We start from the raw sequence: 60,948 nt of genomic DNA, 5'->3' as shown, positions 1-60,948 counted from the left end.
AACTGCTGTTACTGGAGACGACAACTTTACCATGAGACCATTGAGTCAGTCTGGCTAAAGTCGCACTGATCCATGTATTTCTCCATCAAAATCCCATTACTAATAGTTTTTGATGTATGGATCAAATTATCAAATTAATCATATGCAAACTATTTATTGGAGCATTTAAATTGGTCATCAAGAATGACTATATAAAAACAGTAAAATATGATTTTACATGATCTACACATAACCTAATCAATGTTCATGATTTTCACCACTTTGTGACATCACAACCCCCATCCCCCTAAAAAAACTGTCCTCACCACTTTTTAAATCAAAGTGACGCCTATGATTTTTTAGAGTTTACTAACATATAGATGAACTCAAAGTGAAAAAACATGGACTTAAAGGCACAAAACTCCAATTTTGATTTCACTGGGGTCATCAGGAATATTAAGTAGACTGTGAGTTTTTTTCACTGCACATCAATTTCACACTGTACAGTGCTATTTAAAAATGCACAGAGCTCATAAAAAACAAATAGAGAAATAAATGTGATTGCATTTTGATGAAAATCAGGGATTCTGAAATAGTTGCAGCATGGAACATGGCAATTTGATGAGGCAGCCTTTCTTTAAGTTAATACATTGTATATTTCATGGTGGAGAGTGTAAAGATGGAAGGTTTAACTCTGCTTCTGAATTTAACACTGCAGAGTCATCATGAAGCATTATAAATGCTGAGCTGTAAAGAACGCAGACAGTCTTTGACAGAGTCAGGGAGTGTAGTGGACCACTAAGGTCAGAGGGTGCCTCTCCCTCTTCTGGGGGCTGTTGGTCAGGCTTCTGAAGCTGCGATGCCATGATGGTCCATCACAGGTCTTGTGTACACGGGGATCTCCTTTGCTGTTTGGCAGAGGGTTCTGCAAGTGAATAGATGGTTCTCCCTTACACTTCAAAAATGCTTTGAAACACCTGTAGAACTGAAACGGACAAAGGATGAGACTGTTTCTTATACTGTATCATGCAGGAAGCTTTCCACTTAGTATGCATTTTATTTTCAAGCTTAATTTAAAAATGTATTCAAAGTAATAAAAAGGAATGAAAGAGAATACGTTAAACTGAAATAAAAATGTACATTAAAATTACGCATGTAAATTATTTTCTGAAAATGATTCGATTGCGATTCTTTACTAAATGATTCAATGCATTATTCAGTTTTACAATTTGATCAGGATACATCAGTACCTTTTTACACCCTTACTAAAAAAAATTCTCAGATTCTCTAAGCGCAATTCCTCTTTGGACTCACCTGGTTATTGAAAAGCACATATATGACAGGGTTGACCACAGTGCTGCTCTTGGCCAGGACTGAGGGCACCACACTGGCTATGGGAGTGATCAGCCCCCTCCTGCCAAAGGTGGCCAGCAGGGCAACCACCCCATAAGGCATCCAGCAAAACAGGTAGCAGGATACCATGGTGACAACCATGAGAAGGATGTGGTTCTCTCGCCTTTGTGCAGTCAGCAGGTTGATTTTAGTTACCTGAATTAGTAAAGATGACAAAATGCATGTGTGTTTTGCTTAGTCAAAGAATGGAACAGCTATTTTAGCATGAGCAAGAGTGCTCAACTCTTACTCAAGCACAAAGGGAAAATACCAAAGCGATAGTTCAGCCAAAAATGAAAATACTCTCAACATTTACTCACCCTCACGCCATACCAGATGTGTATGACTTTCCTTCTTCTGCTGAACACAAACGAAGATTTTTAGAAAAATATCTCAGCTCTGTAGATCCATACAATGCAAGTGAATGGTGGTCAGAACTTTGAAGGTCCAAAAAGCACATAATGGCAGCATAAAAATATCCACATGACTCCAGTGGCTAAATCCATATCTTCAGATGCGGTATGATAGGTCTGGGTGAGAAACAGATAAATATGTAAGTCCTTTTTATTATAAATCTCCACTTTCATATTCTTCTTTTGTTTTTGGTGATTTTTGTGCATCTCGCCACCTACTGGGCATGGAGGAGAATTTATAGAAAACAAAAACTTAAATATTGATCTGTTTCTCACCCAGACCTATCATATCGCTTCTGAAGATATGTATTTAACTACTGAGTCAAATGGATTTCATTTATGCTACCTTTATGTGCTTTTTGGACCTTCAAAGTTCTGGTCACCTTTCATTTGCATTGTATGAACCTACAGAGCTGAGATATTTTTCTAAAAATCTTTGTTTGTGTTCAGCAAAAACAGAAAGTCAAACACATCTGAGACATATTGAAGCCGTATCCTGCCACGTAATAAAAAAATATATTAAAGGTAATTCTGACTTTTTAACTCACAATTGTGTCTTTTTTTCCTCACAATTGCTAGATATTAAGTCACAATTGCGTGATATAAACTCGCAGCTGTGTGAAAAGTTCAGTGTTGTGGCAGGAGGGACACAACGTCTCGTTCCCTCCATCAGGGAATGGAGGTTATGCAAGTAACCAGGACATTCCCTATCTGTCACTCACTCGACGTTGTGTCGATGTAGTGACACTAGGGGTCCCTACACAAAACGCCGCAACTGGCTGAACTGTGTTACGTGAACTGGCGGTGTGTGACGGGCAGACCACTGTGTGCCTCGTAGCCAGCGCACCAGGCCGACACGTAACCTCCCCCAACACTGTTATGAGTGTCAAACGGCCCTTTGGGACAAGTCGACTACCCAAAAGATAGAGACAGGCTAGCCCAGGTCTAGTCGGGGGATGTCCCTCCCAAGGGGAGGACACCGCGGAGAACACACCTCGCCCAGAGAGAGGGGGGGGTATTTAAGTGGAAATATGTCACATGGTCTTGCCGAGCTATGTCAGAAGTATGACATGTGGAGAAGTCTCATGGTAGGTCCTACCCAACGGGGGAGGAGTTACTACAAACGTGGAGACTGGGGCAGAGGGGCCTCTGCCCAAGGAAGACGCAGTTTGCCAACAGGGAAACGAATTAGCGGAAGATATACATCGCATGGGGTTACCTACGGGGAACTCGAAAACTCGACTGCCACACGGCTCGGAGGAAGTCAACCAGGGAACACAGTTTGTGAACACTACTGGGAGTTAATGGCGCATGTCTTCAGCTCAGGGGAGGTGAAAGGCGCTATGTGCAAGCGATACACCCAGCCGGCTGTCCCGGACTTACCTGCTTGTATTGCGTGCCACTACATGGGATGAAACCGGTTCCACCCGGAGGTTGTAGAGCCTCGCAAAAGTGTTGGGTGTTACCCAGCTGCTCTGCAAATGTCTGTTAGAGGGGTGCCCCTGGCCAGGGTCCAGGAGGCCGCTACACCCCTGGTAGAATGGGCTCGTAGTCATACCGGGGGCAGCACATCCTGGGCGTGATATGCCATAGTTATGGTGTCAATGAGCCAGAGAGCAATCCTCTGCATGGAGACAGTGCTTCCTTTCCGCTTTCTGCCAAAGTAGACGAAGAGCTGCTCACAGATTCTAAAGCACTTCGTGCGATCCAAATAGATGCGTAAAGCGCGCACCGGACACAGCAATGTCAGGGCTGGGTCTGCCTTCTCCTGGGGCAGCAATCGCAGGTTCACTACCTGGTCCCTAAAAGGGGTCGTGGGAACCTTGGGCACATAGCCCGGTCAGGGTCTCAGGGTCACGTGAGAGTAGCCTGGACTGAACTCCAGGCACGTTTCACTGACAGAGAACGCTTGCAGGTCTCCCACCCTCTTGACGGAAGTGACCGCAGTCAGGAGGTCAGTCTTCAAGGAGAGTACCTTAAGCTCAGCTGACTGCAAAGGCTCAAAGGGGGTTCTCTGTAGACCCTGAAGAACTACAGGGAGGTCCCATGAGGGAACAAGACGCGGTCTGGAGGGTTTCAGCCTCCTGGCGCCTCTCAGGAACCTGATGATCAGGTCGTGCTTCCCTAAGGACTTACCTCCACTGTGTCGTGGTGTGCTGCTATAGCGGCTACGTACACCTTCAAGGTGGAAGGGGACAGCTCCCTTCCAACCTCTCCTGCAGGAAGGAAAGCACTGATCCAACTGCGCATCTCTGGGGGTCTTCCCATCAGGAAGAACACCACTTAGCGAACAGACGCCACTTAAAGGCATAGAGGCGCCTCGTAGAGGGGGCCCTAGCCTGAGTGATCGTGTCTACCACAGCGGGTGGTAGACTGCTTGGTCTTCCACGTCCCATCCAGGGGCCAGAAACGCATATTTGCGCAGTCCAGGGGTCAGCTGTGTGCCAGCGCGTCTATACTGAGAGGTGCCTCAGTCAGGGCGTACCAGAGCGGGCAGTGGGAGGATTCTTGGGAGGCGAACAGGTCTACCTGTGCCTGTCCGAATCGACTCCAGATCAGCTGGACCACCTGAGGGTGGAGTCTCCACTCTTCCCTGAGGGTAACCTGCTGTGACAGCGCGTCCGCTGCAGTATTGAGGTCGCACGGGATGAGACTCCAGAGGAGGAGACGGCGGGCGTGTTGTGACATACAACGGGAGTCTTGACAGTTGACATATGCTACCGTTGCCGTGTTGTCTGTCCGAACTAACATGTGCTTGCCCTGGATCAACGCCCAGAACCTCCGCAGGGCGAGCAGAATTGCCAGCAACTCGAGGCAGTTGATGTGCCAATGCAGCCGCGGGCCCGTCCACAAGCCAGCTGCTGCGTGCCCGTTGCAAACGGCGCCCCAGCCTGTCTTGGAGGCGTCTGTCATGACAACGACGCACCTGGAGACCTGCTCTAGGGGAACGCCTGCCCGTAGAAACGCGAGGTCGGTCCAAGGGCTGAAGAGGCGGTGACAGACCGGCGTGATGACCATGCGATGTGTCCCCTGGCACCATGCCCATCTCGGGACTCGAGTCTGAAGCCAGTGCTGAAGCGGTCTCGTATGCATCAACCCGAGTGGAATGGCCACCGCTGAGGTTGCCATATACCCCAGGAGCCTCTGAAAGAGTTTCAGTGGAACCACTGTTTTCTGTTAGAACACCTTCAAACAGGTCAGCACCAACTGTGCGCGCTCGTTTGTGAGGCGCGCTATCAACGAGACTGAGTCCAACTCCAAACCGAGAAAAGAGATGCTCTGAACAGGGAGGAGCTTGCTCTTTTCCCAGTTGACCCGAAGCCCTAATCGGCTAAGGTGCGAGAGCACCAGGTCCCTGTGTGCACAAAACATGTCCTGAGAGTTAGCTAGGATTAGCCAATCATCAAGACAGTTGAGAACGCAAATGCCCACCTCCCTTAACGGGGCAAGAGCTGCCTCTGCGACCTTCGTGGAGACGCAAGGGGACAAGGACAGACTGAAAGGGAGGACTTTGTACTGATACGCCCGACCCTCGAATGCAAACCGCAGGAAGGGTCTGTGTCGAGGTAGAATCGAGATGTGGAAGTACGCGTCCTTCAGGTCTACTGCCGCGAACCAATCTTGATGCCGAACCCTCGCCAGAATGCGTTTTTGCATCAGCATCTTGAACGGGAGTCTGTGTAAAGCTCGGTTCAGTACTCGCAGGTCCAAGATTGGCCGCAACCCACTGCCTTTTTATTGGTAAAGTAGGGGCTGTAAAACCCCTTCTTCATCTCGGCCAGAGGGACAGGTTCTATTGCACCCTTCCATAGGAGGGTGGCGATCTCCGCACGCAAGGTAGCAGTGTTTTCGTCCTTCACCAAGGTGAAGTTGATACCGCTGAACCTGGGCGGATGCCTGGTGAACTGAATTGCGTAGCTGAGTCAGATGGTCCAGATCAGCCATCGCGACGGGTTTGAAAGCGCAAGCCACGCATCCAAGCTCCGCGCGAGGGTGAACAAAGGGACAATCTCGTCGGACGTACCGGCAGGTGGGGCCTCGCGGCAGGGCGGAGCTCGAGGTGCCACACCATGTCGTGGCCGTGCTGAGTCTAGGGACATCGAAGCACTTACCTGGCTCCTTGTGACCACCCCCGGAACAGCCTGGGATGGGGGATGAAGAGGCCTGTCCTCGCAACCCGTGGAGACTGTCACATCGGGGGCGGATCTGTGCCACAGCTGGGCGTGCAGGGGCGGGGAGACCGCTGCTGGAGTGCCAATCCTGCAAGGATAAAAAGGTGGACATTGGTCGTGATGACGGCCGTGCGTCTCCGTCTGCTGCTTCACCATCGAGAACTGCTGGGCAAAGTCCTCGACAGTGTCGCTGAATAGGCCAATCTGGGAGATAGGGGCAACAAGGAACCGTGCCTTGTCGGCCTCACCCATCTCGACCAGGTTGAGCCAAAGGTGGCACTCCTGGACCACTAAGGTGGACATCGCCCACCCGAGAGATCGCGGCATGACCTTCGTCGCCCGGGGAGTGAGATCGGTGGTTGAGATCGGTTCCTGCATCAAATCTGGGGTGGAAGTACCCTCGTGCAGTTCTTTTAGTGCCTTGGCTTGGTGGAACTGCAGGAGAGCCATGGCGTGCAGGGCAGAGGCGGCTTGTGCAGCAGCACTATAGGCTTTGGCCATCAGGGACGACGTGAACCTACAGGCCTTGGACGGGAGCTTTGGGTGTCTGCGCCAGGTGGCGGCGCTCTGCAGGCATAGGTTCACCGCGAGCACCTTATCCACCGGGGGAAATCGCCGAATAGCCCTCTTACGAAAGCAAGCCACGACTGCAACGTTGCCATGGTCATGTTCTCGCAGTGAGTACATGATCCATCCACAAAGCTGTCTCCGCGTGGGTCGCGCCCAGACACGAAAGACAGCGATCGTGACTGTCTGAAGTTGAGAGGTAACAACCACAACCACGAATAACACACAAACGGAAAGGCATCTTTAAAATTTGCGTCTTTAAAAAGACGTTCCATGTGTGCCGCTCTTTTAGAGAAATATACTCTTTTAGAAAAATATACTCTCTTTTTTCTGCCGAAGCACCCAGGGGCATTCTCTGCAGTGCACCAGTGCAGAGGAGGGAGAAGCCGCTGAAATGCGCCGTCAGATCCAGTAGAGGTGAATGAACAGTCAGCTCAGTAAACATCAACCGTTCGGCTCCGAAGAGAAAATCTGAATGAGTGGTTGCACCAGCTCCTTTTATACCCGTATGTCCGGGGGAGTGGCATGCAAATACCACTCGCCAATTTTCATTGGCCTTTTATCAAAGACCAGAGGTGTCTCGGGCTCCCAAGAGTGACCCCTAATGTCACTACATCGACACAACGTCGAGTGAGTGACAGATAGGGAACCATACTATACAGGCATAAAACATTTAAAAGTCATCATTAGTTGTAGCTTCAGAAGCCTGCAAACACTTGGATACGCGCCGATGTTTTAGCGCAATGGGTGGAATTTTTAGACGATCCCTTACATACGGCAGGCAATGAAAGCGCATCCAAACGTTTAAAGGCTTTATTCTGTAGCTACAACAAACATTGACTGTTTTAAGTAAAATGTTTTATGTCCGTATGTATAACTGTACATACCCCTACCTTGCACATACATTGCCACTTGCACATGTACATAATTCTGTTATATGTCCTATTATTTGTATGTCTGTTTATACTCTTACCTTGTTTTATATTCTGTCTCTCGCTGTAATGTTCTGTGTGCACTTGTTTGTCCTATCACCAGAAAAATTCCTTGTGTGCGTGAGAACACTTGGCAAAAAAGCTCATTCTGATTCTGATAGTATGGTTATATACTCTTTAATCTAATTGTGCTAATGATAGGCTATATTTGTAAGATTGTCGAATCGAGAGAACCCGACACAATGACGAGAAATACCACTGCAAATGCAAACATAAAGTCACAATTACGTGATATAAACTTGCAATTGCGTGATAAAAACAATTGCGACTGCGAGTTATAATGTCGCAAATTGTGAGAAATAAAGTCACAGTTGGGAATTTTTTTCAAGAAATTGCAAGCTTGTATCTCACAATTGTGACATTTTTTTCTCACAATTGTGAGATATAAAGTCGCAATTGTGAGGAAAAAAGTCATAATTGAGAGAAAAAAAAGTCTGATTAACCTCTTTTATTTTTTATTACATGGTGGGATCCATCTTCCACAGTGATGGCACAAGGGTGAGGAAATGATAAGAGTATTTTCATCTTTGGGTGATCTATCCCTTTAAGTTTACATTCTCTTAAACTATCTTTCAAGAGATCTTTTCAACCATCTAACTCAAACTAAGACTCTTACTTCTTGCTGCAAAAAACATGGGCTATCCTACAGTCAATACCTCATGATGTAAAAGTGCTTAGTATGAATTAGCTTGCCATGTGTACAAGCTGTTTGTGAATCACAAGAAGACTGGCAGATGGCTCTTTTATACATCAAATATCAATGTCATGACTCCTATCCTCCAGAGTCTGTTAATTTTCCCTATGCCCTTCCCATTGTGAAGTAATATCTCATTGTATACGGATCTCCAGCAAGCCGGCCACGGAGTGTGAACATCCAATAAGCAGTTCCAATTGAGAGCTCGTTGGTGGCAGATGAGAGCTGATCGGTTGAGCTGTGCCAACCTGTTCCGGCTCATGTCGTCATTCAGGAAGAGGTATTAGGGAGGCCAGCAGGGCATGCTCACCCTGATGTGGTCTGTGTGGGTCCCAGTGCCTCAGTATAGTGACGGGGCCACTATACCGTAAAAAGGCAAGGTCCTGACTCTCTGTGGTCATTAAAAATGCCAGGGCACTTCTTGTAAAGAGTAGGGGTGTAACCCTGGTATCCTGGCCAAATTCCCCCCATTGGCACTTCTCAATCATGACCTCCTAATAATCCCCATCCATTAATTGGCTCTATAACTCTGTTTTCTCCTCTCCATCAATAGCTGGTGTGTGGTGAGCGTACTGGTGCACTATGGCTACCATCACATCATCCAGGTGGATAATGCACACTGGTGGTGGTTGAGGAGAGTCCCCTGTTCACTGTGTAAAGCACTATGAGTGTAGTGTCAGAAAAGCATTATATAAATGTAATGTTCATTCAATCACACCTTTTACATGCTCCATTTGTCCTAAATGAGATGACTGGGATTGTATTGACAGCTCCAGCTCAGCTAAGTGTTCTCTCACCTGTGTAATCATATTACCTCTGAAAGTGCACTTCAGCAATTTGCTGGATCAAAAGGAAGTAAAAAAAAATCATCTTTTGAACACAAAATAAACAAATATTTCAATAATGAAATATGCATAAAAATGCCTTATTGCTGGTGTGTATTTTCAATTATTGGAATTTACTAACCTTTCCCACCTGACAATTTTGATTCTGCAAATCATTTCAATGCAAACAAAAGTGACATCCATTTATAAATAGCCTTTTAAGTGCCACTTTATTGCATCTGAATGCATTTTCATTACCAAGACTTTCAGTTGAATGGAAGAATGAAACTCAGAATGTGTGGTGTGCCATGCATCTTGACACTATTTTTAGAAATGTAATTACTCTCTCAGACATGTCTTCCATTGATTGGCACAGTTCTCTGTAATTCACCTTCTGAATCCCATCAGTATTTTATGTTTGTGTTTTTAAGAAAAGCCTGAGGGCGCACTCATACATGTAACAGAAGCAGTGCCCTAAATTTGTCAGATACACAATGTGGCTTCTACTGCTGAACTGAGCAAATCAGATCCTGCAGGAAATACGTTTCTTACATAACAGCTCGTCACCAATAGTAACCAGCTCCACATTCTAAAAATACCTCCAATGGTGATTCATTCATAGAATCGCACTGGCGACTAGAGGCTCATCGCCTTACTACCCACTGGCAAGGCTCATTACATATTCCTTCACACAGAGATGAGTTTATGAAATCTACCCCAGGCCTGGATGAGTCACTAAAGTCTCCCTGAGCACTGTCTACACAGATGCCACAAAGAGTTTTTTTATTTATTTATTATTTCATAAGATGGACAAATCAATATCAAATGGATCAATTAGAGCACAAAACATGAAAACATGGAGTTAAAATGTTAATTGAGCACTGGTTCTGATACATCATTGCAGATTTCTGGGTACAACAGCTTTATTTCCTCACATTTCAAAGAGAAAATAAATTAACACGCTGAGGGGTGAAAGGAGACTGCAGGGCATAGGGATGTGCTAATAGAAAAAATAATTCATGTTGTCAGCCATTTATGTTCTACAACAGTTTTTATCACATTTTATAAGAAATCACTGCGGTGTTACACTAAAGTGGCTTGTGATTTGCCTGCAGATTTATAAAATCATAGAGAAATTCATGAATCAAATAGTTCCCTCTTTATGAGTCATCTTGTATTTACTAATATTTGAGAGAGTTTAGCGTATTTAACCCCTCATTTATTTTATACTAGCTGGGAAAGCGATGTGAGTTTAGATTATTTGTTGCCGCTTTCTATGGTCATTGTTTAATCCATATATTTTCTCTGATTTGTCTTATGTGTACCAATTGTGTGAATAGTACAGATCCATTAACTTTTCGGTGTGTTTTGCATATATTGTTGACTTTTTCAGGTGGTATTTTGTCTTTATGTCATATTATGTGGATGTGAATATACATTAATGATTTAAGCTCATTGGAAACTGCCAATTGAGTATCACTTAAATAAGATACTGGTGTGTTTGTTCTCATGCCTTGGCGAAAGCAGCGAGTCTGCCGATTTGTGTTGGCTTTTTTATGTTTCATTGCCTAGTAAAATAATTTTGTAATGGAGATTGAGTTCAACAGTTCATCCTGCTTTGGAAACGTTTGGAATTTTTTAATTTTTTTTCTAAAGGAACAAAAAAACTACAATTTCGCAGGTAATCACAGCTATGCAGATATTCAGCTAAAGGTGCACTCAGCAACTTTTGTCTTTGTGTCATCTTGGATTACACTGACACCAAGCGGCTTGGATGCAGCATCATTTAAAATCAATAGTTTTCTGTTTCAGATGTCATTGTAGACATTAACTATTCACAGTCAGCCATGATTACTATAATCTATGAGTGAAAGTGTCAAATAACAGGACGGTTACTGAGATTAAGCGAGTAGTATTCAGCTGGTCATATGATTCTAACATGGCAGCCCCCATGAGGGGACCCTCTCCATGTAGAATAAAACAGCTTTTATAAGGTTACTGATATGATTGAAATCTTAATTTTAATGTGAGTAGTCATGATTTCCTACATATACTGTACTGTAAAATTACAATTCATGTCTTTAGAAGTTAAACTGTTTTCATGAGGAAAAAATTACAGAGTGCACCGTTAACTGCACTCTTGCTTATATGATATTGCCAGTGTTGGGTGTAATTGGATTACAAAGTAATTAGTTACTGTAATATAATTACGTTTAGGCACAAAAAGTAGTGTAATGCATTACATTTTAAATTCTTGCAATCAGATTACAGTTACTGACATTTTCAATGAAAGTAATTACTTTTAAGTACATTACATGGGTAACAAATATTTCTAAAAAATATATTATTTCTGTACAATACAATTAAAATGTGAATTAACATGTTCATATGTATGTCTGTTTCTGTGTTCATGTGTATGCCATTTATGTGACAGCTAAAGGGTGTGCGACAACAAACAAGGAGAAAATAGACATTATTTTGAATTTGAGCGAAATTAGCAATGCGATTACTTTTCAAATGACGTTATCAATAAAGTAATCTTTTTTGAGAAGTAGTTAGCAATTTGTAGTGGATAATTTGTTTTAGTAACTTACACAACACTTGCAATATATAAACAAAAAAATACTTTCTATTTTGCTCTGCTAACAAAAATAGTTCCAAATGAAGGCAAAGAAGTATCAAATATTGCATTTTGCCAAGCAATGCATAGACTCTCAGCCTGTGTTGGGTGTAATCTAATTTCAAAGTAATGAATGACTGTAATTCTATAATTTCACATTACATTTCAAATTCTTGTAATCACATTACAGTTACTGACTTTTAAATAAATTAATTACTTTTATTTACTTTACTTGGGTTACACATATTTCTAAAATAATATTATACAAGTAGAATACCTTTAAAACCTGAATTATGTTAAAATGTGAGTATGTTTGCGTTTTGTGAAAACTGAAAGGCATGCATCCCCTAATGAGTCACTGAACAAGGAGGAAATATAGACATTATACAAAACATTTTCTGTATAAAGTGTTTAAGAAAGTAACTTAAAAGTAATAAGTAATGTATTACTTTTCAGATAAATTAATCAATAAAGTCAGTAATGTGATTACAATTTTAGAGTAGTAATTAGCAATTTTGAAATGTAATATTTATATATATATATATATATATATATATATATATATATATATATATATATATATATCTTTTTTGAGTAACCTACCCAACACTGCTGGCAGCCTTTCTGAACTTAGCAAACACAGAACATTCTCCTAATGCTAGTGTATATTTCCCACTTGTTTTGTTTTTTTGTTTGTTTGTTTGTTTTGTTTCATGTATTGACAGCTCCTAACATTCTAGAAACATTTTTTTTTAGGTTGTATTGTTTTATAAACATAAATTAACATTCCCAGAATGTTCTGGGAACCAAAAATTTTTGGTTGGGAAATGCCATGAACACAGACAAGCAGGGTCATACAAACAGTGAAACATCCTAGTGCCATTATACAAAATAACAGCACTCCCTGAATGCTGCTTGTTCAATTGGATTAGAGGACCTGAACTCAACAGCTGTATAAAATAACACAACTTTCTTTCTTAGTTTGCACTCGACTTACCCCTTTGATAATGAGCAGGATTTTGCCATAGCAAAAGACCATGAGCATCAGGGGCAGAAGCAGGCAGAAGATGAACAGGCACACCACATATGACATACTACTGATTGAGCGCTGATGCCACTGCACCGAACATGTAGTCCCGACTCCCTCCAGGCCATAGCTGCTCCAACCTATGAATGGAGGCAGAGTCCACACCAGCGAATACAGCCAGGATCCCGCCACACATAGCCAGGCCCTTCGGAAGTCAGATGCGTCTGCCTTGGTACGGTGCAGCAGGGCACCATAACGCTCATATGAGAGGATGGACAGAGACATCAGAGACACAATTCCTGTATGGGATAAAGGAAATTAATATGGAAAGGAAATAGTAGTTGCAATATTTTATCAGATCATAATTAGGTAAACTGTTTACTGAGTTAATAAGGCACAAAAGTTAAACAAGAGTAAAAAAGTGTCATATTACAATGTTTTTTTTTTCTTTTCTTCACATAGTCCATGTTAATACCATGGTATTCATCAAAGTACCTTGAAATACCATGTAAATACCATAATATATGTTAAACGTTCTGTACTCATCTCCTATCACACCTGGGGAAAATGACAATAAACCCATTAAACTTTGACAACGTAAGTTACTGTGAACAGTAGGGACAGTCCCTAAAGAGATTTCTGAGGTTAAATGCACAATCTTTAAAGACCAGGATTATTCTCGCAATTATTTTTCTTTTCCTGGATCAGCCTATCAACCGGCAACCCTTGTATAACCATACTATTTCAGACAACCAAAATAAACTGCAGAGTTGGGGTAGTGTGTTAATGAGAAGTCATGGAGCTACAGACTCAAGGTGCTCATTAAGTAGCTGATATCGTTTTTCAGACAGCATCGGGAAGCAAGAGTGTGCTGCTACAGTAAAAGGTATAATGTCATAATAAAACCATTTTCAGTTATGGTCTCAGACTTTTGGACCCCACTGTATCTGAGAGGAACACATATTCATTTAAACTGAGAGTGACTTATCTATCAAATGTACACCACACACATCTTCCTTCAGTGGGTTTGTGGGTCCACGTGTTACGTGAGAGTTCCTCTACACAGCAAACACAGGAAGGATACAGGGAGTGTCACAACACTCCCACTAATTAACCATCTTAAATGAGCTCCATTCAAATGTCAGATCACTGGGGGAAGACTGTCATTGTGTTGACTTCTAAAACAACTCCTACAAGCTAAAATGTAAGTGATTCTGGCTTGTGCCTATTCGAAGCATATGGAAAATGTAGGACTGCAGAAAACAGCAGTGCATCGTCTAATGTGAAGTTAGCCATGCAAAGGAAATGTCTATTATTTCTTAAAAGGTAGATGATAACGCATTCTGATTTGGTGTTGATTTAGAAGTTTAGTTTACTACAACCACATTAATAAAAATGTGGTGATAACATTAAAGACATCGTCATAGCTCTTATTCGGACTTTTGACATGGCGAATCAGGTGAGGGATTGTTGTTCACCTGCACATGACACAAGACAGGACATAAATTAAAACTGTTCTCTGTTACAGTACAACCATAGAGACAAAGTTCTCTGCTGTACATGCTAATTGTAGTCTATAGGTGGAAATTAATCTGGACCAAAAATATGAAGGCACATGGGTTATTGATCTTGTGTCCAGGGTATCATACACAGACAAAAATAGTAAACTATGAATATATTTTATATATATATCAAATACTTTTTAAATAAACAGTGAGTATATAGGAATTACAATTTTCAGTGCCCAAACATTTCTGTTTGACATCAAAAAGCTCACATGAATGTCCAGGACTGGATATAGCCTATACATAAATAAACTTTAATAGTTTTTTGTTGTTGTTGTTGTTGTTTTATAAAATCAAGAAAATAAATTCTGATTCTAATCTAAGTGTATAATATACAACCATTGTTTCTCAGTTACACTTCTGGCATCCATGCATAATACAGCTGTGATCAAATTGTTTTTGTCATGGTGTGACACTATGTTGTAGTTTTAGAATTGCATACTATTTTGACACCTTTGTGGTGAAGTCACCATTACTCAACAAGTGAAAAATAACATGCAGTGACATTAATTTAAGGCACACTTTTGCATGTAACACTCTATGATAAATCAACACCAGTGATGTAACCATCATATACATTAAGAATATTCAGATTTTCATTGGTCGATTCTTATACAATTTGGTCCCCACAATACTGACTATGTGTCAGATAAGACAAGTACAAGGAAATAGGGAACAAATAAGGAAAATGAGGGGGAAGAATGAATAAAATCATCAAGGAAAGAATAAAAAAATTTAAAGACTACTGGCAGAACCATTAATGGAATATTCCGTGTCCAATACAAGTTAAACTCAATCGACAGCATACGTGGCATAATGTTGATTACCACAAAAATTCATTTCGACTCATCCCTCCTTTTCTTTAAAAAAGCAAAAATCCAGGGTACAGTGACACACTTACCATTTTTGGGCGGTTTAAAGACAGAAATGTGAAGCTTATAATTTTTTTTAAAGCACTTTCATTATTTCTTCTGTTAATGTATTATTTGAGCTGTTAAGTTGTTTAAATAGTCATTTTTACAGTCTTTTTAGGGCTTGTTTGACATTAGATCATCATGGCAGCAAAACTGTAAAATTGGCTATAACTTTACACAGAAAAGGTTAGTAAGCAATTTTATCACACCAAAATCATGTTAACATGAACATTTTTTGTCTTGTGGCTATACTTCTGAAACATTTGAGTATTTTAATGTCTACAAATTGGCACACATTCACTTCCATTGTACAGTAAGTGCCTCACTGATCCCAGATTTTTGCTTTTTTAAAGAAAATGAGGGGCAAGTCCAAACAAATTTTTGTTGTACTCAATATTATGCCACAAATGCTGTCGGTTCAGCTTAACTTGTATTGAATCTGGAATATTCTTTTGACTTGTATTGAACCATTATTCCTTTAATACAGGTAGGGAAATATTGGCAAAGATGTAAAGTTGATATATACGTAACTTGTGAACTGACGTTTTCAACTTGCATATGCAGTATACACTCACTGTACACCTGTAAACCTATTTATTCATGTGATTATCTAATCAGCCAATCGTGTGGCAGGACTGCAATGCATGCAGATACGGGTCAGAAGCTTCAGTTAATGTTCACATCAACCATCAGAATGGTGCCAAAAACAAAAACATCAAGTGAGAAGCAGTTCTGTGGAGAGAAATGCCTTGTTGATGAGAGAGGTCAACTGAGAGTGGCCAGACTGGTTCAAGCTAACAGAAAGGTTACGGTAACTCAGATAACCACTCTGTGCAATTGTAGTGAGCACGCCGAACCTTGAGGTGGATGGGCTACAACAGCAGAAGACCTTTATTTTTATCATTATATGGTTAACTGCTTAAATCCTGGATGTTTTATTTCTGTTTGTTTGTAACATTTCTAAGCTTGAGGATTCAATTTACAGTAGGCTATATGATGAACTAGTCTTTACGATGTGATGTGAGAAAAATCATTTGGACTGGAGTGACATTCAAAATAATTATCAAACTATGTTTCTGACAGTACAAGAATAATGCAAATTCCAGTGGGATAAGTTAGAAACAGTGTTGCCATTAGAAATAAGTATTTATTTATTTTTTCAATTGGCTATCAACTACTATATATAAATATCATAGTCATAATCACAAAATTTTGGGTAAAGAAAAATGTTCAGAGAGATGCTATTGAAGAAGCAATTTATATATCTTATTCATCAGCAAACCTAGTTTTTTTTCTAACCTTTTACCCACATCTCTGAAGATCTTTCCTGTGCCTTAAACACATCCACTCTCATCAAGAAAGCACATCATCACCTTCACTTCTTTAGGAGACTAAGGAAAGTGCACCTGTCTGCTCAGATCCTGGCAAACTTTTACCACTGCACCATTGAAAGCATCCTAACAAACTGCATGACAGTGTGGTATGGTATCTGCACTGTCTCGGATCAGACAGCCCTCCAGCGAGTGGTGAAAACCGCCCAACACATCACTGGAGCCCAACTTCCCTCCATCAGGGACATTCATCATAAACGCTGCTTACGAAGGGTGAGAAATATCATCAGCAACACCTCTCACCCCAACCACAAACTGTTTACTCCTCTTCCATCTGGAAAACGCTACAGGTGTCTCCGCTGTCGAACCAGCAGACTCAGAAACAGCTTTTTTCCCTTCAGTTGTCAGCCTGCTGAATACAGAACTCAAAAACAATATGTAACCCTTAAAAAAACTGTATCATACCAGTTGCACATTATTTGAAACTGTTTACTTCATACTGTACTTCTCCTGTTATACTTGAATCAATGCACCGGTCTCTTTAACATGCTATTTGCACACTGTATATTATCTTTCCTCATTCAGTACCAAAGCACCTTCTGTATATACTATTATTTGCTCTGACTGGTCTACCATCTGAATCTTAAACATGCACTTTAGCAAAGTTTATAATACATTCATATATACAGTATCTATGTCTACCTACCTATCTATCTATCTATCTATACACTACCTGTCAAAAGTTTTGAAACACTTATTCTTTATTATATATATTTTTAAATTCATCAAAACTATGGAACAACATAAATGGAACTATGGGAATTATGTTGAGACTAAACAAAATCCAAAATAAATCAAAACTCTGTTATATTTTAGCATCTTCATAGTAGTCACCCTTTGCCTAGAATTTGCAGAAATGTACTCTTGACATTTTCTCAACCAACTTCTTGAGGTATCACCCTGGGATGCTTTTTAAACAGTATTAAAGGAGTTCCCATCTATGTTGGGCACTTATTGGCTGCTTTTCTTTATTATTTGGTCCAAGTCATCAATTTAAAAAACTTTATTTATTTATTTATTTATTTTATTTTTTAATTAAGTTTTATAATGAAATAAATGAATATGGTGGCACAATTATATTTTTGTCTACAAAACTAATTTCAAACATTTAAGCATAGGCCTTCACATCAAAAGCTTTTTAAGATCATGAGAAACATTTCAGTCAAGTACTTCAAAAGTTTGACCGGTAGTGTGTCTATATGTGTGTGTGTGTGTTTGTGTGTGTGTGTGTTTGTGTGTGTGTGTGTGTGTGTTTGTGTGTGTGCGTGCGTGTGTGTGTGTGTGTGTGTGGCTATGTGCACTTATGGTTAGATGCTTCTGCATTTCATTGGCTCTGTACTGTACTGAAACTAATCTAATCTAATCTAATCTAGTGTACACCAGAGAGCAATGCATGATTTTAGTTATCAGCCACTACAAAGAAAGTTCGGATGACAACGAAACCTCTCAAAACTGTTACACGTCCTGCTGAATGAACTTGGATAAAACTTACCAAAAAGCGAATTGGCAAAGCCGTACCATTTGCAGCCGTGATTTCCAAATAGCCATTTCCCATATAGACTGGAGGCAAAACTGAAGGGAGTCCCAAACAAACACACGAGTATGTCGCTCGCGCTGATGTTCAGCAGAATGAGATTTATAGGTGTCCACAGTGAGCGAAACCTCGCGAAGATGAGCAAGACAAAGAGATTGTTCAGGCATCCAAACACCAAAATAAATCCGAGGCAGACGGCTATCACCGTGTGACCGGTCCTGCTCAGGTCAGGGGGGTCGTGGGGTGCTAGGGGGTCCCCTGAACTGACATTGGAACTTTGATTGAGCGCAGAACTGTCTTTGTTGCTAATGTTCAAACTCCAAATGTACACGACCATAGCAGCCTCACTGCGCGGGTAAACGGTGTTGACACTGTGACTTTCCAGAGGGCTGGATTCACAGCTCTCATCTCTCCCCCTCACTGAGGCGCAGCCCACCATTAACAGCCCTACATCTTCTGCTAACACCTGCATGTTTCTGAGGGGTGATCACACTACTCACTGATCGACAGATCGTAATTGAAAAGGAGATGTGAAAAGCTTTGAATGATTTGTAAGAGAAATTTGACCTGTTAAATTGTAAGGGTTTACACTTTATGACAGACTTTTAAGTTACCTTGATTCAGGTAATTTATTAATTACATAAGACATTTTAGTATACTGTAAAAAATGCTAACCTGCAATTGTTACCTTAAGTAACGATTTCTACCTGATATAACCATAAAAATATGTTTTGTTGGTGTAAGTTAATATATTCAATACATTTATTAACCTAAATACATACAGGTTACACTAATTTTTCCCCCCTCCAAAACACTAAATAGCAACAAAAATGACCACAGTACTTTCCTAAAAATCTGTTTGTCACTATGCACTGCAACATTGTCCAGATCTATGAGATAATTTCATGCAATGTCTAAAGTTTGACTTTGAAGTGATTTGATCTAATATTTAATCATTTTTTTTTTTTTTTTAAGTGGCCAATTGATAGTGAAAATCCCTAATTTCCATTCTAATTTTCCCTAATGAATTGTCCCTAATGAAAATCCCTGAAATTTTCACATTTACTTTGAGTCAAAAATGTTATTTGTCATTTTCATGTTTGGTTAACCCTTTTCTGAAGTGGCTATTTTGAACAAGTATTATCTTAATTAGATACTCAAAAAAAATAAAATAAATATATATATATATATATATATATATATATATATATATATATATATATATATATATATATATATCATGCTGCCTCAAATGTATTTATATAAGTTGACAAATTTAGCTCAATAACCATTGTCCCCTATTTCTACGCTATGTCACTTCTGTAGTTACCTTGATTTGGGTATGAATTTAGCTGGATTTGTGAATTATATGAGTCTATCTTGTAGTAAAAGCATAAAAGGTGTACATAAGCAAGAGTTTCATTTGTTTGTGAAAATAAAATAAATCTCCTATAACAAGAAACAGTTATGCATTTAGTGCCAGTGTTTAATGCTTTTAGAAATTGGATTCCAGAAAATATCAATGTCCACTTGTAATATATTTGATTAGGATAATGCTTGTTTCTATGTATTTCATGGCTATAGATCTATACTTGAACATTTCCATGTGACTCTGTGAAGAGAAAATTTGTTGTTCATTATGTCAGACCTTGGGAAAATATGCAAAGCATAACAGAAAAGCATGTTCTACATTCTGTACTATGCGTAATTCCAAGAACTAATGTGTCCAATTAACAGTACTCTATCCTGAGAATCTAATCAACTGCATTGTTCTCACACAAAAGCTAAATTCTAGAGTTTTTAGACTAGTATACTTTAATGGTACAGATCTCACCACAGGTAAGGCTATATAATCTATAAGCAGTTTGAAAAATGTCAAATGTAAGTGTTCAGTGTTCGGTAGAACTTTTCACCATTATGTCTTCGGACAATAGGAGCCATTTCTGTGCCAATGAGCTGTTATTCTCAAGAACAGAGATACTGGTGATTTTCTAGGATGTTCTTGTCTGTATCCTGCTGTCCTCCAGCTTTTTCCATCTTCATATGATTCCTCTCTAGTGATTGACAGGCAATCACAAGTTGCAAGCTTATATCAGCTTTCCCATAGTCAAAATGCCTTTATTTGTTTTTACTGGGTTAATATCGGAATTTTCATTTTGACCCATTTTGGAATCTTTTAAACAAGAAACTCGTAAATTGGCACACATAGGCTATAGTTTCTTTTTTTTTGCAACCTGTCAATGCATGACATCAGGACTAAAATTTAGGGATAAAAAAAGGAATAAAATGTTTAAATGGCAAGACATTATGTCATGACTCTAACACAGTGCTTATATTAGGAAAAGCCTTGATGATTGAACAAAAGATTGTAGAAATACATTCAGCAGTCTGCTCTGAGTAGTGAATTTCAAAGAGGCCTGCAAATAATTCATATTATTGAAAAAATGTGTTCTTTTTATATAAAGTGTATTTCAATAATTGCAAGGATAGTTGTCCTGGAGCAACCTGGAGTTGATTGGAGAATTTCAGCAGCTGTCCACTCCTTGGAAAGCCCATACCTGAAAACAAACCCTCAAGCTCTGTGTAAAGCAGTATTGATCTAAAATCATGCTCGCATTACCTTTGTAATGATTTCCCCTTTGGAAAGCACGAATTCCCAAGAAAATGGGTAGAAAATACATAAAACTGCAATGGCTTTTTAAATTATGCACTGTTGTGAGGTTACACATGTTGTCAGACAGTTACAAGAAGGGTAATAATAATGCAGACATATCTTCATTAAGGTAGGGGCTGGTGGTAGAATCCATGGATACTTGTGTGTCAGTGTTATCAGTTTGCTCACAATATATTTTCAGCTGTTGGACCATATTGTTTTAGAAATGACACTTTATCATGGAAATTGGCTGGGCAACACTGACAACAGAGGTGAGATAATAACACCATTTCATAATGTCAGAAATTAAATATGTCCTATTTAAAGGTGATACCTCTTTAGTACAACCCACTAATTGAGTTGTGCATTGTGGATTCTCTGGAGAGTGGAGGCTTTACTGGAAAGAGTGCTGGGAACAAAGGCAGACTGAAATGCCAGAGGAGTCATAAAATACTTCCAATCTATTTTGTGCAGTGAGCACAACAACAACAGTTCTTGTTGGACAATGTCCTGAATTACCTGTAGGACAGCTAAAGTCATGTATAAAGTGAAAGTGAGACCTTTTCTGTTTAGCTAAGACTGACGCACTGCATCACGAGAGGATTAGTATTTACAATCAAGAAACACAGCAATTAACACAGGACTTTTTTAAACTAGAGTCATGCAACAGAATCAGACAAAATATGAGACATTCCCTTTACAAATGTATCATGTAAAAACAAAATACTCATAAGATAAATATTCACCCTAAAATTATAATTCTGTCAGAATTTACTCCCCCTCATGTCAATTCAAACCTGTATGACTTTCTTTTGCATGCAGAACAGAAAAGGGGGTGTTTTAATGAATGGTCTGTCTTTTCAATTCAATGGCAGTATCATAGCACCTCACTAGAAAGCTTAAAAAAGGGTCCAAAAGAATCATAACATTTATCCATGCAACTCCTGCATCATATTCTGAGTTTTCTGAAGGCATATGATTTTAGTGAGAAATAACCAATGAAACAACCCTTGTTGTTGAAAACAACAACAAACATTCACATGAACGTGCTATTGTGAACAAGCTTCTCTCGTGCACTCATAAACATGCAACGGATGTCAAGATCGCTGAAATATTACTTACTTTTCAACTTGTTTCTCACCACAACTTATCGTTTTTCTTCTGAAGACTTGCAATATGACAAGCGAGCCACAGGACTACTTTTATGATGCTTTTGGGTAATTTTTAAAGCTTTAAACTAAAGTTGTCGCTATCAACTGTTATTGTATTGAAAAGACAGACCTGTACATTTACTGAAACATCACCTTTTTTTGTTCCGCATAAGAAAGAAATGGGTATGGAACAACACGAGGTAAGTAAATTATCACAGAAATTTTTCATTTTTGGCTGAACTATTCCTTTAAGGGATCTTAATAAAATAATAATGTAAAATATATATAATGATGCTAAAATCTTCAGCCTAATAAATACTTCAGCACACAATTTTACAAGAATATCTACTTTCATTGGAATGAGATGTGATTGACCATTTCAGTGTGTGGTGCTGACCAAAGGTGAGTTTGAGTGCGGGTCTGGGCTTAGCCTTGGCTTTGGTCATTTTTATTTGGGAAGGGGCGTATGTGCCACCAGATTGGGTAATTGCTAAATATAGTGCAAGGACATCAATAATCCACAAGCAGGGTTGTGTAGATGGCTGTTCCTCCATCTGTGTCTATTAAATGGATTCATGGTGGGGGAGTGGACTTTGATACCAGCATGGCATGAGATTAAGACTGGCTGCAAGTAAGACATACAGACTTCACATCATGCTTCTTTTATTTAATATAGTTTTTACAGTTTGATGCAGTGCAATGTTGTTTTCATCCACTTGGCAACAGTGTTGACATCTTCAATTGCTTAAATGCCATGCATTCCAAGAATCATGTTAAAGGGATAGTTCACCCAAAAATGAAAATTCTCTCATCATTTACTCACCCTCATGCCATCCCAGATGTGAATGACTTTCTTTCTTCTGCCAAACACAAACAAACATTTTTAGAAGAGTATTTCAGCTCTGTAGGTCCTCACAATGCAAGTGAATACCAACAAACTGAAGCTCCAAAAAAACACATTAAATCAGAATTAAAAGTAATCCATAAGACTCCAGTTGTTAGACCCATATCTTCCGAAGCGATATGATGAGTATGGGTGAGAAACAGATCAGCATTTAAGTCCTTTTTTTTTTACTATAAATTTACTATAAATTCCAGTAGGTGGTGATATGCATGAATAATGCGAATCGCCAAAAACAAATAAAGAAGAATGTGAAAGTGAAAGTGGAGAATGGTACCCATTCACTTGCATTGTGAGGACCAACAGAGCTGAGATATTCTTCTAAAAATCTTTATTTGTGTTCATAATGAGAAAGAAAGTCTGGGATGCACATCTGGGATCTGGCATGAGGGTGAGTAAATGATGAGAGCATTTTCATTTCTGGGTGAACTATTCCTTTAATAACACCTGCAAATAGAAACAATGCAAAATTAAATGATGTAAAAACATAAACAATTGCTGTTACATGATGTTGCTTAAATGTAAAAATGTGTTTAATAGCACTGGAGAAATATTTTGTGCGATATCTTTATGTAAATGTGGATATCTCTTACATTTATGTAACCTGGATTCAGTACAATACAATATTTTATATGTATGCACTATTGCCTAGCCAAAAACTTCTTAATTGAAACATCCACATTTTACCCAGTTTCCTTATACTATAGCCAATTTACTTATTTACAAATTTGCTTTAATTTATACTGTAATCAACAAATAGTTTAGCACATCTCCAATGCCCATTTTGCAAAGTTATTCCTTGCCATAATGTGGTTTTCAGACTAGTTAAATGCTACCTAAAATAGGTTAATAAGTCTATAAAATATTTCAAAAAAGGAAATACATCTAGATGCTACAAATGAACTCTGTCCTTTCGGTTAAGCATATGAAAGAAATGTGTGGGTGTAAAATGTCTTTAGCCAAACAGCCGAAGGCCAAATTCTTGTGCAAATTCTTCTATTCCAAGGAAAATAAGGAGCAAATTTCTGAACAGGCTGGAGATACAGAAGCCTTCAGGTGAAGCATTGCAAACTCCTTTGTTCACTTGTTCAGTAAAACAAAAGCGATGAGAGACTTTTTGTTTCTTGGCATTAAATCTCAATTAATGTTCCATTAGCACCAATAAAAATCCTTCTTCTCTTTTACCTATACTCCTAATAGGGAAAGACAAGTCACAACTACTCAGGATCAAAAATGTCTATAAAATGACTTGAATGTAAGTTAGCACTATATATTCAGGTTGTGGACATGTACCATTGTCAAAGCTGACTTCACAACTCATCTAGTCCCTAAATCCTGGATCCTTTGTCCATCCAGAAATGTGGTCTTGTTTGGAGGGGGCCACCACTACTGTGCCCAGATCGGGGCGATCATTGTTGAGCAGGTTTAACAGAGAATGAGTATATTGGTATTCTGCCACCACCAAACCATCAGTGGATCCAACCGAGGGGTATACCATGGTGGGCAGAGCAAGACTCATACCCTGCCTAGAACCCCCTGACCAGAGAATTCCACTGTTTGCAGGGTGATTCAGTGGCATGTGAGTGTTCAGTTGAGGTTCATTATTTGTTTTTAACTGGAGCCATTCTGGAGGAAACATGGACGGAATCCCTGTGTGTGACTGTGTTTCCCATTGATTTGTCCCAAGTCTGCCTAAAAATAAAAACACAAATGAATCTGTTTAGCAAGCAAGTCAAGGATTTTGTGTAAAAGTACATTTGCGAGGAAGTGTTACTTTTTTGAGCCGATTTGCAGATCCTTTGGCTTTTGGAGCGTTCTCCTTTTTGTTTAGTTGTGTTACTCAGAGCACGGGAGAAATGTTCATCCACCATGCTGCCGATGTCTCCTTGGAAGTAGGTGAGAAGTACACTACCTGACTGCTCCTCAGTCTTCCTAGCCACAGGGCTCTCTAGATCCTCCTCCATCACTGATCTATGTATTGAAGAAACAGTGTGCAATGCATAATTTAACCATCTGTCCTGCAGTGGTGACAGATTATTGTAGGCATTTGCTCACTGTGTCAAGTCTTAACTCATATGTGAAAAAGAGTAGGGGTGTAACTCTGGTGTCCTGGCCAAATTCCCCCCATTGGCCCTTATCAATCATGGCTTCCTAATAATCCACATCCATTAATTGGCTCTATCACTCCACTCTCTCCTCTCCACCAATAGCTGGTGTGTGGTGAGTGTACTGGCGCACTATGGCTGCCGTTGCATCATCCAGGTGGATGCTGCACACTGGTGGTGGTTGAGGAGAGTGCCCTGTTCACAGTGTAAAGCGCTTTGAGTGTCGTGTCAGAAAAGTGCTATATAAATGTTACGTTCAAAATGCAGTAATATGCCATCACTTCAGGAAATTCCTCATTTTGATAAGGTATTGAAAAATGAAGGATGTAAATATAGCATACTGTATATTACAACCCAGCTGAGTTTGAACGGTTCAGTGGACAATGGAAATATCAGGTCTGCATTTGCTAATTCTATCACTTCTGCTGAATTGATCAGTTATGGATCTGCAGAAGGTGTGACTCAATTGAACTGTGAATGCTTGATTTCTGCCACATTTTAGACAAAAAGTTTTACCAACAATAATTGTGCGACTTAATTAGATACAAATATGCAAATACATATAATCTATTTATTATACTTTATATTAGTTGCATTCAAAATCTACTTTAGCAAAAACAGTCCCCCTTAGTTTGAATGGTCATTTGCCTCTGACCCTATGGCTTTGAGGACAAACCCCACATATTTTTACAGCAGTCCCTTTATACCTGAAGGAAACCTGTTGACTTAACTTGTTAAGTCTGTGAGCGACATGACAGAATTAGAATGATTATCTACACTATAATTACTTATCAACGTCAAAAGAGATATAGCCTATAGGAGGAGGCAGGGGCAGACTGGGAAGAGAAATCGGCCCGAGTGTGTGGGGTCGCTGTCCTTTTCTGCATATCACTGCCCCCTTCGGCATATCACGGCGCTTATTTGTGGCCCATTCTGCATAACGTGGCGGCCCATTTCAGCTTATCGCTGCCCATTCAGCCCCATTTCGTGGCCGGCATTTCGGGAAAAGTCCCGGTTTTCCCGATGGCCAGTCCGCCCCTGGGTGAAGGGTCTGTCTGTATCCTGCAAGACTACTTTAAGGCTCACCCACTACAAGGCACGCCATCTACAAGTTACACCCCTTTCAAAAAACCGGCGAACTGATGAAGTCTTGCAATAGTTGGATGTTGTGTTTATGTCCCGCAGTAACCCTACACCCATCCCTAGCCCTAAACCTAACCTTTACCCTAACCAAAAAGATAAAAAAAAAAAAAAAGAAAGAAAAGAAAAGTTGGTAAAATTATAAAATATTCTGCCACTTAAAATTTCTGTTAAATACAATTATAACGCCATATCACTAGGTGGCAACAGTAAGGAGAAATGTGATGAAAATGAAGAGGAGAAAAGGCTGTACCACTGTGTAACTAGCAGACTAACCGTGTAGCAGTATGCTAATCTATTAGGATAACTGGTTAGCATGTGTACTAACTGGAAAAAACAGAACAGACGAATGTTTAATTTTTCCATTTCTATCTGTCGTTTAATAATATCATATGTGACATTTAATATTAAACTTATTCTTTGTCATATTTACATGGATAAGACAACATGAATCATAGAGCAATTGCATAGGATTTTAAAAGTTCTTTCAGCCAACAGAATCGCTTTGTGATTCAAGGGGGGCGTTACTTGGAGTGAGCCTGTCCTGCAGTGGGTGGCAGTCCTGACATCAGTTTGTAGGTGAACCCAAATTTGCCAGGGGTTCCCTTGGAAATTTCCTATAGGTTTTTATAATGTTTTTATGATTTATGAGTAAAAAAAAATGTCTGTGGTAAACATTACTTAGATACAAGATATGTGTTTTTTTCTATAACATAAATTACATACAGTCATGCCTCAATCTTGAATTTTGAAGCTGCTGTGTTTTAAAAAATGTATGTTGCTAATGAGTTGCTAGATTAGGACTACAAATACCACAACATGTGAGTAAATGTGCCCAACGAAACAGAAAACCGGAGTCCAGATAGCACACATACATCTCCAAGATGTCTGTTTTAGATCTTTTCATTTGGCAAGAATCACAATCTAATTAAGATCTGCTAAACATATTAAAAAGATCAGATTTACAAAAATTTTAAATCATAAGCATCTCAAAGACATCTGCTGAATGTCTTACTGATGTCCGAGACATATTTATTGACATACAATATACTGCAGAAAAAATACATCTTCCAGATGTGAAAACACACATTAAAATAGTCGTATGGGTGATGTAAAGTACATGTGCTATCTGGGGTAGTTCTTATCCAGCAACTTATTAGAGATAGCTTGATAGTTTATAATATATATATATATAATAACACACATACACACATATATTTTTACTCACCATAAAACTGGTTGAATCTTAAGTCTTTTTAATGAGACATGTGCAACCCAGTCAGTTAGACCTAGAGCACATTAATCAAGTAAAGGCAAGATCCACTCATTCCATGGGGGCCAACACGCTGCAATATTTGTTTGAATGTCGCTCTCCGTGAAGTAAATAGTTTCTATTTGAAGAGAGATTAGACTAAAAGAAACCAGTTCACTTTTTGCTTTTATATGTTGGGGCGTTCTCTGAACTTTAACCACAATGAGTAGAATGTGCCCAAACAAGTTAGACCATTCAACTGCCAACTATAGCCTTGAAAAAAGACAGAACAAATGTTTCTTCAGGGCAAATTATAAGTCTTGTATGTTGTTGTCTTTATTATTCCTGTTGACATTGCTGATCAGAATAACTTTAACTGTCCTCTAGCCTATTTGTTAGTTAATGTCACAGTAATCGATCAGTATAAATATTTCAAATGTAGCCTATAAACACAAATAAGATAGTTTACATGTTAACCAAAACCCATTACTCAAGTATGGAATAAATTATGGATTTTAAATGACCTACGAGGGTTATAGAAAAGACAGAAAAAACATGTCTGTTTTTAACACTGATAGTTTGATTATGAAGATAAAATTGTGTAATTTCTGGAGAAACAAAATCTGCAACAGAAAATCTAGTTGTAGTTTCATTACAGATGTCTAATTTATATATATTATGTAGCTACAGGAATTACACAACTCAGCTACTTGTCCGTTAACCATAGACCTAAATAAGTCAACTCTCTGCAAGAAATACAAATTTCATTTAAACCTACCTTATAAGTTCTATCAATATAATTTTGACAATGATAACGACATTGGAAAGTTCAAGTGTACAAGTGTACTTTAAATTGCTGTGGACAAATATCATCTGCTAAACCACCAAAGTGTTTTATATCAAGAACACACACACACATGGATATATAGAAGCACAGTAAGTCAAAACACAACAGAAAATGTAAAATTGTTATTATAGCACATTGTGAGTTCTTTAACGTAATGTGGTGGAAACATCCCCTCTATAGAACCTAAAACACTCCAATTTAATGCATATCTGCAGTAAATTACTATAGACATCACTTAACATAAACAAAAAAGAAAATCAATACACATAATTCATCTTTCTGCTCAGTGCTTTCTCTCCTGTGTCAGGCAAACATGATCATGGCTGGCCCCTGAGTTTGAGCAATCAGAGATCTTCCTGTCACTTGTAGTCTCTGACTTCATAGACGGTGAGCAGACTTTTAGACCTTCTTTTGCTTTGGCCCCCAGAGTCACAGAGCGGCTCCAATCTGGTCAAAATTCAAATGGTCATATGTTTTAGTCTTTCAAAGAAATAAGCTTGAATTGATAATGGTGGTGGTTATCAATGGTATACAATGGACAGTGTTTACTTTAATCTAGACCACTATTTCTTTTGGGTGATGATAGGTCTAGGACTTAATTCTCATTTATCAGATTTATCATGAGAGAACAGAATACACTCACTTAGCACTTTATTAGGAACACTATGGTCCTAATAAAGTTCCCGATGTGGTTTTTTGCTGTTGTAGCCCATTTGCCTCAAGGTTCAACGTGTTGTGCATTCTGAGATGCTATTCTGCTCACTACAATGGTTGATCTGAACATTAACTGAAGCTCCTGACCTGTATCTGTATGATTTTATGCACTGCACTGCTGCCACACGATTGGCTGATTAGATAATCGCACAAATAAGTGCAGTAGGTGTAAAGGTGTTTCTAATGAACTGCCCAATGAGTGTATGTCTGAGTAGTTTTGTATAACATGGAACAACACTGCCACTTTTCTTTCTTAAAGTGTTTTAAACTCATGTTATAACACTTATTGTTTCCTTCGATTTATTTATTTGAGCCAAACCTGTGTATTCAGCGAGTCTGAATATTCCACAGCAAATATGTATCCTCCATTGCTTCCTTACGTTGTCTTTCATCAGACAATAAAACAGGAAGATAAAGAACCCTGAAATACAGCAAAATACAAGAGATTTTAAACATTACAATAATGCATACTTACGTGCCTGCTTACACAGCCTGATGAACCTAATGTTATCAGAAGTACCATTGTGTGTATGCACACAGACACAGTGTTACACATATAGTACTCTGAATGCATAAGCCACTTTATCTCCCAAGATATACCTTGAAGACTGTTGAGGATGGAGAACAGGTATATGAGGGATGTTTTGGCTGGGCCCCAGGCGAAGAAGGCTGGTATCCAGGTAAGTCCCAGCAGGAAGGTGAGGCTGGATACCACTCGCAGGTCATGCAGCAGTCCATTTCCACTGCCAGAAGGCTTATTGACCCGCATTTTGCGGATCTGTATAAGCACCACGGCAAACACGCAGATATTACAGACCAGTATTAGGATAACAAAAGCAACCACCGTCACAAAAAAGGTCACGTCGTTCTTTAACCAGCAACTGGGAGAAGATAGAGAGAGTTACTTCTCAGTATATTCATAACTCTAGTTTTTGCATGTATTATTACATAAATTGTGTATGGCATGCTGTAATAGTTTAGGTGTAATACTAAAGCCTGCGATACTAAGATTGACATGGAATTGTATACTTATGGCACCTACAATGGCGTGGATTCCTCAAGAGGTGTTCTGGAGAGACTTCTGCCATATGAATGATTATCTATGGCAAGGACTAAACTTACAACTACCAGAGGTAAACCTGTAAACAAAATTTCAAGAATAAACAAGCAGCAACAACACTTTATCTCACTACACATTTTTTTGCAGAATGTAACCAAAAATGGGAATGAATTCCCTTTCAATTGTTCCGGAGTGAAAAGGTTATTTTTAAACATTGGTAATGATTTATTACAGTAAATCTTCGGAATTACACCACTTCCTTTTGCCCAAAAAAATTAGGCTTCTCTCTTTTTAGCAGAACATGATAAGCATGTGCTTTGATTCTGAAGGAAACTGCTGCATCACACATTTCTTTGACTTAATGCACATTGTGAATGTAGCCTTCTGTGACACACTGAAGACCTTTTAGACAGCTATATATAACTACTTCATATACATGCATGATTAATCCAGATACAAAGAAAAATATTGAGGTAAAAAGTACATTTCTCAGTTGTTTCCAAGTCTTCACTGAATTATTGTTAAATATGATGCATTGATACAGATTTGATGCTGCTGGGTTCTGAACGAGAAGCTGATCTGTAATTAAAACAAATAATAAAAATAAAATAAAATAATTATTACATGTTTAAAATAAAACAATTAGGCCCGCATAAGATGACGTTTAGTCCAAAAGTGCCCACGCAGTGTATGCATGCATGCAGGAGAGAGAGATTTTGGCTTTTAATTGATTTTAGATGGTCAGATGTATTTTTGAAATGTTTGAAATATTTTTGGGGATATAATGTATTTAATATTAAAAAGTATTTGTATTGAAAATAAGTTATTTTATAGGCTACTGTATTATGCTGATAATTCACCCACAAGGGAAAGAACATTTAATTGCTTATTATCACTTATTTTGGTTGCAGCAAGTCCCTTATTTTGAGTGTTTTTTTTTTGTTTTTTTTTCAAGACCAGGTCCTTTTTTTCTCTGGTAACACTATAACTGGTACATCACCTACACTTAGCATATAGTACTGTCATTTAAAAAAAAATTACTTTATTAAACATTCTTTAATTTCGTCCTATCCAGTTACCAATGGAAAGGAGGCAGCGGAACGATGGAACCAGAACAGAAAAATACATTTCTCTAAGTTTTTTAGTCCCAGTGATTTTAGGGGTTTTTAGGCAGAACACAAAGTGATAGCTTATTTCTTTTATAAAACAGCAGCAAGCAATACTATAAAAGTTAATTATTTATTATATATAATAATTAGAGTACACAATTTTCCAAAGAAAATTTCACCAAGTAATATAGTAAATTATCCTAAATGTAGGCTGTTGCCAAGGAAAGCAGCAACTTGTTGCCAGGTGTGTGGTCACAGGTGTGCTCATCCAATCGGAATTAAGAGTTAGAACTAGTTGTTTTACAGCACAAGATCTTAGCTGAGATTCTGAATGTCTTACCCCATCCAAAAGCGCAGAATTTGAGGATGTAAGACGGCACATAAGAATTAAAGACTTTGACCAAGGCAAGATACATGTTGATTGCCTCTAGTCCCATCCAGGTAAAGGTAGCCAGGAAAAAGTAATGTTGAAAGGCTGCTACAGTAATACAGAGGCCATTTGTGTTAAAAGAGGCAAACCAGGAGTTTACCAGGAATAGCATGTTCAACCCTAGCAAGGCCACTGAGAGGTTAATAAGGATCTTTGAAGGGTTGTCACGCCTCAGCTTCCTGTGGTAAAAGAACATACATGCTAGGAAAAACATAGGATGCCCAACAAAAGGAGACAAACAGCATTTTCTATTTTTCTGTAGTTTTTTACAAAAAATGTTCATTACTTGCTTTAGTTTCTAACAATCTGTATTCCTGTTAGAACTGTAATGTCATATTTATCAATTCGCACTTATTGAAAATCCAACTGGAGGAGCTATTTTGAGTCGCTCATGGATATAAACAGTTTGATTTTACTTGTTTGCACTGTTGCACTGGTAACCCTGTAGCTTCCAACAATACTATGAACTCAAAACCAAAAAGCTGGACAACCATGGCACTCTTATTAATTAAAAAGCCTTTATTATCACATGGCTTACTACAAAAGTTAAAACAGATCTCCTACGTTTTTTCGGCGTGAGCCTTCCTCAGGGAGAGTAACAAACAAGCTTCACACAGGTGAGAATAATATCACTCATTTAGGAAGTCACATGATCAACTAGTTAACTATAGTGTTAAACATTTGCTATTGTTACTTGTTTTTATACTCAAAGAGAATATTACAAATAATATACCAAAAAAAATAAAAAATAAAATTACGAATAAGGAATAAAATCCGAATCCTCATTCAATCCAGGATATTTCAAAGCATTTAGTTTGTATATCCAAAAAGTCTCTCTTTGATTAAGTTTTTGTTCTCTATTACCTTTCCTGATTGAAATACTTATATGATCAATACCTTGTATTTTAAGAGTAGATGGATTACAGTTGGGCATTAATTTAAAATGTTTAGCCATAGATAAAGATGGCTTTTTCCATACATCAGTATTTAGGAAACCTACTGATAGAAATACGGTTCTTCATGCTAAGAGTTTCCATCCTCCTAAACTGATAGATTTGTGACAAAGAGCAAGATTTTGAGGATAAATTTAAGGACTTAGAAAAGCGCTTTTTAAACAGAGGGTATAAGTTCGGAACTATCCAAAAAGCTAGAACACGTGTGAAAAATTTTGACAGGAAAGGACAGATTTGTTAAAAAGGAAAATGAGATCTGAAACATCAAATAAAGTTTATTTTGTTACACAAAATAGTACGATTGCTGAAAATTATCCGAAAAAATTGAGGCATTATACAGAGTGATGATTTTTTGAGAGATACATTCCCAGACCTTCCAATGATAAGTTTTAAGAAAAGCAATAGTTTAGGTGACAGATTAGCACATATTTACCTACCACCTACTCGCAAAAATCATTGCTTAGGGGATAAACCTAAGGGTTGTTTTAAATGTCATCGGTGCAATCACTGTGATAATGTAGTACAAGGAAAAACTTTTCTAGATGGAAAAACGAATACGATTTATTCTATCAAATACTTAATTAACTATAAAACTACTTATGTTATCTACAGGTTGGAATGTCCACATTATAAGGTTTTCTATATTGGTAGAACAAAAAGACGACTGCAACATAAATATGCCATTAGGAGGGGTAATGAAGAGTATCCTATGGCTAAATATTTTAAATTAATGCACAACTGTAATCTATCTACTCTTAAAATACAAGGTATTGACCATTAAATAATTTCAATCAGGGAGTGTAGTAGATAACAAAAACTTAAAACTTAAAACGTTCTTTTTGATATACAAGCTAAATGCTATGAAATATCCTGGATTGAATGAGGATTTGGATTTAAGTCCGTATTTGTAATTTTATTTGTTTTTTTGTTTTTGTTTTTTGTTTGTTTTTTTTGTTTAGTGTATTATTTGTAATATTCTCTTTGAGTATAAAAACAAGTAACAATAGCGAATGTTTAACACTATAGTTAACTAGTTGATCATGTGAATTACTAAATGAATGATATTACTCTCACCTGTGTGAAGCTTGTTTGTTACTCACCTTGAGGAAGGCTCTTGCTGAAACACGTAGGAGAGCTGTTAACTTTTGTATTAAGCCATGTGATAATAAAGGCTTTTTAATTAATAAGAGTGCCATGGTTATCCAACTTTTTGTTTTTTGGACTATTATGAACCCTTGACCATAGAGCACCTTAAGTTTATACTCCACCCTGGAAGCACTCTCTATTGTTGGACATTGTTTAAGGAAATACTATGAACTCACTCAAAGGCTACATAGGTCAGCAATGTGACTCCAAGAAAGACAGAGGACATGCCAATGCCCAGGTATGAGATGATAGTCAGAATCTTTACATCCTCTGGGTTTATTGGAGTTTTTGAGATATCCTGAAAGATAGATTCAGACATAAAGGCAAAATGGTTACGATAAACAAAATCTAGGCATGTATTTTGCAAATGTTTTCAACATCAAGTGTTCAAGAGTTGTATTCTAAAATTAATCCTGACCTTTAGTTCCCAAATGTTTTCATAAAAGTATTAATTATAATACTGGCTTTGCTACACAAATTGTTGGGATGGGGGCATTGACCTTGTGCTGATAGGAGGGCAAATTCAGTTTCATCAAACCAAACATTTTCTGTGAAATTTTTTTAAATTTACTTGTTCATTGAACTGTCGTATATAAGAAATATCACACTCGCAATCGTGCTATATGGCCCTAAATCAACACTGCTGTGATTCGGCTGCAGACACGAGGCTGCATGCAATCACAGCAGTGCTGATTTAGGGCCATATAGCACGATTGTGAGTGTGATATTGCTTATATACAACAGTTCAATGAACAAGTAAATGAAAAAAAACTAGGAAAAAGTGAGTACGGTCATAAAAAATGCATTTGTGCATGGAACTATTTTCTTATGCCGCGGATCAGAATCTGCCATTGCTGGTTCAAAACAAATGTGTCCAATTCTCTCAAAAACATCACTTTAGAACTACTAGTATCATGGCTTTGGCTGTTTCTAACATTCTGCTGATGTAGGGCCATATCGCACTCTTGCTCGTGTGATACATTTCTTAAGTATACACCGTGTTTCAAAAGTGAAAGGATAAACATTCCAAATGTTAGTTGTCACGTATTCCCTGTTTGTGATTAGACTTATGTTGAAATTCTTGTTTAGTTCCCCATTCCTGTTTTCTGTGTTTTGTAGTCCTTTGTAGTTTCATTTTATGATTGATTTACCCTGATTGTTTCCCCAGGTGTAAAACACCGCCTCAGAGTCTTCCACGGCTCCGCCCTCAGGGTCTCCAGCAGTGCCGCCCGGTCCTCCAGCGACGACTCCTCCAGCGGTGCCGCCCGCTCCTCCAGAGACAACTCCTGCGGCTCCACCACCTGACCCAGTCCCTGCCCTGTGGCTGCCTTCCAGGCCTCCTGACCCTGTATCGGCCCTGTGGCCGCCTCCTAGGTCTTCTGACCCTGTCCCTACCCTGAGATCATCTCCTTGTTCTCCTGGCCATCCGCCTGATCTGCTCTGGTCTCCTTGGTCTCCTGGCCATCCGCCTGATCTGCTCTGGTCTCCTTGGTCTCCTGGCCATCCGCCTGATCTGCTCTGGCCTCTTTGGTCTCCGGCTCCACCTTGGACCTCACTCCCACCGGCTCTGCCTCGATCTTCCGAGCCCCCAGCTCCACCTCAGCCCTCTGAACCTCTGGCTCCAGCTTGGTCTTCCAAGCCTGCAGCGTCACCCTTGTTCTTCATCCCTCCGGTTCCGCATTGGTCTCCAGCCTCCCTGACTTTGACTTGGTCTTCTGTCCCCCAGACTCCGCCCTGGACTGCTCTGCCAAAAGCTCCGCTGTGGGTCACCTTCCCTGCGGCTCTGTCAGGGTGTTCCACTCTGCCAGTTCCACCCAAGTCTCCAGCTCCACCTTGGTATCCAGCTCTGCCGGCTACACCCAAGTCTCCTGTTCCACAAACTCCAATCTGTTCTATTCCTCCAGCACCAACCTGGTCTTCTGTTTTGCCTTGTAGCTCTGTTCCCCTTGCCCCTTGTGCCCCCTTGAACTGCCTGTTTCCCCCTTCCCCCCACACCCCATGGACAATCTTTTTTTTTATTGTAGAGCATCTGGAAACCACTCCTTAAAGGGGGGCTCTGTCATGTATTCCCTGTTTGTGACTAGACTTTTATGTTGAAATTCTTGTTTAGTTCCCTGTTCCTGTTTCCTGTGTTTTGTAGTGCTTTGTAGTTTCATTTTATGATTGGTTTACCCTGATTGTTTCGCGTGGATTTCCTTGTTCCCTTGTTTTCCTTTGTGTATTTAAGCCCTTGTTTCCCCTGGTTTATTTGTCAGTCTTCACATGTGTTATCTTATGCTCTGTGCTTTGATACCTGTGTTTTGTTTCTTTGTATTTTGAGTTACTTTGTTTTATTAAAGCTGCGTTTAGATCCTTGTCCTCGCCTGCCCCGTTACATAGTATGCTACATTGTTGTCACATGACCTCATGTGAGTGGCATGTAGTTATCAACTTGGGTGTAAAAATCATTATTTTGAATTTAATTCATTTGTTTAAAAAGTTTAGGTCCAGTTTTAACTCACCAAAAGAGCTCCAAAATGTGTGAGATGGTCACAGCAGCAGAATGTATGAGTAGTATTAGACTTCTGTGTCTCACATCCTTCACCATTCCATCCACCTCTCCCATCTGTCAAACACACAAACATCCACCGAACTGTCATAGGAATATCGACCAAAATTAACTACACAGTAAAATCTGTTTGAAATCTGTTTGACAGCGTGTATCACAAAGCTCACTGTTTTTATGGAAGTCCCAGTAGACACATTTGACAATGTGTTGATCCTGCAGAGGTGAAAAAGTGTGGTTAGAAAGACTTTCTTTAAAACAGTAAGCATACTTTCACTGTATGAGAGAGTTTACCACAGCAGATAATTTCTCATTTTCATGAGAAGCTATCCTTAGGAAAATAGGAATATTGTTTTGTTGTCAGGCCGTAACCATGTCTTGAACATTGGGGGGGACCAAACCATTTTGGGGGTGGGGGGTCAAGGGTGCCCTCTGCCCTTTAAAATAGTAAATGCGGTAAATGCAATAATTTTCTGAATAAAGGCTTTAAATGCATTAAAGTTTTTTAAATTTGACCAAAATTATATTATTTTTGGTTTTAAATTGTTTTTTTTACATTCACACAGTACAAGACAAACACTGTGTCTGCATTGCTAGCAATTTGCCTATTTCAGACATCTTTTTTTATTTTTATCATTTGAATTTCTTTTCATCACTGATGTATCTGTAAAATTACATGACATCAGCTGGCTAGCAAAAAGAAAACACACAAAATGACTTACTGTCCTCAAGTTGTCTCTCAATGTTTTTTCCTCCCAATAGTATTTTAACACAATATTTTCTTCAAGAATACAAACGCTGCTCTTTTACATACAATAACAGTTCATACTGACCACTGCTGTCAAGGTCCAAAGAGGAGGAAAAAATCATCATTACCATAAAAGTAGTCAATATAACACAAACCTGTTGTATGGCCCCAGAAAGCTTGGAATAATGTGCACAAGTCATATGGACTACTGTTATGATGTCTTTATACTGAATCTTTAATAATGCTTTATAGTATTTGTCCTTTTTGAAGCTTGACAGCTCCTGCTCACTATAAACTGTAATTCTATGGAATAGAGCTCCTTAAAATATCTATTTATATGTTCCAAGAAAAAGTAACAGCATATAGGTTTTGAACAACATATGGGTGAGTAAATGAGTGAGTAAAAGTACATTTTCCATTTTTAGATGAACTACTCCTTTAACTGGTGGCTCATTTTTTGAGCACAAACCTGTCTCATAAAAGTAGACTCTTAGGAGATGCTGTACAAAATTCAGAATTAAAGACATAAAGAATTTATTTAGAAAATCTTAAATTGATTGTTAATTATTACCTAATAATATTTGCACTAAAAATATATGACTGTCCTTGTCACAACCTAAAAACTCAATTGAAGCCACAAGTCACACAATGTTCTAGTTCTGATCTGAGGGTGAAATTGCTCTACTTTATGTTTTATCAATAATTTTCTTGTGAATTTTCTAAAAAGTTCCTTCAAAAGCTTGCCAGATTACCACATTTATTCAAATCCTTTACAATATACACACATTCGCTCTTTGGCTTAAGCCTGATTCGCTGAAAACTGCTCCGTTAATGTTTTCACATTCACAATTATGAATGACATCTACGACTCTTCATTATCTAATGCAAATAGCTCCAAAAGTTGAACACCTAGAAGACTGAAACCACTCTTTTCTTGACTAGTCTGATTTGTGAATTTTTTCACAGCAGTTTGTTTTCCTGTCAACCCTTTTTAAGTCCATGATTCAGGATGGTAACAAATAAGCGCTCTTCACTTTTCACTCTTCACTTTCACATTTACAGCAAACACGCAGTCTGGGTTCATGCAAATGTACTTGTTTTAGATAGAGCCTGATTTGTGAAAACTTTCACAATCACATTTGGTCACGTCTGATTGCGTCTTACTGCTCTACACACACTGCCTTGAGTAATGATAGGAAATCAGCTTATAATTCTAAAAACTGACCATCTTCACAGGTCACAGTATGCTCTAAAAGACCTTGATGACTTGTGAATTTTTTTCACAGATCATTTTTTTGTCTCTAAAATCATTTTTTGAGTTTTGGGGTCAACAGTTTACCTAAAAAATCTGTTGTGCTTTGAGAGGTTACATTCTGGAAACATGGCAATTATGATAGAAAAACACTAGTTTAACACAAAACTAGATTTGTGAAAACTTTCACTGATTGATTTGACTCAGTTTGATGGCTTAATGCATATTGGCATTGTGAAAAATTAAGGCTATAAGCCAAAAAAGTAATAAAAGGCTTATAATTTTAAAAAGTGGATGGGTCATAGTTGGCTCAAAATTACCTTTATGATGTGAAATTTTTCACAGTTCAGTTAATATCAGTTAAATAATTAAGTTTCTGATTCAACAATCCATCAGAAAAATTATTATTTAGGCCTTGGGAGGCCATTTTATAAAGGACACTCCTTATAATCAGGGAAAAACACTTGTTTCAGACAATACTGGATTTGTGAAATCTTTCACAGATCTATTTTACTAATTTTGATGGCTTTATGCATATTGGCATTGTGGAATATGAATAAAATAAGCTGTAAAACAAATAAACTTCTTAGAATTCTACAAAATGACCATCTGGATGGGTCACACTATAGGCTTAAATAGACCATCTTGATTTGTGAATTTTTTCACAGATCAGTTTTTGTCTCTTAACCCGTGTTTGAGTGCTTGAGTCAACAGTTTACCTAATAAATTGGTGTTATAGGCTTTGACAGGTCACATTCTTGAAACATGATAATTATGATGGAAAAACTAGATTTGTGAAAACTTTCACAGATTGATTTTACTCTGTTTGATGGCTTTGGTTTGTTGTTGACAAGTTACATTTTGATATGGATGATACGTCAACTAGCTAGTCATTTTGTTTAACCCTTGTGCGGTGTTCAGGTCATTTTTGACCAATTTTGATTTAGTTCTTTAATAAAAATTGCATCCTTCATCTCGGTGGGCCAAGGCTTGGTTACTTTTCCTACATTTGCCATCTGAACGCACACAAAAATTGGACTGTATTCAATGAGCTTAGGCCGCGTGACAAAAATGAACACTTGTGGTGTTCCAGGTCATTTCTGACCCACCATAGGAAATGAATGGGAAATACTAAAACACAGAGCAATTACAACACTAAGCCTATAACTCTGATTTTTCAGGTAAACTGTTGAATCAAGGATTCACAAATCAGGATGGTCTTTTTAAGCCTAGTGTGACCCATCTAGTTGGTCATTTTGTAGAATTGTAAGAAGTTTATTGGTGTTATGGCTTAGTTTATGAATGATTCATAATGCCAATATACATGAAACCATCAAACTGAGTAAAATCAATCTGTGAAAGTTTTCACAAATCCAGTTTTGTGTGAAAATAGTGTTTTTCTATCATAATTATCATGTGTTTCAAAAATGTGACCTCTCAAAGCCTGTAACACTGATTTTTCAGGTGAACTGTTGACCCAAGAGCTCAAAAAAGGGTTAAGAGAAAAAACTGATCTGTGAAAAAATTCACAAATCATCAAGGTATTTTTGAGCCTACTGAGACCTGTGAATTTACTGTGACCTGAAAAACTGTGGTCAGTTTTTAGAATTATAAGCTGATTTCCTATCATTACTCAAGGCAATGTGTGTAGAGCAGTAAGACACAATCAGACGTGACCAAATGTGATTGTGAAGGTTTTTACAAATCAGGCTCTATCTAAAACAAGTAAATTTGCATGAACCTAGACTGCATGTTTGCTGGAAATGTGAAAGTGAAGAGTGAAAATTGAAGAGCGCTTATTTGTCACGGTCCCTACTCGTGGATTTATAAAGGGTTGACAGGAAAACAAACTGCTGTGAAAAAATTCACAAATCAGACTGGTCAAGATGAGAGCGATTTCAGTTTTCTAGGTGTACAACTTTTGGAGCTATCTGCATTAGAAAATTAAGAGTCGTAAAATTTAAATGACTGATTGCAGAGCGGAGGATGATGTCATCTGAATTCACTAATCATGAAGAATCACATGCGACATTATTTACATTTCTACGACAGCGCATAGCGGGTTTATAGCCAATCAAAGTCTGAATTTCAAACCGCAAACTATCTTTACCGTACGTGACTTATTTTCAATTCAAAACGGCGAATTTCGCAAAATGGAGCATAGTTTGCACCCTTGGAAATTACTTACGGTTGGTACAACATTTTAATCATAAAACAGTGGTCAAATTTTGCATATTTAGTTAGATACTTACATCTTACATGACACAAACCCTCTTAACCTGAACTGCTTGGTGATGCGTGGCACTGGAATAATCCATGAGGTTCCCGTTTAGCGTCTTAAACTTGAGTCCCGCCTTCATTTATTTGATTGGCTATCTAATATGACATAGACGAGCGGTGTGCATGCTAAAAATTTTACTTTTTTTAAACCATTGTGTTATTCCTGCAACAACTTAATGACGATTATACAGCAGCACATAATGGACTGCAGCAGAACAGCAACAAGGATATAAATGATTGGGGGGACAATTTGGCCATATCTGATTATTGGAGGGGACTTGTCCCCCTCAATGTATATTGCGGTTACGGCCCTGTTTGTTGATATAAGATAACATTCATTACTGTAAGTAGCAGTGCATTGTTATAAAGGTTTACTACAGTGCACTTCCACAGTTGCATAATGGAACAAAAATGGTGTTGAAATGCATCCTAGTGGTTTATTATATTAATGGCTTAGTGTATCCATACAGACCTCTTTGGGCTGAAGGTGGTGGAAAGCGACCACCAGTGGGATCTCAAGATTGCTCACTGTGGCATTGGTGATGCTGGCAGACACTACATAAGTGTTCAGTATCGAGCGTTGTCCCAGTTGTGGGTCCTAGATGTTGTGCAGTCAGTTAATACTAATGAACCTTGCAAAAGTACTAAACACATGTATAAACTCTGTAGTACATTTACATAAAAACATGAATTGGGGAGGAAAACCCAAAGATAATACTTGAGTAGAAGTAAATACGGATGTGTAAATTACCTTAAACAGGTTTTCTTTGCCATAAAAATGAAACTGAATGCGAGGTCTGGTTTCACTTGTTTGGGGGAAAAAGTTCTCTATTGCAGAAGGTAAGGATATGGATGCCACAGTCACTGTGTCTGGCAGCACTAAAAAGTTCTGGGCAAAAAATATCTACAAAAAAGGAGGGAAGAGAATGTTACATCTTTAAATGTGTTAAAACTTTAAATGTGTTAAAACTTTAAAGGTGCACTGAATAATATTTTTGATTATGTTCAGTATAATATTAATAATAAATTGTATTTATCGGTGCCTTTCACAGCACTCAAGGACACCTTACAGCATAAAAAGCAACAATTACGCAAGTTAAAATAACAAAGAACAACAAAACATAAAATTAGTCCAGGAAAAGATCAATAAAAAACTAATACAAAGTAAAAACACATGTATATTAATTATTTAATGAGTAGGCTAATTTGAACTGATGTTTTTATCTGAGATTTAAACCTTGAGATGGAATCCAAGAGATGGAATCCAATTGATGGATATCGAGTGGCATTGCCAAGTTCCAAAGTTTTGGTGCAGAGCAACAAAAAGCTCTAGCACCCATAGAACTAAGTTTAAACGGTGGAACAATCAATACATCAGCGAAGGATGACCTTAAGGAATGTGACGGAATGTATGGTTGAAGAAGGTCTGAAAGATAAAGCGGGGCCAAATTATGAGTAGCTTTAAAAGTGAGCAGTAAAATTTTATAATGGATCTGATATTGGACAGGTAGCCAATAAAGTTGAATAAAGGAGGACATGATATGTTCAGTAGTCCTTGTATGAGTGACAGTCCTTGCAGCTGAATTTTGAATTATTTGAAGACGATGAACTAATGGTAGGGATACCAAATAAGAGAGAGATACAATATTCAATACGGGATGTTACCAGGGCATGAATAAGAACTTGAGTGCTATGCTGGGAATGAGATAGGTGGAGTCTGGCAATACTACATAAATTAAAAAATGCAGTATGTGAGATATTATTAATATAAGGACCAAAGGAGAGTAAACCATAAAATATGGTATTCCTCGATATTTTCGAGGAAGTAATAACCGGACAGTCACCAATGGTAAGGGTGAAGGGTGACATTTTTGATAGAGTTGACTTGGTCCCAATAAGAAGAATTTCACTTTTATTACTACTGAGCATTAGAAAGTTATTAGTCATCCAGGTTTTGATGTCTTACAGACAATTGGTAAGTTCAGGAGGTGGTATTGGGTTTTGTAGAAATATATAATTGGGTATTATCAGCATAAAAATTAAAATGAAGACCTTGATGACGAAAAGTATTACCAAGAGGGAGAATGTAAATAATAAATAGAAGTGGCCCCAACACTGATCCCTATGGTACACCTTGAGTAACTGGTGCAGGTTCTGATCAAACATTCTTAACCTGAACAAACTGTTTTCTATTGGTTAGATAAGATGAAATCCAATGAAAAGCATTATTTGTTACTCCAATGCTTGACAAACATTCCTACAATAAAGAATGGCAGATAGTATCAAAGGCAGCACTGAGGTCGAGGAGATTAAGGATGTACAAAAGGCCGGTGTCAGCTACAAGAATAAGGTCATTCGTAATTTTAACAAAAGCTGTTTCAGTGGTGTGTTTAGAGTGAAAAACAGACTGAGATTATTACTCTGTATGTGTGCTTCAAGTTAAGTAGCTACTGTTCATTCAAGAATTTTAAAAAATAAAGAGAAGATTAGAAATGGGCAGGTAATTATTTAGATCACTAGGATCTACACCAGATTTTGTAAGAATTGGAATAATTGAAGTCATTTTTAGTGAGGAAGGAACAGTAGCAGTTGATAAAGAAGAGATTATTATGGCTGTAATAATGGGTGAAACTGAGGGGATACATGCTTTAACCAAAGTAGAAGGCAGAGGGTCAAGTGTACAAGTAGATTTGATAATAAGATTTGTAATATACTCTACTGATGAAGGTTCAAAGGTAGAAAGAGTAGTAGCGGGGAAACACTTGGCTACTCTAAACTAGGGAATCGTTAGGTACAGAAGCAGATCAAGCCAACTGTTAATGGATATTAGCAATTTATAAAACTTAAGAATGCCGCCAAGGCTGAACATTGACTAGGGGAAGTGAAATGAGATGAAAATACTTTTTTAACAGTATTAAACAAAATCTGCGTATTACTCTGTCCAGAACTAATAATGTTTGTGTAATAAGATGATATAGCAGCATTCAGTGCAGTCTTTTATTAAATCAAATTATCAGAGTACATCTGTTTGAGTACAGTAAGTCCAGTTCTTTTATACAATCTCTCCAATCGATGACCCAATGCTTTTTGGTGCCAGAGCTCAGATGTAAACCATTGAGTAGAATAAACAAATGAGACCGTATGGGTTTTCACAGGAGCCAGAGTGTCAAATATATGAGAGAGTCATATAATAATTTTTCAAATCTGACTTAGAGGAAGAGAGGCAGCTGAAACTAACAGAGTGACTGACCATTCTATCAAGATCATTAAGGCTGATATTTTTAAAATTGCCAAATGATTGGGGCCTGGGTAGCTCAGCAAGTAAAGACGCTGACTATCACACCTGGAGTAGCAAGTTCGAATCCAGGGCATGCTGAGTGACTCCAGTCAGGCTTCCTAAGCAACCAATTGGCCCGGTTGCTAGGGTGGGTAGAGTCATGTTGGGTTAACCTCCTCGTGGTCGCTATAATGTGGTTCTTGCTCTCAGTGGGGCACGTGGTGAGTTGTGCGTGGATGCCGCAGAAAATAGCGTGAAGCATCCACATGCGCTAAGTCTCAGCGGTAACGCGTTCAACAAGCCACGTGATAAGATGTGTGGATTGATGGTCTCAGGTGAGTCACTACACCACCACGAGGACTTAGAGCGCATTGGGAATTGGGCATTCCAAATTTGGGGAGAAAAGGGGAGAAAATAATAATAATAATTTTGCGGAATGATATACAGCGATTTGATTTAACTTTTGATAGGGGAACAGAGACATCGGAGAAGACAGGCTTGTGATCTGAATGGGAAGTTCAATAGAGGTAAAATCACAGGACAACACACCAGAACAACAAACAAAATCTAAAATGTGACCTTTATTATGTGTTGGAAAGTTAACAAACTGATTAAAGTCATAACTGTCCAAAACAGAATTAAAATCCTTATGAAGAGTACTGGTGGTATTATCAAAATGAATATTAAGATTAAGAATCCCATTAAGATAATATTAGGGGACATAGTACACAGATTTGTTAGGATGGTGGATATTTCAGTCAGGAAAGCAGCAACAGCAGAAGGCTTAGGAGGTCTATAAATCACAACAACAATAGTAGGAATAGATCCTTTAAGTTGTACAGCCAGAATTTCGAAAGATGATGGTTCTGACACAGAAACCAGAATGATTTTAAAACGGTCCTGACAAATCAGTGCAAGACCACCCCAGAACAACAGGGTTTACAAATGTAAACATATCCAGGTGAGATTGTTTGATTTAAATGAAAAAAAGTAATTGGGTTTCTGCCAAGTCTCAATAAGTCATAAAATCAAGATTTATGAGATCATAAATGCGGGAGGCCTTGTTGCTAACTTTCCGCACATTAAAAAGAGAAAAACTAAAAACAGGAGACATACAGGTGCATCTCAATAAATTAGAATGTCATGGAAAAGTTCATTTATTTCAGTAATTCAACTCAAATTGTGAAACTCGTGTATTAAATAAATTCAGTGCACACAGACTGAAGTAGTTTAAGTCTTTGGTTCTTTTAATTGTGATGATTTTGGCTCACATTTAACAAAAACCCACCAATTCACTATCTCAAAAAATTAGAATATGGTGACATGCCAATCAGCTAATCAACTCAAAACACCTGCAAAGATTTCCTGAGCCTTCAAAATGGTCTCTCAGTTTGGTTCACTAGGCTACACAATCATGGGGAAGACTGCTGATCTGACAGTTGTCCAGAAGACAATCATTGACACCCTTCACAAGGAGGGTAAGCCACAAACATTCATTGCCAAAGAAGCTGGCTGTTCACAGAGTGCTGTATCCAAGCATGTTAACAGAAAGTTGAGTGGAAGGAAAAAGTGTGGAAGAAAAAGATGCACAACCAACTGAGAGAACCGCAGCCTTATGAGGATTGTCAAGCAAAATCGATTCAAGAATTTGGGTGAACTTCACAAGGAATGGACTGAGGCTGGGGTCAAGGCATCAAGAGCCAGCACACACCGACGTGTCAAGGAATTTGGCTACAGTTGTCGTATTCCTCTTGTTAAGCCACTCCTGAACCACAGACAACGTCAGAGGCGTCTTACCTGGGCTAAGGAGAAGAAGAACTGGACTGTTGCCCAGTGGTCCAAAGTCCTCTTTTCAGATGAGAGCAAGTTTTGTATTTCATTTGGAAACCAAGGTCCTAGAGTCTGGAGGAAGGGTGGAGAAGCTCATAGCCCAAGTTGCTTGAAGTCCAGTGTTAAGTTTCCACAGTCTGTGATGATTTGGGGTGCAATGTCATCTGCTGGTGTTGGTCCATTGTGTTTTTTGAAAACCAAAGTCACTGCACCCGTTTACCAAGAAATTCTGGAGCACTTCAGGCTTCCTTCTGCTGACCAGCTTTTTAAAGATGCTGATTTCATTTTCCAGCAGGATTTGGCACCTGCCTACACTGCCAAAAGCACCAAAAGTTGGTTAAATGACCATGGTGTTGGTGTGCTTGACTGGCCAGCAAACTCACCAGACCTGAACCCCATAGAGAATCTATGGGGTATTGTCAAGAGGAAAATGAGAAACAAGAGACCAAAAAATGCAGATGAGCTGAAGGCCACTGTCAAAGAAACCTGGGCTTCCATACCACCTCAGCAGTGCCACAAACTGGTCACCTCCATGCCACGCCGAATTGAGGCAGTAATAAAAGCAAAAGGAGCCCCTACCAAGTATTGAGTACATATACAGTAAATGAACACTTTCCAGAAGGCCAACAATTCACTAAAAATGTTTTTTTTTTATTGGTCTTATGATGTATTCTAATTTTTTGAGATAGGGAATTGGTGGGTTTTTGTTAAATGTGAGCCAAAATCATCACAATTAAAAGAACCAAAGACTTAAACTACTTCAGTCTGTGTGCATTGAATTTATTTAATACACGAGTTTCACAATTTGAGTTGAATTACTGTAATAAATGAACTTTTGCATGACATTCTAATTTATTGAGATGCACCTGTATGTATGTTTCCTCCAAGACGAAATTACTGAAGTCTTCATCTGATCTGAGTGTACATCATTTTAAGACCTATTTTTCCACAAAATAATTTCTGTTTAAAAGTTTAGCAGTTAGCAAAAAACACTGAGTGTGCCTTTAACCTTGTGTGACCCCGCGCACACATGCGTGCTGTGGACGTTGTATTTTGGCTTCGCTATACGCAACACATAAATTCATTTCATTTAAACCGACTGATCTCAGTTCAGAAAATTCTGGGCTGTCAGTAAAGGGTAAAACGTTCGACGTACGGAGTCATGTGACAAAACAACATGGCGCCAATCACAGCGGAGTTTGTCTTTGGGAGAAACGGCAACAAAACTACTTCTGGTAAGTTTTACACTGAAACCTGTTTGAGTCAAAAGATTAGAGTCTTTAGTCTAATCTGATATGCCATTTGTTAAATTTGAGCGACACAATTTACGCTAACGTGTACAATAGCACAAGGTTTTCATTAGAAATCCTATATTTACTGTGCACATTGAGAGAAAAAAAAATGCTTTCAGAGGCTTTATATGGAGTTAGGAGGTTAAGTCATTCCCTTAATAGGGAGTAAGGGAGCATCCTATAACTTTCCTATGAAGCCAAGTGCATTCAATCCAAACTTCCTATCAAAAGTTCAGTTTAAGGCTGCAGATGATGTTTGAACCACACAACATGGTTGGCAGACATGGGAAAATAGCAATCAGTATTTAGATTCAGAATTTATAATGAATAATTTTATTTTAACATTGTTGAAAGTGATTGGATGATGCTGGCCATTACTTGTATCAGAAATAATTATGCTAATTTCTGATTGGTATTATTCTTGTGTGGTATCACTTGTTTGTTTGACAGTGCAAAGAGAGAACATTGAGATTTTGTTGCCAAAGTAAAAAAAAAAAAAAACATTGAAACATAAAAGTCTAATCAAGTCAAATAATTTTTTTCTGTATAGTTTTTTATTTGTGCTTTACCCAATAAACATGTTCCAAAGCAACTTTACAATGTCTGTAGTGCCACAAACATATGTGGACATCAATTTTTAGGAAAACTATTTGCTCTAGAATGTATTTATTGTTATTATTATTATCATTATTGTTATTATTATTATTATTATTTGCACAGTTATTAGGTGCTACCAGTTAAAAATCCAAAAAGGGAAATGGAAAATGCACACAGCAGTCATGCTAGGGTCTCAGGAGGTAAGAACCATAAATCATTCATTTTCACACTTTTCAGCTCTCCTTCAACATTTATAAAAAACACAGACCCAAGTTTTGTCAAGCAAACTAAAAAATTTGCTTCATGTGGTAACTCCTAAATAAACTGGTTTTATTAATATGACTGAATCCACCTGCACACATTTTGTTACACCAAAATAAATAAATAAATAAATTATATATATATATGTATATATATATATATATATATATATATATATATAAGCGTTAGATAATTTTGAAGTATAACTTTAAGGTAGAAAATTGCAGGTTACTACTCACTGACTCATATATTAAAAGATCTAAAGTCATCTGCTGGTCAAAGCAAGTATCACACCTGACATGCAAAGGTGCTAAAATAACCACTTGAATCACGCAATCTGCTAACACACATCAAGGACACAGAATCCTTGTGGTGTGAAAACACTTGCAAAGGTACTGTGATATTTTAATATCACACCTCTATTTTCACTAAAAGACTAAGGTTTCCTTAATCATCTTGGTCTCATGCAGTGTTAGATATACAATCTCTCTTTGTGTCTCACCTCAGGGGTGAGACCAGTCTGGAAGGAGGACACTCCGAATGTGAGGCCTTGGAACTGAGAGGTGTCAAGGTTGATCAACTGCAGTGCTAATGAAGGAGCTGTCATATTATGCTCGGCTTCTGTAAACTCTGTTCTATCTCCCATGCGGTCTGTAATGGACAGGATTCTGCCACACACAAAAGAAAAAAGATTACCTGGTAAAACATTTTTTACAGTGCAACTTTTCAGCATGCAACACAATGCAAAATATTGCTGTTTCAATAAATATTGTATTTTTTGCAAGCTACTTGTGTGCAGGGGTTCTCATTCTTTCTTTGTAATAGACAATTTTTAAACAAAATGTGATACATTGTTTTGAGACAAAGAACAAAGAATTCTCTTTGGAGACAAGAAGTTTTGTTTCACCCTTTCACTGTATGAATCGAGATAAAATGCCCCCACTTGCTTGTATACTCACTCATTGGTGACTTTTCCAAGATTAGTTGTGTAATCGCAGATTTTTGAAACTATATTAGTAATGCTGCTGGACAGCTCTGTGGTCAAGGTTCCAACCTTAGTGACCAAAGACAGCTTTTCTAGCACAATGTTCAGCTGGACGTCAGTCAGACTGTTCTGTTCCTTGAGCAGATTCTCAATCATGTTTACAATATCTGCTGAGTTGTCTGTGGAAAGAGACAACATGAATGTTAAAGTTAAATGTATTGGCTTCTGACTTATTGATGCTGTTCTGATAATAAAATAAATAAGAACCCAACCCATACTGAGACTTACTAGCTGTAACTGTGATGTTTTCCAAATGAACAAAATCTGATACAGTCCTCACACACCTGCTCACGTCTGGGTGATCCCAAACTGCTCTATCAGTTGCTCCGTTTAACTTACTGAAAGGAATTTGGGAAAAGGTGACACTTCTGTAATGCAATATTAAAAGACTTGCAGACCATGCTGGAGCAGAGACTTGTTATTAACTGTAACCATGCAGATCTTGAGCTGAAACAATATATGTTATACTTGCAACGTTCTATTTCTATAAACACATTCCTCTGATCTAGCCATACAAAGAAAGAACAATAACTTTTCTTTAGGCCTTGTTTCTTAAAGGTGCACTCAGTAAGTTTTGTCTTTGTGTCATCTTGGACTTACACTGACACCTAGTGGCTTGGATGCAGCATCATTTAAAATCAATAGTTTTCAGTTTCAGATGCCACTGTAGAAATTTAGTACTCACAGTCAGCCATGACTACTTTAATCAGTGAGTGAAAGGGTCAAATAACAGGACAGTTAGTGAGATTAAGCGAGTAGTATTCGGCTGGTAATTTGATTCTAAAATGTGCGGATCCTCTCCATGGAGAATAAAACTTTTATAAGGTTACTGATATGACTGGAGTCTTCATGTTAATGTGAGTGGTCACGATTTCCTACATATGTTGTAAATTACAATTCATGTCTTTAGGAGTTAAACATTTTTAATGAGGAAAAAAAATTACAGAGTGAACCTCAGGAGTTCAAGGTGATATAACTTTTAGTAACTTCATCCAAAGCTCTGTCAAACAAACCATTTTTATCCGATGGTGATTGAAGTTGGATTGCTGTCCAGTTCGGCTCATGAATTAATGTTTGCATTGTTAGTTTAAGTGCATGCAATTTTGTTAAGCTAATTATTCAAAGAAAGGATATTGCTTTCCACAAGAATAAGATAAGACATATTAATTAGTTGAGCCAGCACTGGATTGTGTACAAAATGACGCAAGGATACACACGGAAAGATTACGGATTATCTGAAGGTTTTTTTCAGGGCCACTGATCTGTTTGTATAGAAACAAGTAAGTATCTGTACTGAATATCTGATGACCAAAATTAGAAACTCCATAAAACAAATTACAGTTTCAAGTCCATTTCACACTTACAGTACTTTACCTCACAATATATAAATTATGTGGATATTTTAACATAAGAAAACAGTGTTGCTCTGAAACAAACAAAATCAACCTTATTGATTTACATCAGTATAAGACTTACCAGAATCTTATAGCAGATTCCTTGCCTTTCTCACACCCCATTTTATGTGTGGTTTGAGCCGTCTTACCGGGCCATGTGTATACGCCATACACTGTGTACATGGTCTCATCTGGACAAAGGCCTGGTTCTGCACAAATGAACAGCATGCAAACAGATCGAACAAACATACTTTTGACTTTGTATATAAATGATTGCTAGATTTATTTAGTTTTAATTTAGTTTTAATTTAATTTGTGTTTTTTTACATTTGCCTTTCCCTAAGATACATTTTACAAAGGTATTTAGAGTTTTTTAGGACAAATATCAGAGAATACCTATGTGCAGGATGTTGACTTCATCAGTTGGAACATTGATAGTGATGGAAGCATTGGAGTATCCTTTTGTTAAGAGTTCAAAAATCAGCTTCCCTGTCATTGTGATATTCACTGTCTTCAGAGCTTGAACCTGAAAAGTACTGCTATACCTGAAAAAGATTTGATTGTATATGTCTTCAGAGCTTGAACCTGAAAAGTACTGCTATACCTGAAAAAGTTTTGATTGTATATGACACAGCAGTACAAATGTGTTTCATCTGCACATTTCATTAAAGAATTTTATAGAATGTGGTACTGTATATATATATATATATATATATATATATATATATATATATATATATATATATACTGTATATATATTTGTTGTTATGTTAATATGGAAATTTGTGTATAAATGCTGTGTCCCAAGTTGGGACACTTACTTAGGAGCTCCTATTAGCACAAGATTTAAAACTTCCATTTTATGATCTCCCAGTGTTTGCTGAAGCTAAAAGACAAAAGAAGCAAGTTATAAGAAATTATAAGTTATAAGAAATATTTTCAGTGTGTTTTCACTCACCCATTGCTGTAGCATGTGTTTTGGGTCTATGATAATACCACTCATCGTTACGTTGTGATAGATTCTATAAAAAGTTTCCCCAAAATCTAATACAGTAAAACAGAGAAATACCCCCCTGATGAATCTGATCTAAAAATAGAGCAATATTGCAATACATGTTTTGTTTAATTGAAATACAATTTTAAATCACATTTAATGTTATAAATAGCTCAATATGACTATAAAGTTTAAATAATTTTTGTCAATATTTCTGTGCAACATAGAGAAAGCTAAAGGATACATTATCATATTCTTTTACCCCTTTTTCTGTTTCTCTCATAAAAAACTGCATTTACTCAAAACTGTTTTTCATATTGGTCACTTCATTAACTACACAGATTAGATTCTGCAATATTGTTATCCCTAAATAGAAGGATATAAACCATTCCAAAAGATATGTACTATGACTATTGTTTAAATCACCTGGATATGGGCCTGAAGTGGTCATACAGCTCATATTTTCCATTGTCAGCGTTTGTAATGATGTCGTAGTTACTAAAGAAGATTTCAGAGAAACAGATTTTTTTTTACACGTTAGTGTACGGTAGCATACAGTTAACCTCTTTAGTATCTTTGAATAAATGACTACCATTATTAAAAATATTGTTTTCAGTTGCATTATGTTCATTAAATTAAGTTCTAAATGAAACTGACCTGATAATGTAATGTTTGTACTCTTAGTGTTGTGAGGAGTGACTGACGCAACAGTGGTCACAGCAGGATTCAAAGTCATATTGGGAAAGCAAGCTTTAAAATTCAAAACAGACTCTGTCAGTTTTGACTCACTCAATGCTATGGAGAAAATGAAACATCTATCCACCTTACCCCTAATACACACACACACACCTACCTACTGACACAACGTTTATAGACGTTGGGACTGTTTTCAGGATGATGATTTTGTTGTAGTTGTAGCTGGGTATTAACAGCTTCTTTATATCAGCCTCTGTTTCACTCACATCAGCTCCAGGTATCACACTCACAAACACCAGACAGTCAAACCTTAAACCAGAACAGTGTTTATGTAAGCCAAATACACATTCACCTGATTTGTATGTGGTCATATAAAGCATAAACTTCTTGTGTTGAACAATTCCATTATATTGAAATATGAAAATTGGAAATGAGATTTTACCATTGTTTCTTGTCTGATTGCTTTGCACTTTCCTACAAAGAAGCGTAATTTAAAAGAGGGGGAAAAAATAAGGCTTGTAATGCTATAATATTAAGAAATAAAACTAATAATCAAATAGATGTGGTGCATAACCTGTACCTGAATTTCTTCATTATTGTGTCTTTTTAAACCACCAACTGTTTCAGGACTAAATTGGAGCTCAAATGAGACAGGTGGTTAAAAACTGGCACATCTCAACAAATTGCTCAACCCACTAACCACTCGAGAAAAACAAAATGACATGGACTCTATATTATAATTAATAACATCATACGTTTGCTCTGCCTAAATCATTAAAGAAATATAAGTAAACATTGGTCTCATTAATTATTTTTGTGTAAAGACATGAGGCAGGCAAATATCCTATTTTAATTATTTATTATATTTGTATGTCTATTGTTTTTTATTTATTAAAAAAACAACAAAATATTATTACCTTAAATTTGACAGGACCACAGAATACACTGATGTGTTCTGAGGGAAAATGTGCCTCAGCTGAAATATCACACACACACACACACACACACACACACACAAATAATAATAATAATAACAATAATAATATTAAATTTAAATAAATTAAATTAAATAAATATAGAAAAACAGTTAATTATTTTTCCCATGCAAAAGGAATATTCCGGGTTCAATTCAAGTTAAATTACCACAAATTTGTTTTTATACTTGTCCCTCCTTTTCTTTAAAAAAAAGCAAAATTCTGTTTCAGTGACGCACTTACAATGGAGGTGAATGGGGCCAATCCGTAAACGTTAAAATACTGTTTCAAAAGTATAGCCACAAGACATAAACAATATGCGTGTTAACATGATTTTAGTGTGATAAAATCCTTTACAAACCTTTTCTGTGCAAAGTTATTTCAAATTTTACAACTTTATTGCCATGACGATGTAATGTCAACAAAACCTTAAACCCTAAAGTGACTGTAAAAATTATGATTTAAACAACTTTACAGCTCAAATAATACATGAGTTTTAACAGAAGAATTAATGTAAGTGCTTTTATAAAATTATAAGCTTCACATTTCTGCCTTTAAACCCTCCAAAAATTGGCCCCATTCACTTGCATTGTAAGTGCTTCACTGTAATCTGTTTTTTCAAAAAGAGGGACGAGTCGAAATTATTTTTTGTGGTAATCAACATTATGCCACAAATTCTGTTGACAGAGCTTAATTTATACTGAACCCAGAATATTCCTTTAATATACGTGAAAACCTTAAAAATGAAACATAATCTTACCCAGTTCAGAACAATCTCCTTGAAATCATTCTCAGTGTTGTCATTATTGGTCTTTTGTGTAATAGATATGTTCATTGTAATTTTATATTTTGACCACTCTGAAAGATATTGAAGGTACAGTACATTAGAGTGCAATAACAAAAGCATCTCACATCATCACATGATATGTGTAACATTAGCCCTGTAATTCCATTTGTGAAATACTCTTCAGGTCTTAAAAGACGGAGAAAGAAAGTTAGAAATAGGGAAAAGAGAGACAGAAAGATAAAATGGGGTCTAAATCTGAGACCACTGGTGAAAATGATTCTTTCTTGCACTGTAGAGGGTGAAATGCCCAAAATCCTTAGAATTTGTCTTTTGGGAACATTGTTCTCAAAGTGCTGGATTATTTGCTGAAGCATCTTTTGCCAAATGGACAAGTCTTGAATGATCCTTGCACTTGAAGGACTAGGCTGCTTTTGGAGGCTCCTTATACAGTATACAGTACTATAACACAATTGCCTCACCTGTTTAACATCTCCTGTTTCACACTGCATTGTTATTTCAACTCATCAAATTGTTATTAGTCTTAAACTGCCCATCTCAACTTTTTTTGGAGCGTTTTGTAATCATCTGATTTGAAATTAATAAAATAAATTTAATTAAATTAAAAACAAATTCACAAGGAAAAACATCATATTATGTGTAGTTGTAGTGCTTTCAATATAGCAAAGGGTGAATATAATTTACAAATCACTCCTTTCTGTTTTATTAGCATTTTTCATACTGTCCTAACTTTTTCGGAATTGGGGTTGTACAAGGGTATTAACATGATCAATGTCGCAAATTGTGCAATTATTTTGTGAAATTATTTTGAGGTTTAAATTTGATTTTGATGCCCTTGTTTTCAATGTGATCTCAGACTTCTGACCCCACTGTAAAAAAGTTGATGAGCATGTGAGGGAAAGAAAGAGAGAGAGGGCAGTTTCTCTCACCACACTTCAAGCTCTTGTCCGGAACTGGTGGGCACATGTGATAGTCCCAGTCTTGTTCTCTCCAAGTGACAACGGTTCCACCAACACATTTCCATGCAGTAAGCTGCACAGCACTCAGTTGTTCTCCCCACATGCGAAACAAGGACATATCCCCAATAAAGTTTTTCCCAGTCTCAAAATCCATAACACCTCCAACAAAACTATGTGACACTCCCAACGTCAGGGTACCATTTGCGGCAAGGAACCTGGGAAACGTCTCATTTAAATGAAAAATGTGACTGTTTCCATTAACGATCAGCTGAAAAAGCCTCGTGTGACATGACCATGTCAGACAAACTGTGTGCCAGTTGTCCAAGGGCAGGTCGTATGCAACAGTCCATTCTTTTCCGAAAAGCGAGGCTTTTATATTGCCCCCATCCCCAGTCAAGCCAAGCTCCATGTGCTTTGCCCCTGGACCTTTGTAGTCAAAAGCAGTCCATTCAGAAGTACCAAGCTTTCGCTTGAGGTCAACGCATACACTCAGTTCCTCTAAGGGTGGTATGGTACAACTTTTACTCAGCTGCCAAAACCAGGATCTGCCCAAAAAGGACACCTTCTTCCCCCATAAACTTGAATTAGGGGCATCTGAAAGTTAGAATACTGATTAAACATCGATTTCAGCTGCATGGAGTTTGGCTTTGGATATTGAGCAAACTCCATCCTATATTTATACATTAATAACATTGATACTATTTTTTAGCAAGAGAAAAGATTGAATTGCACTCAATGAATAGGGGAGAACATGGACTCTGAATTATTTACATTAGAAATGCAAAGAAGATGAAAGTCTCAATTACCGTACCTGCATATATTAGAGAGGAGCCAAATTTCCATATGTAAACAGTCACAAGCAGGAATTTCTTAACTGAATACATGATAAATCTTAAACAAAAATGACAAAGAATATTCACTGTTCAAGATGTCCTCCTCACTTCTAAAACATCAGAGGTAATGGTTAGCTTCATAAAGCTTCATTTAATAAAAAATTAAATAAAATATCAAATACAAATATGTGGTTACAGTTTAACTACATTTTTTCTCATCATGCATAAGATTACTACTTACTGTGTTATGACATATCTCTAGAATGCAAAGATGCTTAAATATTAACAGAACAATTAAATAAAAACAATAGTTAACCAACAAATTCGGCCTATAGTTTAGACTGTGAATCAGGGATGTTGCTCTCTAAATATATCTGGTGCAGGACCTCTCCTCACAGGAGACAAAATCCACACCTATTTTATTGTTGATAAGTTATTGATTAATCATGAAGACAGTAATAAACATAAAAGGATCCGTTTATGCCTGAAAACAGGGAACAATAACCGGAACAGTTAAGCGCAGTTACAGTAGTTTTAACTCTTTCAATTCATATATCTGTGAGTGTTTTGTTTTCACTCTAAAAACACTGCCAGAGCCATGGTGATTGTAATTTAGATGGAAACTTTCTTGGGACCCAATTCATGAATTTCACTCATAAATGTGGGACAGGACACACCTCGTCCAGTTAAAGTTTAATGGTGAAAGTTGTGTGACGAGATATTGCTGTAAAGGCATGACTCTTGCTAAATGGGAAGAGAGATCTTGATATAGTCGGATGGGAGAAAAATGCATTTGCGTCAGAAACAGAGCATGTTTTTGAAGCTGTTATTGAAGTGGAGGCAGTCACCAAAGTATGAATGATCCCCGATGCATTTTTAAAAGTAGGGGATCTATGCTGTGTTTTCAGAATGCAATAATACTGTCATAAAAGAAAGCAGCTTTATGTTTTCATTAGATGAACAGCACCGCACAGTTTGTGTGTGCTATATCAATGTGTACAGTCAGCCTAACAGGAAGTTGTTTTAGATCTTAAGCAAACAGTAAGGTAATGTTCTTCCTCAGATGTTTAGATTAGAATGAGCTCTTTCAGATAGCTCTCTTCAAACAAATGTAATTAGATTTTATTGTTGCTGTCAGTTTGTGATCTTAAAGAAACAGATTGCCCCACATACTGCATATAAAGGCAAAACGCAGTGACTATGCTAACACTGAAGCTGAGCAGAATGCTTCAAATTTACTGGGTTTTAGTGGAGATTTTGAAGTTACTGCGATTTTCACATGTTTTCTCTGACTCTGAGTATAGTTGAGCCAAACCTGTTTTTCACAGGACAGATCATAAACTAAATCAGGGCTACTCGACTTCAGAAAGGTCAGGTGCCGCAAAGCTGGATCCCTGTACCCTTGAGGGTCACATTCTTAATTTTTATGATTTTATATATATATATATATATATATATATATATATATATATATATATATATATATATATATATATATAGATATAGATATAGATATAGATATAGATATAGATATAATGTTGGCATGTTAGTTAATGGGATAGTTCTAAAAATAAAAATTCTCTCATCATTCACTCACTTTCATGCCATCCCAGAGGTGTATAATTTTTTTTTTTTTCTGCTGAAGAGAAATTATGATTATTTAGAAAAGATATCTCAGCTCTGTGGATGAGAGACAGATCAGTATTTAAGTCCTTGACTTTTTTACTATAAATCTCCCCTTTCACTTGCAGATGTGAAAGTGAAACTAAACATGTGCCACGTGTGACTTTCAAATGTGGGAGTAAAAGTGGAGATTTATAATAAAATAAACAATGACTTAAATATTTATTTGTTTCTCACCTACAATCATTTAACTTCTGAATACATAGATTTAACCACTGGAGTCTTATGGATTACTTTTATGCTGCCTTTATGTGCTTTTTGGTGCGTCAAAGTTCTGGTCACCATTCACTTGCATTGTATGGACCTACAGAGCTGAGATATTCTTCTAAAAATCTTCATTTGTGTTCTGCAGAAGAAAGAAAGTCATACACACCTGGTATGGCATGAGGGTGAGAAAATGATGAGAGAATTTTCATTTTTGGGTGAACTATCCCTTTTAGTAATTATTTTAAACATATGGGGTGTAACAGTTCGGTTTTCTGATATAGATCAGTTCTGTTGTCACTGTGATTGTCAACTAATAAACACCATGAGTGTTAAATTATCATCACAGTCATCACATACGCCAGAGATGTGCTCAAAAACAAGAGTGATGTATCCAAAATTAGCACCAAAAGTCCTTCAGTGACCAGTCATAATGATTTTTTTCACCCCCATTAGCATTTTGCGCACTGATTGAAAGAATGATATTTTTTCTTGTAAATACTGATGTCATCATGACGAGAATATTGACGAGCTATTCAGGAAACTGGACAGATTCGCACCGCGTTGAGTAAGGGAGATTGCCAGCGCAAGTTTGAGTGACAGACCGTGCTTGAGAGCACATGTACTGTGTGTGAACTCGCACGCGATTCGCTCATCGCCATGCTCAGCTCAGAATTATTATTATTATTTTTACTATTATTATTATTATTTATTTATTTATTTATTTATTTTACATCCTCTTGCAGTTGAATTCCCTCCCTAATTTGATTCAGCAATGTAGAGAACTAGAGTAAATCCTCATGAAAATGGACACCTCACAATTCAAACAGATTTGATAGGCTGCTGCACAACATTTTTGGCACCCATTCACTTGCATTGTAAGGACCTACAGAGCTGAAATACTCTTCTAAAAATCTTCATTTGTGTTCTGCAAATGAAAGTAAGTCATACACATCTGGGATGGCATGAGGGTGAGAAAATGATGAGAGAAACTTCATTTTTGGGTGAACTATTCCTTTAAGGAGACAGTTTGACTGCTTCTATTTCCTATTTTTGTAGTTCCAATGTCTCACATGTGTGTTCTTCCTAAACAGAGGTAGAGCTGCCCCAACATATGTTTCAAGGGATGAATATTTTTATTTATTTAATCAGTTAATAGATCATTTTAACAGAGGGGAACGTATCAGTCTAAACCTCAGCATTTCCTATTCAGGGTATTTCAGCAAGAAGTATGGAAGAATTTACCACAAGACCATGTGAAAAATTACAATTTACATTCCAGTATGGGGTTCCACACATTTTTATACACTCTTTACTTCCACATTTGTCACCAATATTATGATTTCAGATAGGATAGGAATTATAGAATCTTAAAATGAGGTGTGACAAACATCTTTAATCAATACTTGTTTTGTCTATCTTTGGATTCCATCGATAATCATCTGAATAACCTTTAAGAATCATACACATCACATATTTTCCATGACAATTTTGACAATAAAGGTTAAAAACAATCATTATGCAAATACTCTATTATATGAAGTGTGCTTAATAATGCAAAGTTGACTAACATACTGACTTTTGCAAAATACTAAAGGTGTATACTAAAACATGTTGTTAGATGTTACATATTATAGCATACTCTACAACAGTATAAGTGGTAACTTTTGCTATCGAAACCACAAGCATTAGTTCAGGTCACACAAGTTTGTTTAACCAGTTTTGTTTTGCACTGCACTGGTTACTGAATTAGTCATGGCAGCTATTGTTATATGATCCTGAGATTATACCTTTGTTGTATCTCTCTGTTCTGTATGGGCTAGGACTTCATATACTCTGTTGAATTTGAACCCATGACATTCCCTCACAGGCACATCCATTATTGCCTGCTTAGTGTTAAATAACATAAGTGCTGATGCATTATTTAGCAGGTGTAATTGATACGAGGCTCAGTCAGCCTGCTATAAAAAATGAATGAGGCCTGCAAGCTACAGCTAAATGAGAGGAAGCACACTTAGATACCTGGAAATCAGTACTGCCAAAGAGAATATGGTGTTTTCCTAAAGGGAGGGGTTGACCACAGTTTTAGTGCTGATACTGTCAGTTTCTCATTTAACATTCTGTCAAAGCTTCTACGGTGGTAAAAGAAAATAGTGGACCAAGCTCCACTTTTCCACGTTTTTTTTTTTTTCTCCACATTTCACACTTTCTTCAAAATTATGGGTGAATATTGTTTAAATGTCTCAAAATTAACCTAAAATTAGGCTACAAATTACAAATCACTACTTATCACTAAACTGAGCAAATTAGTGTCAATATCAAATACAAAGTGCACTGTTGCAATCTCTCTACTAGTGTGAGTTGTAACTAGGGCTGCACAATTATGATGAAAATCATAACTGTCGATTATTTTCTTTAATATTGTAAATTTTCTTTTGTTTAATAGAATTTACATTAAAATACTTTTTGTGTGGGGCAGCTGCATGCCATATTCTTTATGTAGGCTAAGCATCCAAAACAAGCTGAGAGCTGTGTTCCTGAATTGCTTTATTATTTTAATTGCATGAAAAACAAAAATTGTTATTCACATTTTGAATAAATTATACACGTATTATTTTGAGAAAAGTTTGGCGCAATAAGAGTAAACCTATATGGAATGCTGTAACTGACACTTTTCACAATTATATGGAGGTAACCCCTCCAATAATCATAACAAGCAATTACAAATCCCCCCCCCCCAATATTTATACCATGATCAATGGAAACATGTAAGTACTTCACGCTGATTTGATTTACATTTGACATCGCTATTTGATGAAGAAACAACATGGAAGTAAACTATAGCAAGTACAACACATGAAAAGAATGATATGACTATTGTCATTTGGGTGTACTACTGAAATAATGTAAGCTGTTCATCTATTTAGACTCAATAAGTGAAAATACATATGTGTAATGTATGTGTAACTTAGGTTTAGCTGATGTATGCCTTATGTGTAGATTATGTGTTATGTGTAGCTCAATATGTGTTTGACAGCCAGTTAATGAAATTTCAGTGTGAAAATGTTCTAGATTTGTCCTGATATGTTGCATTATATCTTTGATTTCTGAAAAATAGAACATCAAAATATATTTTATTTCATTATTTTCTAATTGTCTTGAAAAAAAAATTGAACATTTGACACTATCTGGGCATTTTGTTCAGCCATTTTTAATAGATATAAGTGCCGGGTCGCTTAAGACCCAAATATTTAAGAGTGTTTGGGGAAATTCCCATGCATTTAATGGTTAAACTGGTCTTGGATGGTCTCCCAGCCTCACCAGCTAAAAAGTGTACAAAAAAAAACCCTTTAAACCCAACCAACCGACTAGTTAAACCAGGTTGGGAAGCATGAAGACCAGCCATTTTTAGCCTTTTTTTAAACGGCGATATGATTGATATCACCCCTGTTTCTGTTTTCTTATTGGGTAGACTGCAACTCACCCCGTGTTGCAACACTCCCAGGTCTACCCTTTCATCTATCAACATACTGAAGGGTCTTGCAGTGTCTGCTCATGAACACTAGATGTCGCTGTCGATATTTTTAGAGCGCGGCGGTTGAGCGGTAACGTGTCTGCGCCAAACTGCAGGAAAAAAAAATAACTTAGGCAAAAATGGCGGAGGGTGCAACGTCTCTGAAAGGGTTGCGGGCGCAAATTGGTAAGGATTCGCTGATTTAAAACCTGTTTTGGAC

At 37.6% G+C, this 60,948-nt stretch overlaps 4 protein-coding genes across 13 annotated transcripts in view; 1 reads left to right on the top strand and 3 right to left on the bottom strand.

Moving 5' to 3' along the window:
- Nucleotides 1-282: 282 nt before the first annotated feature.
- On the bottom strand, nt 283-18,421 carry tmtops3a (teleost multiple tissue opsin 3a). Its single transcript, XM_051650234.1, has 4 exons — nt 18,043-18,421; nt 12,651-12,979; nt 1,294-1,527; nt 283-964 (listed from the first exon to the last, which is right to left on the bottom strand). Exons 1-4 carry the CDS (start codon nt 18,419-18,421, stop codon nt 758-760), a joined length of 1,149 nt encoding a protein of 382 aa, XP_051506194.1. The 3' UTR covers nt 283-757.
- Nucleotides 18,422-22,542: 4,121 nt separating this feature from the next.
- On the bottom strand, nt 22,543-27,424 carry vgll1 (vestigial like family member 1). The gene is made up of 3 exons (XM_051650244.1): nt 27,263-27,424; nt 24,564-24,760; nt 22,543-24,481 (listed from the first exon to the last, which is right to left on the bottom strand). The coding sequence occupies exons 2-3, from the start codon at nt 24,751-24,753 to the stop codon at nt 24,111-24,113; spliced, it is 561 nt and encodes a 186-aa protein (XP_051506204.1). The 5' UTR covers nt 24,754-24,760; nt 27,263-27,424; the 3' UTR covers nt 22,543-24,110.
- Nucleotides 27,425-27,592: 168 nt separating this feature from the next.
- On the bottom strand, nt 27,593-52,350 carry adgrg4a (adhesion G protein-coupled receptor G4a). The gene is made up of 18 exons (XM_051650062.1): nt 52,337-52,350; nt 51,918-52,065; nt 50,888-50,952; nt 50,463-50,611; nt 50,149-50,275; nt 48,901-49,010; nt 48,587-48,791; nt 48,130-48,295; nt 41,122-41,274; nt 40,843-40,968; nt 36,261-36,306; nt 36,047-36,150; nt 33,722-33,843; nt 31,357-31,625; nt 29,890-29,986; nt 29,448-29,728; nt 29,167-29,268; nt 27,593-28,580 (listed from the first exon to the last, which is right to left on the bottom strand). Exons 1-18 carry the CDS (start codon nt 52,348-52,350, stop codon nt 28,417-28,419), a joined length of 2,448 nt encoding a protein of 815 aa, XP_051506022.1. The 3' UTR covers nt 27,593-28,416.
- Nucleotides 52,351-60,816: 8,466 nt separating this feature from the next.
- The window catches only part of LOC127412655 (ensconsin-like), a 64,907-nt gene continuing 64,775 nt past the window's right edge, over nt 60,817-60,948 (top strand). For all 10 annotated transcript variants that reach the window (XM_051649200.1, XM_051649199.1, XM_051649198.1 and 7 more), the window contains exon 1: nt 60,817-60,914. In XM_051649200.1, coding sequence (XP_051505160.1) covers nt 60,869-60,914 — 46 coding nt within the window. In that variant the 5' untranslated portion in view covers nt 60,817-60,868. The remainder of the gene's footprint in view (nt 60,915-60,948) is intronic.

This window comes from Myxocyprinus asiaticus, chromosome 22 (genome assembly GCF_019703515.2).
Source record: "Myxocyprinus asiaticus isolate MX2 ecotype Aquarium Trade chromosome 22, UBuf_Myxa_2, whole genome shotgun sequence".
In the NCBI taxonomy this organism is placed as follows: domain Eukaryota; kingdom Metazoa; phylum Chordata; class Actinopteri; order Cypriniformes; family Catostomidae; genus Myxocyprinus; species Myxocyprinus asiaticus.
Note: the sequence above shows the minus strand (reverse complement) of the source record. Positions and strands in the feature narration are given on the sequence as shown.

Bases quoted from the DNA above. Each gene is read 5' to 3' on its own strand.
- tmtops3a (XM_051650234.1), bottom strand. From the start codon at position 18,421: ATGGTCGTGTACATTTGGAGTTTGAACATTAGCAACAAAGACAGTTCT. The intron at 12,980-18,042 runs GTAAGTTTTATC...TATCCCATACAG, and splicing joins CTTTGCCAATTCGCTTTTTG to GAATTGTGTCTCTGATGTCT. The intron at 965-1,293 runs GTGAGTCCAAAG...TGTCCGTTTCAG, and splicing joins ATGTGCTTTTCAATAACCAG to TTCTACAGGTGTTTCAAAGC.
- vgll1 (XM_051650244.1), bottom strand. From the start codon at position 24,753: ATGGAGGAGGATCTAGAGAGCCCTGTGGCTAGGAAGACTGAGGAGCAG. The intron at 24,482-24,563 runs GTAACACTTCCT...TTTTATTTTTAG, and splicing joins CTGCAAATCGGCTCAAAAAA to GCAGACTTGGGACAAATCAA.
- adgrg4a (XM_051650062.1), bottom strand. The intron at 49,011-50,148 runs GTAAGTCTTATA...AATTCCTTTCAG, and splicing joins GAATCTGCTATAAGATTCTG to TAAGTTAAACGGAGCAACTG. The intron at 40,969-41,121 runs GTAATTTACACA...CACAACATCTAG, and splicing joins GCAAAGAAAACCTGTTTAAG to GACCCACAACTGGGACAACG.